This window comes from Eretmochelys imbricata, chromosome 3, assembly GCF_965152235.1.
Source record: "Eretmochelys imbricata isolate rEreImb1 chromosome 3, rEreImb1.hap1, whole genome shotgun sequence".
Taxonomy (NCBI): domain Eukaryota; kingdom Metazoa; phylum Chordata; order Testudines; family Cheloniidae; genus Eretmochelys; species Eretmochelys imbricata.
In genome coordinates this window covers 169383120-169455208 of record NC_135574.1, presented here as the reverse complement: position 1 = coordinate 169455208, position 72089 = coordinate 169383120, and the positions used below count along the sequence as shown (strand labels likewise).

The window sequence follows — 72089 nt, the reverse complement described above, 5'->3', positions numbered from 1 at the left end:
AGTTTGCCTATGTGTTCCTTATGAGCACTCCTCCAATGTTTATCCCTGATAAATAGCAGGAGATGCTGCCAAATAATGGAGGAGCTGCCTGAAAAATTCATCACGGTGAAACACAACGTGGAAATACTTGAGCATGTTTTGTCCAATTAAAAGGAAACAAGCCCATCTTGCAGTGGGAGTAGGGGCATGAAAAGATGTTAATCGCATGAGCAGTAATCTCTTTGGCTGTTCAGTGTGCCACACTTGGGCTTTGTTTGCCTTGACTTATCTGGCTTATCCCGGTTTGTGTGATCATGTAGGTGGTAGAAAGTCCTTTTTGAGTGTGCACAAGTTCAGCTACTGGAAAAGTGCAATGAAACGTGAAGAAGGAGAGGTGGAATCATACAGAAGCAATCGCTGCGGCCACCTCTCTAGACAGAAGTGTTCAGTCAAGTAGGGGGACCAGACAGCAAATGTGAAAAATCAGGACGGGTGTGTGTGTGTGGCGGGGGGTAATAGGAGCCTATATAAGAAAAAGACTCAAATATCAGGACTGTCCCTATAAAATCAAGACATCTGGTCACCCTCCAGTCAAGCAATAAAAACAGAAATTAATTGAAATGATTTATTAAAATCCACAATTGAATGTAGAGGACGAATTTCCTCTTCTGTACTGCAGAAGTGCTAATTTGAAAAAGAAAAAAGGAAGGTGGTGAATTTTCCCACTACCTTGAATTATCAAAAAGTGATCCTGATTGATTAGGGGGAAAAAGTTGTATTGGGGTGACCATCTCAGAATCAAATTTAGATTGTGTTTTCTCAATGAACTCAAAACTGCTTGGTGTTAGTAGCTAAACTTCCAGGCTCTCAAATAATAATGGGAAATCATTAACGTTACAATAACCAATTCCAGGTACATTCATTTTTTAACTCAAATGTATTGCTTGTGGAATCTTGATTGCAGACAAAACATACCCAGCACGTGACTCTAGTCACTGTTTACAAGGGACTGTGACTCGCATAAGAACAGAAAAGTATATTATGTGGTTTCTTAATAGTCTTTACAAAGAACCTTCTGTTTCTAACAAACGGTTTATGCAAATGTATTCTCTGACCTGCGTCAGCAGTGTACCTGTGAAATAGCATTTCACAATAGGGAAAAATGAACATTCAGTGCAATGTTTTGGTCCTCTCAGCAAGTGAGCTAATGGACAAAATGTGCCCTGTACCATTGTCGTTTTCCACTTTTGAAATGTCAGTGAACAACTGGGGATGGCAAAGGCAAGCCATTGCCTTTCAGCTCTTCAGCTACAACTCCTGGGGTGGAATGTGGGATTTGAAATTGAAGACTAGACATAAATTTTCAGTTTCAGTGAGCCAGACTGAATGGCTGTTTTACAGAGGGGCAGTATAGAGGAAAAAAAATGTGGCAATACCTTCTGAAGTCAGTTATATTGCTAGATGTTGGAAGGGAAAGGGGTTGAATGGTTTCATTCACAAAGCCTCCATTTATTCAAGGTGGTGATAATGCAGAGAAGAGGGTGGGCAGTTTGGTGTTTTGGGGCCTGATCCTGCAGGCTTCATTCAGACCAGCAGTCATGCTGAAATGAATGGGACTCCTTGTGTGGGTAAGAGAACGGTGAGTAAGAGATGCAGGATTGAGCTCTCATCTTAAGGTCAAATTCAAAGTGATGGATAAAGTGGTGTAAGTTTGACCCCTTTCAGTTAACTTCAGTGCCTTTACATTCACCCAGGCTCCTCTCAATCTACTGAAACCTGCTCTACCAATGTGTAGGAGAATCTGAGTGTAACTTACCCAGCAAGGAATAGAAAGAAGGAGTAAGAAGGGTAAGTTGAAGTAGCCTTTAGGGCTTTCAGAGTCACTTTTTTGGCTGTCATGCACTGAGTACTGATAGCAATAAGACGTATGTGCTGAGTCCAATGAGCAGATGTAACAGTTCACGGATATTGCAAGCACTCTCTTTCTCTAGCAGGAAATATTCTGCACACCTGCATTTTTAGAGATTTCCCAAATGTTTTTCTTTGGGAATACACATGAGTAGCTCTCAGTGGTAAGGGGAATGTTAGTCTTAGTCTTTGGATTCTGTAAACCGGCTAATCCGCACTGTGCTGGGAAACTGGCTGACAGTACCTTTGACATTTGGAAAACTAAAGGATTGTGGATAAATCTTCATGTAGTTTGAAAAGAGGATCAAATCTCTTTTTGTGATATGCAGAGGCATTCAGTATATACAGCACGATAATGCTTTTGTGGGGTTTTCAAGTAACTTTGTCACATTAAATGCACTTGAAACTATGGATCAATAACTTCATACATGCAAATGTCTACTGGTAAGTAACTTTGATTTAATTTATGACCTCGGGGATGTGCTGGTCACACTTTGAAATTTGCATCTCATCTGTCCCTTCAAAGGGACAGCTGGGTATGCACGCTAAAGACTCCAGTTCTGGTCAGTCATAGGTAAGATATACGACGGGTGATGTGCCACCATGGACTGGGATCTCATCACATCCTGCAGATTTAGGAGTCAGATTATGACGGGCACTAAAACAATTGTGCAGCCCTGCAGTATCTTGTGTGACCTGCAGAAGGAGCCATCTCAATTTTGTACTCCCTGCACTGAGGGCAGAATGGTGCCTCAAAGGAGGCAGAGATAGGCATGGAGGAGATGAGGCTATGACCCTGTCCTGTCCCTCCCCTCTCCCCTGGCCCATAGCTCAGGCCAGCTGCTCCAGGGGAAGTGGGCTGCATGACTCCAAAGGACAGTGCAGTCTATGAAGTTGCCTGGCACACTTGGTTGCTCACGGGGAGGTTATGTCTCTTTGAGGCACTATTCCTCCATGAATTCCTAACGCAGCAGCACAGCTCGGCACCGATCCCGTATCTCAGCTAGTGGCTAAATGGCCCAATTTGGCCTAAGCAGGATTGGACCTGGTCTGTACTGGGATGGGAGACCTCCAAAGGAATTCTAGTTGCTAGGTGAAAATTAGGCAGTGTTGATGCGTGATCCTGTTTTGAACCAATGCCCCCAGCATAATGTGGAAAAAGGAACTGCACTGCTGTGGGTGTCACATTTCGAAAGAGATCTGAGGTCCTGGCCACTCACATTCCTGGTGATCAAATGATTCCCTGGCATATACCAGAATGAGAAAAGCGATAACACTTTACACTCATGTAGAGCCTTTCCTCTGAGGATGAGTAAGTGCTTTAAAATGCTGGGAACAGCAAGGGTGTTTGCCAGTATCCTGGCAAATTCCAGCTTGGTTAAGTACATTCCTGCCTATATAAAATTTCCCCTGCAGTCTCGGTTTCAAAAGTTTATAGCAAGTGAAAAATAACCTATTGTGTAGCGTTGCTGGTACAGAAGGACTGCTTAGCCCCACCAAAGAATAGCTGAATTTCTGTGGTGGACAAATGATCCTTGTATGCTGTGTACAAGCTATAAAGGGCCTTGGGAATCCTTGTAGATGACAAATGCTGTGTACATGTAAGCTATTTGTATATGTAGCTGTGGCATAGGGCCGCCAACTGGCGGAGGCCAAAAGGTGCGGATAGGGTTTTACAGGGATCCCCTGGGTCGGATGTACACCTAATAGCTTTACCAGGATCCAGGAGCCCACTAGTCATCATAATCACTTCAAAAATGTATGTATGGATAATATTTAAGGAATTATATATCTATACTGAAAATTACATTCTTAATGTCTCGGAGTAAAGGAAGTTTTGAAAGTTTTTTTTTTTTTAAAGAGAGAACCTTTTTATAACCGTAAGGTACATACTTGTTCCACATAGCGCTGCAAACTTTACATGATACCTTATATTACAGAGCTGGAAAAATACATGAACAGGGATTAATCTTTCCCTCTCCCTTCCAGTATATTTCCATTGGCAAATGGTACAGGTTAGAATTTAAACATTGTATCATTGATTGTTCCTTACCATGTTCAGCCAACATAAACAATTGTCAGCAACTGACGCTTCATTATACCCTACAGAGCAAGAGCCATAAGACCAGTAGAAAAGAGAAACTTTTACTTCTCTACTTGCACTTTGTAGCCTACCTTAGATAATGTAGCCAGTGCTCTGTAGGGTCCTTCCCAGCTGTTTGATTGTGTAAGGCAAATGTGATCCAAAAAGCACTTACTGGTGGTTCCTGGAAAACTCCTCCTTATTTACATCAGTTAGTTCACATCAAAAGGTAGCTAAACAAACATTAAATACATTCCTAATTTAAATTTTTCATTAAAGCAATTGTTCTAATTGCCATATGAATACAATGCAATTGTGAATAAGAGGGGGAGGGTGGCCTGTGCTGTTGTGAATGAGAGGGGAGGTGATTCTCAAGGTGATCCTTACATTAATATATGGTAAACTTTCTGAAAAAGTTTGAAACCACTTGATTTGGAGCAAAGTCCCTTTCACCATTGGGATTATACACCTACACTAACCGCCTGTTTTGAAAACCTCTCCCATCTAAACTCCCTTGACTTTGGGGTTTCCTAGTTCAGAGGGAAGTTTTGTGTTATGCACCAACATCTAAAGCACTCAACATTTGAATGGAACTGCAGCACAATTCATATTGTGAATGAAAAACCCAGCAGCAAGACCACCAGACTTGCTGCACCCCTCTAGAAGGTCCTCAGTGCCAGAGAGGCGTCTATGGTGGACACTCGGGAATGAGTACATTATCTTTTTGAGGTCACAGGGAATGGGGAAGGCAGTAGAGGAGTAGTCTCATCATTTAATCCATAATAAAGGTTTTACTCCTGTGTTTTATACAGCAAGTCAGACTAGAGGATCACAGTGGTCCTTCTGGCCTTGAAATCCATGAATCTAGGAGTATGAGAGGAAGGCTGATCCAGTGGTTAGAACTTTAACCTGGGACTTCTTGCTCTGTCCCTGACTTCCTATGCATCCTTGGGCAAGTAACTTAATATCTCTGAATCTCACTTCCTCGTCTGTAAAGCAGGGATAACAGTATTGCCCTACCTCACATGGCTGTTGTGAGGATAAATATATTAAAGATTATGAGGTGCCTAGATACTACAGTAGTGGTGGGGGGCATACAAGTGCCTCAGATTTAGGGCAAGGGGCTGAAGTATGGGCCAAATTGAATTGTGGGGGCGGTGTTTACATGATAGAGATGGGGCGAGCCCCATGGAACTTGGAGGTTATTCACAAACCCGAGTACACACGCTTGATTCCATATCTACATAATAAAAATGTATATGGAAATGAATGTACTACTCTTTTTTTTTCTGATTGGTGAGTATCGATTTAAATATTTACCTAAAGAAACTTGTCCAAATACAGATTTTCAAAGGAAGGGTGACAGACAATGCCAGCCTGCATCTATCAGTGCCAACCACTGAAAGAGGTTTGACTTATTCTCCAGTGAAAAAGCCCATCTGTCCTGGAGATGCCGCTTTATTAAATGCATGTTTTTTTACCATCTTGTATTGGCTCCGTGTGCTAATATGAAAGAACTAAACTGAACAGTATTTCTAACTTCCCTTGGAATAGATTTCTGGCCAGCGAACAAACAAATATTGAAAGTACTTTGCAGGGGAAAAAAAATACTGGAAACACAAAAAGATGAGTTCCATTTGTAGATTTAATTAGGAGATCATGTCAATAGAGCATTGCACTGTCACTGGATAATGGTCTCCTGCTGCTATATAAATAGTGAGGCAAAGCTAAGGCGTTTATTTTCAAAGCAGGAGACACTGGTCCTGCGACCCCTTTCGAGTGAAGTGACTTTGATTCTCTTATACCTAGTGACTGATGTTGATTTAATAATTTCCCTGGTGCAGTAGAGCGACAAGTTCTCGCTGTGGGCATGATTCCGATACCCTTCCTTGTGTTACTCCACAAGTGGCCCCTCTAAAGCCAGGTGCTACTCAGTGGGAGAAGAGGAACCAGACTCTGGTCCTGTATCACTATTGAATAGTTTCATTCTCACTGATTAGTAAAAGAGGCTTATTGTGTGCTGTAGCCAATCAGAGAACAGCTTATCTATAAACATCTGGGGGGGTGGGGTTTGAAAGTGAAATGAACAATTAACCTAGGGTCTGGCTAAAATATATTCTTTCAGATCTTATCAGAGCATAACAGTGATTCAGCTTTCTGACTGGTTGATGCATTTTTGATTGGACAAAATAAAACATACATGGAGCCAGATTCTCAACCTCTCTCCACTTCTTTTTGGGTCCCTGAGTAGCACCAAAGGACCTGAAGCTCCCTCAAGTGCCTTGCTGTGGATGCTCCCAGCATGAGGAAGTGCCCAGGAGGCCCAGCAATGGCAGAGCTGCCTGCCAGGCTCTGTGTCATGGTGGGATAGGGGTTGGGAGTCAAGGTGAGGAGAGGTTGCTGGAGCCTGATGCATTCTGGCATATGGTATGTAGGGAATCACAGAAAGCCAACACACTTCAGAGAATTCCCCTAGGCTGCTATACCCCATACCGTGGGCCAGGGTCAAGGAGAGAATCATGAGCTCCCTTTCCAGCTCTGCTGCTGCACTCAGCCTACGCTGGACACAGTGGAGGATACGACTGCATACGTTTATCTTTTAAAACAAATAAAGATTAGACCTTGGCTTAACATGCAAGAAGCTGTTTCCTTTTGAAAAAAAAGTAATATCAAAATGTTTATTAAACACCAAAAGGAAATCGCTGGCCTGGCCAAATTATAGCATGTGAATTTACCGTTTAAAGGGAGTATTTTCATTTCCTCACTGAGCTACTCTAATTATTTCAAGTAGAGCTAGATACCGCACAAACCAGAACACATTCTGTAGCAGTACCTTTCACAAAACATGCAACATTAGGTGTAAAACTTACAGTAAATCATCTTTCTGACAATGAGCATAATGTGAACAGAAAATGGGTTAAAACTCAACCAGAATCATGCAAAGGACATAACAAAAATGAGCGTGCATTCGAACTCTTATTAGTACAACCTCAGAGTTCTTCTCAAGTTCCTTTTTGGATACTCTGGTTGCCCCACTTAAACAGAGACTTATATAACAGCCTAGGAGAAACATTACATTGGGACTAAACTACTAAATTGGCATTAATTACTTTACTCAAATGTTCTGCAAAATGAGATATTTTACTTCAGCCCTAATATTTAAGGTTCCATTTAATATTTTTGGCTAACATACTAGATGCTTTTGAAGTCTACTCTGGAGCATGAAGTGATAGTGTCTGCTGAATCCATCAGTTCTTATTGACAAGTCTGGTTAAATTATCAGGTTGTAGGTAATTTTATTTGAGTGTAGGAAAACGCATGTTACAGCCAGGAGCTTGGTGGGGTTTTTCTTTCCTGAGATGCTGATTTATTCCTTTTGGCTTCAATCGCTCTGGTGTCAGGCATATTTTATATTTCTCCAACTCTGACACTTCAAACATTTGATTTCCCTTTGCAACTTCCAACCTAAAACATGTTTCCCATTATAGATATTCAAGGGACTGCCATGCCCATACTGAGTCATGAGGCTGTTTTTTATTTTCACAAAATATATAACCCTATTTGAATAAAATACAGATGGTGTCCAATACATAAAAAAAAAAAGCAAATTTGCATTCCCTCCTCCATCCTTCCCCCCATCTTACATCCCCCAAATTTTCTGCTCTACAGTGATATGAAATCTTATCATTCTGAGTCTGAATAGATCAGAGATGTAATGGCAACAGAACTTTTTATAACGTGTTCATATTTTGTCCATTTCACTAAATATTAAGCAGAAAAAAAAAAAGTAAGGACCCAGTTAGGCCAGTGCATGGTCTCTGAAGCTTTGTGAGGATGATCATAAACGTTAATGTAACCAGTCTTGACCATCAGTGGAGTTTGAACCAGAAACATACAGTGCAAAAAGCATGAGTTTCTACCGCTGAGCTAAACACTAAGCTTTTTACCTAGCTAGTGTGGCACACTAAGTGACCTCTTATATTGACCAGCCACCAGAGGGGGGACAAAGACTTATATTGCTCTAATAGGCTGTGATCTATTCAGAAGAAAGTTAGCTTTGCTCAGAAGGCAGTGGACCCATACTGTAATAAGAAAAGGAGGACTTGTGGCACCTTAGAGACTAACCAATTTATCTGAGCATGAGCTTTCGTGAGCTACAGCTCACTTCATCGGATGCATACTGTGGAAAGTGTAGAAGATCTTTTTATACACACAAAGCATGAAAAAATACCTCTCCCCCACCCCACTCCCCAGCTGGCAATTGCCCATCTAAAGTAATCACTCTCCTTACAATGTGTATGATAATCAAGTTGGGCCATTTCCAGCAAAACCAGGTTTTCTCTCCCCCCCCCCCACACACACAAACCCACTCTCCTGCTGGTAATAGCTTATCTAAAGTGACCACTCTCCTTACAATGTGTATGATAATCAAGGTGAGCCATTTCCGGCACAAATCCAGGGTTTAACAAGAACGTCAGGGGGTGGGGGGTTGGAAAAAACAAGGGGAAATAGGTTACCCTGCATAATGACTTAGCCACTCCCAGTCTCTATTCAAGCCTAAGTTAATTGTATCCAATTTGCAAATGAATTCCAATTCAGCAGTCTCTCACTGGACCCTACCAACCCTACCAAAAGAAGGATTCTAGGTGGACTCCTCCTGAAGGTCGAGACAGCAGACTGGACTTCTACATAGAGTGCTTCCGCCGACGTGCACGGGCTGAAATTGTGGAAAAGCAGTATCACTTGCTCCATAACCTCAGCCGTGCGGAACAGAATGCCATCCACAGCCTCAGAAACAACTCTGACATCATAATCAAACAGGCTGACAAAGGAGGTGCTGTTGTCATCATGAATAGGTCGGAATATGAACAAGAGGCTGCTCGGCAGCTCTCCAACAGCACTTTCTACAAGCCATTACCCTCTGATCCCACTGAGAGTTACCAAAAGAAACTACAGCATTTGCTCAAGAAACTCCCTGAAAAAGCACAAGATCAAATCCGCACAGACACACCCCTGGAACCCCAACCTGGAATATTCTATCTACTACCCAAGATCCATAAACCTGGAAATCCTGGGCGCCGCATCATCTTAGGCATTGGCACCCTGACAGCAGGATTGTCTGACTATTTAGACTCTCTCCTCAGGCCCTATGCTACCAGCACTCCCAGCTACCTTCGAGACACCACTGACTTCCTGAGGAAACTACAATCCGTCGGTGATCTTCCTGATAACACCATCCTAGCCACTATGGATGTAGAAGCCCTCTACACCAACATTCCACACAAAGATGCACTACAAGCCGTCAAGAACACTATCCCCGATAATGTCACGGCTAACCTGGTGGCTGAACTTTGTGACTTTGTCCTTACCCATAACTATTTTACATTTGGGGACAATGTATACCTTCAAATCAGCGGCACTGCTATGGGTACCCGCATGGCCCCACAGTATGCCAACATTTTTATGGCTGACTTAGAACAACACTTCCTCAGCTCTTGTCCCCTAATGCCCCTACTTTACTTGCGCTATATTGATGACATCTTCATCATCTGGACCCATGGAAAAGAAGCCCTTGAGGAATTCCACCATGATTTAAACAATTTCCATCCCACGATCAACCTCAGCCTGGTCCAGTCCACACAAGAGATCCACTTCCTGGACACTACAGTGCTAATAAACAATGGTCACATAAACACCACCCTATACCGGAAACCTACTGATTGCTATTCCTACCTACATGCCTCCAGCTTTCACCCTGACCACACCACACGATCCATTGTCTACAGCCAAGCTCTGCGATACAACCGCATTTGCTCCAACCCCTCAGACAGAGACAAACACCTACAAGATCTCTATCAAGCATTCTTACAACAACAATACCCACCTGTGGAAGTGAAGAAACAGATTGATAGAGCCAGAGGAGTTCCCAGAAGTCACCTACTACAGGACAGGCCCAACAAAGAAAATAACAGAACACCACTAGCCATCACCTTCAGTCCCCAACTAAAACCACTCCAACGTATTATCAAGGATCTACAACCTATCCTGAAGGACGACCCATCACTCTCACAAATCTTGGGAGACAGGCCAGTCCTTGCCTACAGACAGCCCCCCAACCTGAAGCAAATACTCACCAGCAACCACATACCACACAACAGAACCACTAACCCAGGAACCTATCCTTGCAACAAAGCCCGTTGGCAACTGTGCCCACATATCTATTCAGGGGACACCATCACAGGGCCTAATAACATCAGCCACACTATCAGAGGCTCGTTCATCTGCACATCCACCAACGTGATATATGCCATCATGTGCCAGCAATGCCCCTCTGCCATGTACATGGGTCAAACTGGACAGTCTCTACATAAAAGAATAAATGGACACAAATCAGATGTCAAGAATTATAACATTCATAAACCAGTCGGAGAACACTTCAGTCTCTCTGGTCACGCGATTACAGACATGAAAGTTGTGATATTACAACAAAAAAACTTCAAATCCAGACTCCAGAGAGAGAGTGCTGAATTGGAATTCATTTGCAAATTGGATACAATTAACTTAGGCTTGAACAGAGACTGGGAGTGGCTAAGTCATTATGCAAGGTAACCTATTTCCCCTTGTTTTTTCCTACCCCCCCGCCCCAGACAGTTTTGTTAAACCCTGGATTTGTGCTGGAAATGGCCCACCTTAATTATCATACACATTGCTTTTTTTCATAAACAGATTTGGCAAAGTCCAACTTAAAATTAAAACAAAAAGCTATCTTCATTAATGTTTTTTGTCAGTCAGTTGTTGGAATCCCACAGAATCACCAAGAACTATGATGGGGAGCGGGAGGCGGGGAGGTGAGACAATGCATTTTTTTCTCACTTACGTGGTCAAAACATTTGCAGCCAAGAAAAAGATTTTATTTGGATCTTAAAATATAGCCACTCTGAACTCTAAGAGCATGATTCTGATCTGTTACACAGGTATAAATCAGGAATCAACGGAGTTATACCAATAAACCCAGATAGATAAAATCAGATTCAGGCTCTAATATGTCAAGTGGTGAATTGAAATTTTCTTCTTCCCTGGTAGCCTCACAGTCACTTGCTGAGCAAGTCTATTTGTTTACAGGATGCAGCTTCCATTAAAGAAGTTATTTTCCCTGTGGCTTTAAATCAAGGGCAATTTCAAAATGAGGGTGACTGCTTTTTAATGTAGTTACTTTCCCCTTTGGTAAAGGTGCAGCTACTGACCCAGGGCAACTGCTAACACAATGAAGGGACAATGGGTTTTTTTTCCAAAACTTTCACATGCATCTCCTAAAAGACTGAAAATCAATTAGATGAAAATAAAAAGACAAGACTTGAAAATCTACAAAAGGTAGACCTGAAAATGTAGAGATTTCAAGTTCTAGGTCTGTCTGAGGGAGGGCAGAGCACGTGACCACACAGTGAGAGCTGTAAGTGTCACTGGACTTATGCTGCAATTACAAAAAAGGAAATTGGCTCATGCCTACCTAATCACTATTGTTGTACCTTAGAAGATGTGGAAATCCAAAAATAATTACATTCTTAATAAATTCCAATTACCAAAAAGAGTCCACTAAATTTGAGTATACATTGGTTTTAACAGTATTTCATAATTTTCTGTTTTTTTTAATTAATCCAGGGTTCTCTGGCTTTTCCATTCTGTGGGACACTTTGTAAGAGAGAGACCCTTTCATGGATCCCTCTCCCCTTCCCAATCCCCCTCTGCTTGTTTCCACAGATGTTTGACACTGGATAAAGTATTTTATCAAACTTTTATTTTAGAAAATCCTCAGTTTTTTCATTAAAATTTCAAATTTTAGCCAAAAAAAATTAGGACCATTTTCTAAGAAAATATTCATGAAGATTTTTCCCAATTTTTGACTGGCTTTACTTATTTCTTTATTGTACAAGACACAAGGAAGGGTTCTCTGAACTAAAGTTTGAGTACCTCTGTATCTATTTCCGGTTCTTGTGCTTTGTACTGCAATTTTCATTATATTTGGTGTTTTTTCTTAGTCAGCTGACTCAAGGAGCCGTGGATTTTATGTGAGAACTTCAGTGTTCATTTTTAGAAAAGCTAAGTTTCTATCCCTTCTGGTAGTGGAGAAAAGCTTGGAAATATGATCCAAGGGGTCCCTCAAAAACCAGACAGCAAAGAAAAATTAGAATTCTTTTTAATCTCATGATTTTTGTAGCATTGACTAGCGATTTTCAAATGCTTAAGGTTGGCAATACCAATCTCTGTCTCATGGCTCCCTCTAGTCTTTTTGTCACTGGATTCCGCTAGTGTATCCCCTTTGCTTTTCCTCCCTGGGTAGTAACAGTATTCTACCACATTTCACCAACTGCTTATTCAGGTTCATTCAAATAGGCTTCTACTCCATCCCGTCTGATGGCTGTCTGCTGATCAATCAGTGTCTGGCAGGGGTAGGACTAGCTGTTAAGTAATCACTCCTAGCCTGTAGTTTCCTGTATTAACTCCTGTAGCAAAGGGACTGCAGATCTAAACAGACCCCTAAACTTTCAAGCCTTTCCAAGAGTCATCAGGCCTTCCTTACGCCTTGTCAGATTTATACAAATGATCAGAAAGAGCCTTTTGTGAACAATGCTCACTATTTTATAGGTCTCACTTCCCCCAGGCTCATTCAGTACATTGTTGGCAGTTCATTTCATATGCAGTCTGTTGGTTTTGCACTGAGTAAATCTCTATTCAGCTCTCAGGATTTATTTCTTTTTTTAATACCAAGAATCAACCATGTAGAGCCTAGTTGGTGTCGTCTTTCCTTTTCCCACTTCGGAGCTGCAGGAAGCTGTTTGAAGATGCCAAGGAAATGTAAGAAACAGTCCAAGCCTTCAAGAAAAGATAAAAATACCTTTTACCAGAAAGAAATTTATATATGATTGCTGCTCCAAGTCTAGAAGGGTCTGACTGGATCAAACCTGCCAAATTGCTTTTGTGAGTCTTCTTATACTGTGGGTTATCATCTCAGGGTTTTCCATGCCACAGGTATGCACTACATGATAGTCTGCCCTCACGTTGCCCATTGTGGATAAGTTTAACAGGTGAGGGATTTAAGGTCGGGCACGCTTGGTAGGCTTCATGGTCCGCAGAGAAAGTAACACAATTATCTTGTCTCAGACCCTACCCAACGTCTAGCTGGGTTTGATTTACAGCAAAGCAGTCTTCTGAACCAGTTTTTTACTGGACATGAATTTGTGCTGCAGCAGAATTTTGGTGGCATTTTAGAGACAGTCAATGTCAATATGGGCAGCCACAAACCATGACACAGGGTTGAGGACTGCAAAATGACTCCACTTCCTGGAGGTCTTCGTGCCTTGAACATCGTGGCTTGGCTTGACCGTATTGCATATACCAAATAAATAAATGCCACAAGAACCAGTCCGAGCATTTGCTGAATCAGATCTTAAGCTGCCAAAGACACATTGCCCTAGATAGTAAATATACTTCTGTTACCAGTGGTTATTCCAGCTTAGAACTACTAAAGTGCTTCTCTTGTTAAGATTCTATCAGCATTTCCATAGGAAACCCCTATTTTCAAAGGGTTATCAAATGGTCCATATAAAATTGATCACCACTGAAATTTGTCATCCAGTCTTTTGGCTCAAAGCTACATGTCTTTCTTTTTGCAAATTTTGGTGAGAATTGTTTTGACAGTTTTTCAGTTTCCATGGGGCAGCATGTTTTTTGGTTTCAGATGTTTTTAGGAAAACTTGAAAGGGTAGAATGAAATTATCGTGATCATTAGCCTTTGGATGTCTTTTTTTCCTTGAAATTTAAAAACCCTGTTGGATACTTTTTATTTAGAAAATGACTAATTAGACAACCATTTATAAAATACTTTGCATTTTAAAAAAAATTAATGTATTTTATGTAATTTTTAATATGAAGGCACACAACCAGGGTTAAAGGCTTTCAAAGTATGTACTGACACCTCAATGCCAATAAGGTGGATCATGTCAGTGGTCTGTACATCTAAGTACAGTATGTGTTGGTTTAATGAATTTTAAAGGACTCCTTACTGTGTGTTTATCACCATTAAATGAATGATGGACTCCTAATTATACAATCAGTTATTGCAGCAGCTAAAATGCTAATCTGTGAATTACAGCATGTCATTTTAGTGATTTGTGAGACATCATTACAGTATAAGTGATCTCTGAGAAACTGCGATCACTAACAGGGAGTTTCGAGAGGGAGTTCTCCAGGTGAAGGAGGAGCAAATACAGGACCCTTGGGGTAAGTGGCTGTCTGTAGTGTGTGTTTGTGGGTTACTTGCTGTGTGCTGAGCTTGTTTGTCTGAAAGACTGTGTGCTGTGGCCGGCAGTTGGAAGCTGTGAGCTTCTAAACAAGGTTTGAAATCTAGAAGCCTCTGTTCATTGGCTGAGCCTTAGTCGGGGGCGGGGCTATCAAGAAGGCCAGGGCTTTATAAAGCAGTGAGCAAGCGACCAGGGACCGCTAACAGGGAGTTTCAAGAGGGAGTTTGGAAAGGGGGTGAGGTATACTTGCCATTCTTTAAAACCTTTAAACTAAACTATAATCAAAACTTCTTGATTTAAACAAAAACCCTATCATTAACCTAGGTAGCTGTAGAAGAGAATGCCCAGCAGCAGAGTGGGGGGCTATCCTGTTTATTGCACTCGGTGTAGCATGTATGATTACCTGCCCTGTGGGCGGGTGGCCTTGTGTGCATTTGGTGCAAGGAGCTCCTGGCCCTCAGAGACCGTGTACGGAACTGAAGGAGCTAAGGGAGGCAGAGAGGTATGTTGATGAGGCTTTCCGGGACACTGTAGATTTGTCCCACCTCCGATCAGACAGCCCCTGCGCTGTTAAGGAGGATGAAAGGCCCAGAGAAGGAGAGCAGTCAACGGGATCAGAGGGAAACCTTCCCATAGTTGGGACCCTCCTTCCAGATGATGATGGGGTATCCGCTCGCACTGAGGTTACCTCTCCGGGGGAGGGAAACTCCAGTGATTAGGAAAAGGCAGGTGTTAGTAATGGGAGATTTGATCATTAGAAACATAGATAGCTGTATTTGTGATGACCAGGAGAACCGTATGGTGACTTGCCTCTCTGGTGCGAAGGTTGCGGATCTCCCAAGGCATCTAGATAGACTTACGTGTAGTGCTGAGGAGGAGCCGGTGGTCATGGTACATGTAGGTACCAATGACATAGGGAAGAGTAGGAGAGACGTCCTGGAGGCCAAATTTAGGCTGCTCGGAAAGAGACTGAAATCCAGGACCTCAAGGGTGGCATTCTCAGAAATGTTTCCAGTTCCACATGCAGGGCCTGGTAGGCAGGCAGAGCTTCAGAGTCGCAATGCGTGAATGAGGCAATGATATAGAGAGGAGGGGTTTATTTATTAGGAACTGGGGAAACTTTTGGGATAGGGGGAGCCTATACAGGAAGGATGGGCTCCACCTAAACCAAAGTGGATTCAGACGGCTGGCACTTAACATTAAAAAGGTTGCAGAGTAGTTTTTAAACTGAGAGATGGGGGAAAGCCGATTGCTGCAGAGGTGCATGTGGATCAGACAGACTTCTCTTAGAGGAGAGTCTATTGATAGAGATTCTTGAGGTTGTAGTCAGGAGGAGGGGATGGAAGAGGATAAAGTATGGGCCTGATCAGACGAGAAACATACACAAAAAGAATCTGACACATCAGAAAAGGACAGACAAATAAACAGTTACAAGTATTTAAAGTGCTTGTACGCAAATGCTAGAAGTCTAAATAATAAGATAGGTGAACTAGAGTGCCTCGTGTTAAAGGAGGATATTGATATAATAGGCATCACAGAAACCTGGTGGAGTGAGGACAATCAATGGGACACAATCATTCTGGGATACAAAATATAATCGGAAGAACAGAACAAGTCGTGGGGGAGGAAAGAAAGAAATGTGTGAAAGAAAATGTAGAATCAAATGAAATAAAAATCTTAAATGAAACCACATGTTCCATAGAATCTCTATGGATAGTAATTCCATGTTCTAATAAGCATATAACAGCAGGGATCTATTATCGACCACCTGACCAGGACAGGGATAGTGACGATGAAATGCTAAGGGAGATTAGAGAGGCTATCAAAATAAAGAAAACAAATAAAAGGAAGTTCTTCTTCACTCAGCGCACAGTCAACCTGTGGAACTCCTTGCCTGAGGAGGTTGTGAAGGCTAGGACTATAACAGTGTTTAAAAGAAAACTGGATAAATTCATGGAGGTTAAGTCCATTAATGGCTATTAGCCAGGATGGGTAAGGAATGACAGCCTCTGTTTGTCAGAGGGTGGAGCTGGATGGCAGGAGAGAGATCACTAGATCATTACCTGTTAGGTTCGATCCCTCTGGGACACCTGGCATTGGCCGCAGTCTGTAGACAGGATCCTGGGCTGGATGGACCTTTGGTCTGACCCAGTATGGCCATTCTTATGCTCTTATGTTCTTATATGCAGTGAGGTAAAGACTTTTGCTGAATGTGCTGCCCCAAGAACATCCTCTCCAGCATAGTCAGAAAGCTGAGAGAACTTCTGCTTCGCAGCTGTAGCTCCCTTCCTCCCTGTCCCCCACTGCCCTGAACAGAGCCCAGAGAAGACAAACAGAATTTAGTCCTATGATTAATTACTTCAGATTCTATTCTAATCCACTGTTAATTCAAAATGTTTGAACACCAGAGAGCTATATTTACATGACTGAAGTCACAAAGAAAGAGAAGCTACTGAAACATGGTCTCTTGACCTAAAGGTCACTTATTTCAGCATAGACAAACACACATACAGGGCCAAACTTCGCTCTTGGCTATGCGCACCAGATTCCCACTGAAGTCAGTAGGGAGTCGTGTATATCCTAAGGCAGAATTGGGTTCTCTTAGATCCCAATTCTGCAAAGATTTGTGCACATGACTCACACTATTCTACGTTAAGAACTTACATACATCTTCACAGGGTTCAGGCTTTAGTCTGCAGCACAGAAAAAAAATGACAAGTTTAAAATTTTATTTTTTTTTTACAAAAATAAACAATTTAAGGAACAAAAGTACAAAAATTTCTGAATGTACAAACTACAAAATAGTATGACATTGGTCACTTTTAGCTTTTAATTTATTGCTTTCACTGAAAGCAAATCCTCTAGACACACTATGCCTATAAAATGCATCTATTTATATAGAATTTCAGGCTAGTTTTTTCATTTTTCATTTCATTTGTTCTAAGAATTAGTAAGAAGCACCTTAGAAAACCAAGGATTTGAGGATAATACAAATGGAAAGTCTTCCATGGCAAGATTTTCATCAAAAATTGTGTTGTTCAAACCGCTAGATTGCTTTGCTGATCTGTCAGTGAAATATTTTAGGGAATATTTTGGACAGCGATTAAGGCCTTGATTCAGCAAAACACTTAAATATATAGTTAAAGCTATCCCTATTCAGCAAAGCACTTAAGCATGGGCTTACATCCCCATGGCTTCAGTGGGACTACTCATGCTTAAAGTTGGCATATGCTTAAGTGCTTTGCTGGATCAGGGCCTAAACAACTGAAAATATGGCTTTATTAAATTAAAAATAAATGTTTTCATAAACTTTTAAAACAAAATGAAAATTGGCTACATTTTTGAAATTATAAATATGGCTGAGATCCATTGATGGCAGGCCCATGGTATTTCTACAAATGTTTTTGGTCTTGCATATCTGATAACATTGACATAAATGTTGATTGTCTTCTATAACATTTGATATTTAAAGCTTTGTAACTGATAAGCTTCATTAACTCTGTAGTGATTGTACTTGTCTAAATAAATATCATGGCAGATGACCCAGACTTCCTATGGAACTTATGAACTTCCAGGTCTGCGCAAATATGTACAGACCTAATTAACCTTGGTTAGAAAGGCTTGGGTTACCTACTGCTTTATAACCCAACTTATATTCCAACAGTGTATCACATTTTGTATTTTGTTCTGTTTTAAAAAAATCACATTTTGAAAATGTTGTTGTATTGCACATTCATCCTGGTCATGCAGGTCATTTCTTTAAAGTTTTGCTTAGCACTCTAGATTAGAATGAGTAATAGTGCAATTATCTCTCCCTCCCGCAGACATCTTGTACATAACAGCTGTCTATATTTATACACAAACAGCTCCTGTCATTTACAAGTCAGACTAAGCCACTTAAGCTGTCAGCCTGTCACTTTCACATATGTTATCTTGTCAGGATCAGGCACGATATGATTTGAGCCCATCTTGAAGAAGACAAGCTGCCGACCTAAACAGAACATGAAAGAAGAAAATAATTAGAAGTGATTACCAACATTTTGGTCTATTCCAAACATTGAAATCTCATATCCTGATTCTGTCTCTGCATTCTTTAAACTACACAGGAGGCCAAATTCTTCTCTCTCTTAAGCTGGTATAAATCTAGTCTTTCTGCTGAAGTCACAAGGGCCAAAGTGCTCTCTGTTACACCAACACTACATTGATTTCCATAGGTTTATTATGGATTCAAACCAGTATCACTCAGAGCAGAATCTGGCCTAATATAGCTACTCCAGGTAGATGCTAGGATAAGTGTGGTCAAGATTTGGCTCTGTGGAGTTGCCTAGGTGTAACTAAGGGAAGCATTTCAAGATTAAAATTGTATTAATCTGATTTATTTATGGAGTTGAAGGAGCTGCTGTAAGTCATCCCATTGACTTTAATGGGCTCTGGATAACAGCTTAAATGAAGAGCATTCACTAGATCATGCAAGAATATCTTCTTGGACTGCTTGAACCTACACAAAAAATGTATATATGCACCAAATTTGGCCTACTCTGAAACACAGATGCTAAATAAGTCATCTCTTGTTGTTCTGCAGCTCAGATTTTTAAGTCAACTGTAGCAGATTTTCCACTCTTACCAACAAACTAGTACAACCACTGAGTGATGGGCAGCCTGTACCATTTCCATTACGTAATCAATCCTTTCATAAGCCAGAGTTCATTTAAGGCTGTCCTTCAGTAAGGTGTTGGTATTTGCTGCTGCCTCGCTAGCCCTTTCTGCTCTCATCATGCTTGTCAAACTAGGATCTTTCTTACATCCCCTCTATCTGGATGTGGTCCCAGCATACTGAAATCCCTAAGGCACCCACTGTAATTGATAAAGGAGAGTCACTGGAATGTACACTACTATGTCCTTATGCAGTTATTCAACCTTCCCCTACCTTCTGTCTCAAGGTAATACAGCCAAACGTTATTCCCACAAATCCTGCCTCTTAAGATGGATAACAACATTTCCCTAAAAATCATATCACATTCTGATCTGTATGTCAACAACTATGGTTTTAAATAATCAATAACTCGTCAGAATGCCTGAGAATAAAGTGATAATGTAGCAGCAATTAAAGTACTATTTTAAATAATTATTTTGATGGTGATATGCAATTAAGGGAGTTGTTCCTTTCTTCCTACAAATCTCACCAGAGCTCAAGAAGGTGTTTTTAGTGGCATCTTTGATAAATCTGATTGTCATGTAATGGACAGTATGGTATGATAAGCTAGAAAGTGTTGGCTCCCCAGGATAAGACTTGCATAAGCCTGTGATATATTTTTGGTTCCAGGTAGGCCTCTGTTCACGTCTTTGGGGTACACAATGGCTGTGACGACCCACAGCTGCATACCACACCTTACAGTGAATATCATCCTATGGACAACTTTTTATATATATATATATATATATAAAGTGTCTATTGTGGGTGCCTCCAGTTTTGGGGTACTTGAGTGAGATAAAGAGCCAGATTCTGGCCTGGTCTAAATTAACATAGCTCCACTGAAGTCAAAGCTCCATTGATTTACACTAACTGAGAATCAGCTTTAGGGGGTCTCTAGCTGGACACCAGAAACCAAGCTACCAAACTAAGTGGCCACTTCTAGATATGTAGGCCTGCATCTTTGCTATCTACCCACAATGGGGCACAATGCACGAGCAGGTAAAGTAGCCCAATGTTATGCCCAGGTAGTGTTGTCATTTCTACATTTCTGCCTTAACTGTTTACTCCCTTTTTGTGTCACTGCTGTAGCATCATTTACATATAGATCTTAGTGCACAATGACTTTTAAGATTAGAATGGACTTTCCCAGAGCAGAACACTACTGTGCGGAGAAGCTGAAGGAGATTTTTCTTGTGCAGTCATATCGTTTCTTTAAACTAGGGTTTTACAGCCTCAAGTATTTGTATGGCTCCTATTACCACAGTATCTGAGCCCTTCACAAATCACAACACCCCTCTGAGGTAGGGAAGGGCTATCGTCCCCTCAGACGGGAACGGAGACAGGGAGGGTATAGCTAGACTGCTTTTTAAACCTGCAGCAGCAAATTTCAGTTACCAGGGCTACCGACAGGCTCACACCAAAAACAGCTGTGTACCCGGTGCAGCTCAGGCTCCAAAACTCACCCCACACTGAGCTTCAGAGCCCAGGCTCCTGCCCAAGCCCAGACATCTCCACAGCTGATTTTAGTGCTGTGGCACAAATCTAAAATTCACTGCAACAGGTGTTCACACACAGTGTAGACATTTCTCTGGACGTGAAGTGACTTACCCAAGCTCACCCAGGAAGTCTATGGCAGAGCAGAGATTTAACCCCAGCTCTCCCAAATCCTAGGACGGTGCCCTAGCAACTGAACCATCCTTTGTCTAGAAAGTTGTGCCAACTCTCCTTACCAACAAACTGCATCTAAACCAGAACACCAACTGCTTATTTATTACAGCTGACAACAGCACAGCATTCCCGTCAAGATCAGGACGCTCTTCTGTCTGCCAGAGGGTCACTGCTGAGTGATAGCAGGAGGGATGAGAGAACGTGTTTGGCCTAATTTCAAACCAGATCACATGCACTTGAATGTTTCTTTCAAATTCAAATGTTGGACCAAATTTTGCCTATCTTACTCATGTGAAAACTCCCAGGGAGGTCAAGTCCCTGTGATCCCTGTCCAGCTGCCCCCAACTGATCCCCTCATGCCAGGCTATTCTTAGTCAGTGCATAGACCCCCCCTATGGAGCACAAATAAAGTACAGCCTAGCCCACCTCCTCTGCTCAGCTCCAACTGAGGGTTAAGAGACATCCTCCCATCTCTAGCAACTATGCTCCCATGAGCCTACTTCAGTGTAACTCATTCACCAGATGGTTTCAAAACCATACATATTTATATGGGCCAGTAGCTTGTTTTGGATTATTAGCACCAGCTGCTGCATTTGTTCAATGGCACCCGTTACCTGTCCACGTTGTCTGGTTGGTCAGGACAAAAGCTTTGCACTGGGAGTGATTCTCACAGACCTCGATGGCTTCGCCAATATCGAACACAGAGAGGAGGCAGCCCTTGTGATGGTAAGAAGGCCAGCACCTGTAGTTCTCATCAGGAATAGCAGCTTCAGGTATCGGTTGGTACTCTGCAAAAAACAGAGCTAAGCAATCAGTTGGAATCTCTTCTGAAAGAGTTTGTTAAATGCCGTGAGGGGTGGGGAGAGAAGGCGTACGAAGGGACGTGTCTCATAATCTATCACATAAGATTTTCATCACCTCCATTCGCTAAAACCTCTTTGGTACTCTCATTTATTTATTTATAGAAAAGGGTCTGTCCATAAAACTGTCCGTACACAAGATGTTTTTGCCTCCTTCCTGAGCAGGCACGATAGATTTTATGTGGGGTTTTACTGAGAGAATGTCCCATTCAATAAACAGCATCAACTTGAATGAACTGATTCCCTGTCCTCGTTCTTAACACTGAATGGGACTGTCAGGGTGAGACCTGATCGGGCACTCCTGCCCCTCCCTCTCAGTCAGGAGAGCATGTTATTTTACTCTAGCTTCTTTAGAACATGAAGAAAAGACAGGCTTTTAATTAAGCAAACTTTTTTCCTTGCTCAGATTAACACAAAAGGGGAGTTGCTTGATGGGCCTCAGGGGTGGGGGGGGAAGAGGAGAGACAAAAAGAGCCCATGAAGCATGTCAGCTTGGTTCTTGCCCAGCTCCTCTGCATTGCCCTGTGGATTACTTGGCTCCCTTGGCTGCCGTTCAGTCTCTCTCTTGCCTTTATGAGCTCCCTCTTGTTCTCTGTTCACAGCTCCTCTCAGTCTCCCGGCTGCTTTTGGGCTTCTCTGATGAATGCATCAGCAAAATTAAACTAATCATTTATAAATATTTCTACTTAGCTCCCAGGACACAGAAATAAAAAATAAGTTATTCTAATTGCATCCATTAAGGAAATTGTAGCTGTGTGCCCTACTTCTTTAGTCACTTTAGTTCAAGGATCTTTTGCTTGCAGCTGCAAAGTTCCAGCCTGCTAATATTTCCAGAGAGAGCTTTGTAAGGATGCTCCCAGTCCAACAGACAGTGTTTACTATAGACTTAACAGCCAACAGTTTGATTCATAAAACAATTATTCACCATCTACGGTACATTCCATACTATTTACATAGAAAGTGTGTGAAATATTCAATATGCTCTTATAAGCCTGGTCAAAACAAAAATAAGACATACACCAACACAGTAAGAGTCCAGTCATGTCCCATTTAAGCCAATGGCAAAACTCCCATTAACTACAGTAGATGCAGGATCAGACCCCAAAATGGATTTTAAAAAATGGGGGAAAATTACCAAAAAATGTCTCCTTAAAAAGCTGCTGCATAAATAAGAACAGTCACCGGTCAGACATATGTCATTCAGTATTACATGTAATGGAATTATTTGGCCAGAGCTACAGCAGAGAGACTGATTTGTGTTGATTTGTGCCTTCACGCTAAGGTCAATGAGACTATCCATGTAAGACAAACAACGGGTCCAGTCTACAGCTGCCCTGCTTCTTATTTAGTCAATTATATCAGTGCCAACCGAATGCAAAGTGGAGATGAAATGCTCACCTTGCAGTGGTGTGACTACAAAAGGTGCAAGGCAAAGGTGAATCAGTACACCTAAACGGACACCTGCAAGCTGGACATAATTTTCCTCTGTTACTTAAAAGGTAACATCTACTACAGTGCTGGAATGCCGGTAGGGATCAAGCCCTGGGCCCTTACAGGGAATTCTCAGAGCTTGCCAAGCTCCTGACAACAGTGTCGAAGGCCAAGCTCTAGCAGGCTTCGGCAGGAAGTCTGAGTAGTTAGCATAGCAACCCCAACATCATGTGATAGACCTTCACTATACAAACAGAAATCTGTCTCCCAGTAACCCACCTGTCAAACTGCAATTTACTTTTCAAAAAACTCTTTCACAGGCAAATATATTTTAAAAGTCTCTCTACTACATATTACATTGTTTCATTTCTAATGTGTTACTATATATTCAATGTTTCTCTCAAGTTTTCCTCAACTCCCAACCCTACCTACCATTACAATTCTTTAACCACAGTGGGCCAGAGCCTCAGGTGGCACGACCTGAGCAGCTGAAGCCCTATTTCCTTCATACAGCTATAAAGAAAAGCAGTTCTCAATAACTTTCAGAGACCGACGGCTTGCTTTGATTGAGGGGTGTGAATTATAGAGTGAGCTAATGTGTTGTGATCTAACCATCCCGTGTAGACCCTGCTGGCACAAATTCAAAAAGGTACCTCGTTCGTGTTCATGTAAACATTAGAGTGAAGTTAGTCTTCCTACTTGGAGTAGCTCTGAGGTGTGCAGCAGTGACCTCTTTGTCCAGTTCCTAGAGCAGGGAAGCCACAATGGTCTGCAAAAGTCTCTGCGCTCTGTACTAATGTAAATAGTGTTGCACTGTATTTAGTAAATGATCGTCCAAACCACAAAAATATACACAGAGGAAGACTAATACATTCCCTGGCTGGGACGTTACTAAGCTTCCTTGCACAGTCCAGGAAGAGGTAGAAACATAGGAGGCCAACGGGGAGTGTGGACGAACAGGACCTCCCTGTGGATAGCTCTGGCAGAACCCCAAGAGTGGCACATTTCGCAGAATACTCACAAATTCTGGGGTTTTCCAGCAGGGGTGCTGGAACAATTTGTATAGTGGAGGTGCCGAGAGCCATTGAACAAAACTGTAAACCCTGGATATAAAGGAAACCACTTCAAGCCAGGGGGTGCAGCAGCACCCCCAGTTCCAGCACCTATGTTTTCCAGTATGGGGAGAGTGTAGGGAGGAGGGGAAACGAGAGGGGATTGTCATGGGGTTTCCTTTCCATTGTGTGGGTTTTCCTGTGGAAAGGCTGATGTCCTGAGCATGATGCATTTCAGCAAGCACAATGTGAAAAGATGCACAGTTTACTTTTTAAAAGCATTAAAGTTTTCCCACAAAAAGCCTGATCCAATATTTACAACTGGACTTTGCATGAAACGTAGCTCATTATGGATCCTCTCCTGCTTCCCCTGAAGTCAACAGAAAATCTCCCATTGGCTTCAGGGACAGCACCCTCGGGTCCTTAACATATGAGTAACTGCCAAAGTGAGGACCATATGGCAACCCTGACAGCCACATCAAGACACTCTTCAGCTTCCTTCTCCATACATCACTTTTCCCCTTACCACTAACGTAATAACTCTTACTACATTTTCCCTTTAATCATTTTTTTATGTCTATTTTTAAAATAGATGTGAGGGGGTGAGCTGCTCCCTAAAGGCCAGCTGTGCCTCTGCCATAAGTGGCCCTGCAGGGGAGGAACAGGAAAGGAGGCTTTGCCCCTACTTGTGTGGCCTACAACAGGAAAGCCTAAATCATAGCCCTGAATGTAGGGGCTGCTGTCAAGAGGCTTTGGTCCCCTGGCAGCATCTCACCTGAAAGAGGGCAGCAAGGATGACAAGTAGGCTGAAATGTAGCTCCTTCCTCTCTCTCTCTCTCTCTCCAGCCAGCAGAGCTTTCCAGCCTTGCAGTGGAACAAGTTTGCTGTACCCCTTTAAACCGGTGCCACAAATTATTCCTCCTCCTCAATTAGGGAGCTCCAGGAGACATCCTTCCCCCACCAGGGCGGTCAGGCCCATGTGGTTTTTTGGGTTATAGAAAATATCTTCGAATTGCTTGTACCTAAACCTAGAAAAAACTCTAACTCAGAACAACCACCACTGAATACTGGTCTGAAAAAGTGAATCCTTTTCCAAAGATTCACCTTGTCTCATAACATGGTGATCTAGTATCTTTGTAATTTGCACAAAGAAGAAAAAATCATGTGAACACTTGTGTATACACTTCAAAGCAAGGGTCTGATCCATAGCCTTTACTTGTGTGAGTAATCCCATTGTGCTGTGAGTATTTGAAACCAAGACACTTTACTCACTTAAGCAGGGCTATCAGGATAAGGAGCCCTTACTTGAAGGCAACTGGACAGTTACTTAATTAACAGGAGTTCTGACAACACTAATTGGTATGCCCAATTAAAAGGAAAGCTATGTATTTTAGATATGCCCAAATGTAAACATTCAAATACATAATGAATCAAAATACTGATAAACGCGGTACTAATGCAATGGTTCAGAGAGCATTCCTCTCCTATCCAAAACTTGCTCAATCTGAGATAAACCATCAAGATGAAAAATAAACCCACTAAGTGATAACTTTCCAGTCACTCACTTTCTATCCATTTGTTTTTATGTTCATGTCACTCACCTACCTCTTTGTGGTTCACTATGTAGTATATAGCAAGATAAAAATGTTACATAGCTCACTTGTACTTTGTTGTATGCATCAAAGAGAGGTTTGAATGAGATTTGTAAAAGCCACATCAGGACTCTTTACCTGCTGCGTGAAACGGCTTAAAAAAAAAAACTAAGTTGCATTTCTCACACAACAAATTTAAATGTTCATCCTGGTCACAATGGTTCAATGTACTTGTTCTATTTAGAAAAACCCGACTGATTTAAAGACAGCTTTAGCTCAGGTTTTTGTCTTCCCAAACCTGAAACTTACTTAAATGGAGTTCTTGGAATTTGAAGGCTCACAGCAGTAAATCACATCATAAAAAAGGTCAAAGTTCTGGTCGATTTCCAGACTAATGGTGTTTAAAACCAATAAATACTTGCCTAATACTATAAATGCAGCAATAAATTTACACTTTCACATACATATACACAATTTGACATAGCATACTTAAAGTCTATCGCTGTAAAGTCAAGGAATAGATCAAAGAATTACACTGTGTTCATAAATAACTCCTTACCAATGCCCTAACCAAAAATATTCCTTTTCACTTGTACATATTTTTGTAAAGGTTGAAGCAAATAAACTTTTACTACACTAGGCCTGATTCTGTTATCACTTATGCCATTTTTCATACCAGTTTAATCTCTGGGACCAGATTCTCCATTCACGCTAATTTAATCAGAGCCGGGCAGGAAACAATTTTCCCATCCTGCAAAAATTTGAGATTTCAAAACATTTTCCCAGTCCAAATCATGATTAAGTTGAAATCTAAAAATTGTTCATGAACCAAAACTCCAAGATGTTTTCTTAAATCACTCATATTTCATTTAGGTTTTTTTAATTATCTATAAATTAACCTGAATTCTGAAGTAAAAAGTCATTTTAAATAAAAAAAATTTTCCTTTTCTTTCTTTCTAAATGGGAAATTAGTTGAAACTGACCCATTCCCATGAAGTTTGCTTTGTTTAACTGGCATTTTCCAACAAAAAATGTTTAGCTGAAAAATTCCCAGGCAGCTCTAGATGTAAGGTAAGTAGCTCCAGCAAAACTGGGGCAGTTACACTGGGAAAAAGTCAATGTAAACCAAGATCAGATTCAAGCCCATTCATTTATGTTACTTGTCAATTTACGGCAGTGTAACTTAGATCAGGCCCAAAATGTCCTAAAGGCTCTGGCCCACCCCTATATTGCAGAAAAGACATCTTGACAATGTACCATTTCACAGGATAAAGTGATACATTTAAAAACTGAAATCAGTTCATGGCAAACTAACAAATCACTGACCAAATACTATCATTACAAACAAAATAGCAAAGCTTAAAAGGTTCTAATATCCCAAAATTACCTTAGCAAAAAAATCACCTGTGTTGTCCCAGTGCTGACTCTAATATATAAACATGCCCATTTTCACAGTACCAGAGTCAATCATATAAATAACTCCAGGACTACATTATAAACAGGCTGTGGTTTCCCCTTTTTAAGATGCTTAAATCACCCTAAATCTGACTTTAATCAATCCTAATGACCATTTATTTCAGCCACAGCAGCTAGATTGCATTTTTACTACCAGCTACAGCTACCAGTTGGAAAATTGCCCAGTCGTCTTTTCCAGTTATCACCTGCCAATACACCATGGGTCAATGACACAACTGCATCCTTGACAAAGTAATCCTGTTACTCCCTATTTCACCTGCACTTCCATTGTAATGATAAAATAATGAAACCTGCTTCTGGATTTCTTTCCCCCCAACCGCCCTTGCTTGTAGTTAAACATAAAGGGCCTGATTCTACCAATCTCAGTAATACCTTGCTATACAAATAGTCCCACTGATTTCCCAATGAGTACAGACAGCAGAATCACACTCTGAATAACAGAAGAATATACTTATTGCTTCACATCATACGTTCAGAGTAAGAAACAAAGTATAAACTTTGATATTACTAACGTTTGCCCTCCTGATGTTATATTGGTTTGCTTGACTTTCAGCAGATCTCATTTTACATTTGTCCGTGTTTTCATATACTATATTAAATTCGTTCCAAAAGAATGCCCTATAAATATGGCTCTTAGGCAAAAGTTAATGTGAATCTGCGTTATACAAAAGCTGTTTTGGGAGGGGGTGGGGGCACTACATGCCCATGCCAGCAATAAAACAGTAGTATAGCAGGGAAAATTACTCATCAAGTTTATTCCATTTATCTCCACTTCCAAGCACACCTGCCCTCCTCCACTAAATCACTGCAGCCATTTGGAGAGTGCTGTAGTCAAGTGAAAAAGGCACCTGGATAGGACACTGACCTGCTTCATGATCTTGAGTAAGACACTTCTCTTCTCTGTTTCCACTCCATCTTTTGTCTGTCCTGTCTATTTAGACTGTCTGCTCTTTGGAGCAGTGACTGTCTCTTATTATGTACCTGTACAGTGCCTAAGCACAATGAAGCCCTTGTCTTGATTGGAGCCTATCAGGGCTGCTGCAGTACAAATATTTACATTTTGTCCTCCTGTCAACATTGCACCATGAGAGGAGAAAAAGTTGGATTTTTTTCCTGGCTCATGCATTGACAATAGAACTGTTAACCAGGGTCCAACTAAAGGGGCAGCTTCTACCTGCAGTTACGCCTCTGCAGTGCAACCTCATTGAAGGTAGCTGTATCGGAGACTGGGGTTGCACAGATGTGACTGAGGCAGAATTTGGCCAGCAAAATCTTTATTGGTGTATGAAAAACTGTATTAAAATTGTAGAGCTATCACATTAAATGCTCAGGGGATTCCCAGGTTCTACTTGCAGGCAGTGGGCTTTGGAGGGAAGTGTGTGAGCAATACTCTCGCAGCAGACAGGCAGTCTAAAATAAAGTGAGACGACCTGTGCCTCTCTGTCTTAGGGAGCAGCCTGCTTTGTCTCTCTATTTTTGGGTTCTTCTGTATTATTCTAAATTCTAAAAAAAATCAAGTATTGTTACAATACTTTTGCTGGAAGGTAGCACTGTATTGTTTTATCTAACTTCTCTGTTCCTATGCTGAAAACGTACCAAATGGGCGTGATACCACACAAGCCAGAAAATGTATAGGGTCAGATTTTTAAATATATTTAAGCTGCTAAAGATGCAGCTAGACACCTAGTGGAATTTTCAGAAGCTCCTAGGTGCATAGCTCCCAACTGGAGTTCAGCATCTCGTAGCGAGATTTTCAACAGGACTTAACTGCCATTGGAGTTAGGTACCTCAGCACTTTTGAAAATTCCACTAGGTGCCTATCCGCATCTTTAGCGGTGTAAATAAAATCTGGCCCCTAACACGTCTGAAGGTCCAGCCCAGCAATTAGAAAAAACATTTTTACTACTAAATGTGTGTGATCAAATTTGACCTAGAGCAATGGAAAGTTAATAAATATGAAACTCCATGATGCCATTTTTAGAGCCACTTTTCAGAGCAGAAAGGAAAGGAGTACCTTGGCTGTACAAGGGTAGAGATGTATATCCTACTGTCTACACATGGGGGAAAGGTATTTTCTCAGGGCCATGTCATTATATTTATGCTACAGGCCTGTGAAAGAGAGTCAGACCTACACCCTATGGAAGACAGCTACTGTCTCTCTGGGGCTGCTGCATGCTGATGGTAGAGGTGAGCACTCTGTTCCATAACTACGCACTCCCGTGGATTGGCCCCACTCCATGGGCCAATAAAGATGGGGGTCAGACCATGCCTCTTCCCTTCTCATTTTCAGGCTCCTGCCCCACATGTGGCTGCAAAAACAATCCTTGTGCTCCCTAAAGTGGAGAGAGCACACAGACTGCTAGCAGGGGAGGCCCTTGCATGACCAATGGGAGGCTTCCTCCATGCTCCTCTATCCCTACGTGACTCAGTAAGAGGCCTCATTCAATCTGGACCTATATGGTTGTGGAAAAGGACACCACAGGGACACAATCCTGGCCAAAACGAATTCATTTAGAATCTGTGAGACTATTTGTAGGGAATTGTTTGTAATGTAGTCCCAGCTGTAGCATATATGTCTTTAAGTATCTTCAAGAAAGTGCATATTGTCTTTTGTAGCTCAACCTAATATGGGGTATAAAAACTGCCTGAATATAATCTGTCCCCACCCTCCAATGTTTCTCTCTCTCTCTCTCTCACACACACACACACACACACACACCATTAAAATTTCTCGAGCACGTTGCTACAGTATTTTTTAAGAAATATTATTGCACCGTAAATATTTACATACAGCACAACCCTGCCAAAATGTCAAAGGACAAAGGAAAACAGGGAATGTCTTTTACCTTACTCCTTGGCATTCTGTGTCTAGAGTCCTGTAAATGTACTTGGTTCAACAACTTCTTTTATTTCTGCTAATTATGCCTTTCTTTTGGCTAACCCACCCCTCAAGAATTAATAATGGGTCACCTATTTTCTTTAATGAATAACAAATCTACACGTTTTACTAGCTGTAGTGCACCTCATACATTTTTGTGTAACTCCTGAATTCAATGACAGGTTGGGCTGAGGAGGTTAGACTAAAACTCCAGAGCCAGACCCTCAGCTGGTTTAAATCAGCATCACTCTTGAAGTCAATGAGAGTTTTGCTGTAGACTTCAACGAAGAAGGAATTTCACCCATAAAATCCAATGGGTTTGTACAGTATAGTATTCTTGTAGTTATAGCAATACTACTGTCATTTTAGAAATTTTTTTTACAAGGAAATAAATATATGATCCACATTGTTCAATGTTTTCAGAAGAAGAGACTAATTACAGAAAACGTACATGGCTATTGAAGGACTTCTTCCCCAACCCCTTCTCTACTTAGCTTCAGTAATTTAGAAGCAAAGCCTAGAGTATAATATAAATTTACAACACTGTAAAATGTTTTACAGCTGAAACACAGTGAAAGCTTAAAGACCCAAGTCCTTCTGTGTCATGACCGTGGTTCATGTTGTTAAATTTAATTTATGGACAGGCTCAGATTGACAAGAACTTTCCTAGTGTCGCTTTCCTACTGATGGTCAATATCACCTTTCTCACTTGAAAAGGGTTTCCTTGCAAAAACATAGGTCATATAAAGAAATCTGTTTCATGAAAGGTCAGATTTCAGCATTTTCCTTACGTCCCTTTTCAGAGATCACCATTACTTCTTGTAAGGATTTACAACTCTCTATTAAAGACAATGGATAACTCAGTTTCTAGTTATGAAGCACCATGAGTTGAACCTTCTAATGTTCCTTTTTTAAAAAGAGATATCACTTGGAGTTCCTGGATCTGAACCCACTATTGTGGCTTTAGTTTCAGTATAGATTCTATACCAGAATGAGCTCATTTTCTAGGTCTCTTTCAGATGTAGCAGGAATCTGTTGGTAACAGTTATTTGGTGAGATTTCAGCCCAAAATGGAGGCAACCTCACATGAGCTGTTAATTTCTTGAGATTTCCATTATTCGAGATGGTGGAAATCTTGTGAGATCTGGTCACCTGATGAGATTTCCACCATTTAGACCGAAATCTAATGAGAACAACCTTGTAAGATTTTGCCTCATTTTAACCTGAAACCAAATCATCTTTGGATTGAGAGTTTTGGTTTAACCAGAAACCAAAGCCTGGCTCCAATTCAGCCTCGAACCCAAACCACAATCCCTAGCCCAACCCTAAATCAGCTCAGCATCTGACAAACAGCCTCCTCCCCCGTCACTATATTATAGAACAAGACAGAAAAAGAACAAACAAGCTGCCACTTAAAAGAATATTTTTCCCTTGCCTTGGGAGAGAGTTATACAGCGTCCTGTGATGTGCTACTGGTTTCGCTGTCTTTCCACAGACAACATTTTGAGTGGTGTTTTAAGGTGAAATTTGTCTCACCCACATAAAGTGCAAGGGATTAGGGAGTTGAAATCCTCCTCTCCCCCGCCCAGGCAGGGTCAGAACCTGAGTGTGAAACTGCCTTTGTGGCTGCTTTTGCCTCTGTGGCTGCTGAACTGATGGGTTGGAACAGTATTCATGACCCCTCCCCACCACTTGCAGTTGTTACATGGCCCAGTGGCCTAAACTACTTATTCTGTGGTCCCAGCATGGCTTGGGAGTAGTGTTGCCTTGTGTGCTGGACCAGCATTCGGCTGTTCTCCTGAGCATCCAATCCTCCCCTACTACCACACCCTGCCTTGCAGCTCCACTGCACCATCAGGAGAATTTCACCGTTGGGAAAATCATCTTTGGATTGAAAGTTTTAAAAAAGTGAGTCGTCATGCTAAAAGTGAAATCTTGAAAGAGAGGAGCCTGTGTGGAGAAGGAAGGATGCGAGTGGACACATGGGGCCTCATTACACTCATTTGCCCTGAGGCCTTTTTAGACTCCTCTGAGAGGATAAAGTAGGGTGACCCAACGTCCCAATATTAGGGGCTTTGTCTTGTATACGCAACTGTACTCCCCCTACCCCCAAAAAGGGTATTCCGATTTTTCATGCTTGCTATCTGGTCACCATAGGATAAAGGGGCCTTAAAATATTAATACATTATATATTTACACTATAGTGGTGTACATTTACATTATATATTTACACTATAGTGGTGTAAAATGGCCTTAGTGCAAATGAGAAATAGGCCCATGCATTCTGAAGACATGGTATCTAAGTATGAAAATTTACCCATAAGTCAACAAGGTCTTGTTTCAGTGTAATTTCTGCGAGGATATTTGATTTCTCTTGATTAAATTATTTTATGTGAGGATTCAGCCAATGGTAAAGAACCTAAATGTTGTGTTAAATCAGAATTTTATTAGAATTGCATAAAACTGTGCTCCCATACTCTATGTGCTGTTACACAGAGCAATTTCTATACCCTTTACTCATGTTGAGTAGCACTTTGCTCCCTGAGCAGTTCCTGGGACTACTTGCAAACAAAGGCACTAGCCAACATGAGTAAGGGTAGCAGAATCTGAGCCACAGTTATTCAGGATTATACATAACTAAACCACATATGAAATACAGAAACCTAATCTGAGTGCAGGTCTGCTCCATATCAGTGAAACCTTGCACTGTTACATCTAGCATTGCTGTCTTGGGTTTTCTCCTGGCAATTCTTTATAAGCAGGACAGCCTTTAAAATTCAAAACCTCATATTGTCCTGACACGGCAGCTATATCTGGAATCAGCCAGCATCATAGAAAAACCTCAACCTTCCTGGCACTTCCTCAACAAAGGATGTGTTTGTACTGTTGATTGTGCTGCTGAGAATGATTTGACTGTGTTGACAGGTATCACTCAGCAAAGACTGTGATGAAAATCTGAACATTAGAAAGTTAAATGAACACCTGAAACAATTTTCTTGCCAATTTTACAACTAAATAAATATCGAATTATTTGTGATTAGTGAGCCAAATTCATCCCTGGGGTCAGAGTCCACTAAAGTCAGCAGAGTTACACCAGGAATAAATTTGACTCATGAGTCGGTCACAAGGGAAATGCTTTACTGAACTTTTCTAATCCTTTACCCTAAATCCATCTTCATTTACCACCCATCTCTTTCTCTCTGCTATGCATATGCAGGAAAACCATCATATTTTCCTATCACCCTCCAGCAGCTCAAAGTATGACATGGATATTGCACCTACAAAAAGATAAATTCTGCACAGCATCTTTTTTAAGTGGTTTGTCTAAACAAGAACATTTACTTATTCCCCTCTTTCAAATGTTACATTCTGTAATGTGGTCCTCAAGGTAGAATACTGATCTATTCTTATGTTTGAAAAGCACTGTTTTCATTTATGGTGCTATACAAGAGATTTTTGTTAAGATGTAAAAGAAAAACCTTAGCATGTAAACTTTATGCAATTTCTTTGTCAATTTATGCAGTTTTGTTACCTTATCACTTCTGCAAGCTGAAGGCTGCAGGGATTTTCCCCTGCAGAGTAGGTAGGAGGCTTAATGCTTCTAACCTGCAGCAGCTGCAAGATCTGCAAGGAAATCCCATGAATCTTAAGATATCCATGCAGAGCTAGGGTATTATCATGGAGATAAATTGGCTCTCTCTTCATGGGCTCCCTGCTCTGGCCTGCCCCAAACTCCCACCTCAGGGAGGTTCCAAAATGCAGGTTGAGAGATAAGTGTTTTGACATGATTTACCTTTCAGCAGGAGTTTATACTGAAGATTTCCCACAGGTTTGACGTGGTTGATAGCTACTCTCCATGGCATCAGCAACCCACCTTAGTACTTTCCTTGGTACCCGTGGAAGTCTGACTATCTGGAAGCCCTGCTGTGGACTTCAATTTCCATGACTTCAGGGACCTTTTTGGTCTCTTCTCCTTATTTCTGCTCCCCTCTACACCTCACAGTCTAGATTGAGCCAATAGCTTTACATTTGTCAAAGGAATACTTTACCAGCTTTCGGCATCCGTGTAGCGTTCTGTAGGTATGTGCCACTCTTGTATAAATGCAAAACTCTTTCTAGCTGAGCCACTGTTTCATCTATTCCCCAGTGGAGTTCTCCTTTAATAGTACAGAAAAACAGTGATTTAGACAAAGAACTTGGAATTAATAGGGATTATATCTGAGTAAGGTTCTAAAGGATCAAGATTCAGCTGTGCCAAACTGCGTGATGTTTTTGTAATGTGGACTTAAAGTCCATTAGGCATTACAAAGTGACTGCCAAATTGATTTTCATATGTGCGATGAGTCAAGCCCTAAAACTGTGTCTCCAAAGCTGTGCAGCTAGTGTACTGAGACAACCAGCTTCCTGTCTGAATAGGATAGGATGGGTTACCCACAAGAGATGGAAACTCCTTTCCAGTGAATTCCCTTTGAAATTATTTATAGCCTGGCACATTATACCCCCCCATAAAAATGTACTGAATACAAGGCAGGGAAAAAAAACCTCTGGCATGAAATCAAAAGTACAGTTAAGACATACTCAAGCTACTCTTGTCTGAATCTCATTTTATGGTAAAGATAATGTTATGGTCTACTCTGGATTCTGAAGCATAAAATCATCTCTAATGTCATCCAGGCGATGTATGCAATAAATTGTCTCCAAGGTTCAAATTCCTCTCAGTAGAGATGGCCCATTCAAGGCCCTCCATACCAATGAATCCCTTAACATGGGACTAACATTTTGCAGAGGGCTGTGCATGGGCCCTTTGGTCAGGGTGAGTTTCATTCTGTGGCCTGGCTTGTTCCTCCTGAGAGCTGCATACAGAGAAGACCAAATTTGGAGTCAAATACTGCTCCGGTCAAACTGCCATTGACTCGCAGTGGGAACTGTACCTATGTAAGGGTGAAACTCATCCCTGTGCTGGGGCCCAGGACAAGGCGCATACCACTTAAATACTACTTAAGACCTCAAAATAGAGAGTTAAATGGTATATAGGCCTCATCTTGGCTCCTCTGAACAGGAGTGAATTTAATTCTAAAGGCACATCTACACTGCATCTGGAGGTGTAATTCCCAGCTCAGACAGATATTCATGGGCTAGCTCTGCCCAAACTAGCACCTAAAAATAGCAGTGTAGCCAAAGTGGCATGAGCAGCGACTCAGGCTAGCCATCCAAGTACAATCCCATCGGAGATACTAGGTAGATACTCCGGTGACTAGCCCATCCACCACAGTTACACTGCAATTTTCAGCATGCTTGCTCAAAGCTAGCCTGGGTACATCTCCTCAGGCTGGAACTTACACCTCCGGCTGCAGTGTAGACGTACCCTAAGTGAGAGCAGAATCTGGCCCTAAAGCAATACATGTAAATGTAGCGCCCTTCCCACCCTCCGCCCCCAAACAAACACTCAAGTTTACAGTAATATGAAAAAGAGAGACATTTGGCAGTATCACATATTTACAGTGGGATTACCTGTAGCATTGACTATCATATCCAATAATGGTCTTAAGGAGGATGGAGCACTGTGTGGCAGAAGATATGTAAAAAAAAACCTGCAATGGAAAAGTAACCCATATTTTAAAATAAAGTTTGCATGGGTCTAGTAACCACTGAACAACATAAACTATTAGAATTTTATTTCTTAAGTCCTTGACCTATTCAGGAAATATAATCATATTCTATAATCAAATAAATATACAGCTGAGACTAGTCACACAGCTGTCTGGCATACCCAGCCTAAGCTGCGATATACAAGGCTGCCTTGTAACTACCTGTAAACGTTCCATTAACACAGAAATTTGCTGTGAAGCCCTATGGATTGTGACTATTTGCCAAGCTGTCTGTACTTGGACAAACTTTATTAAAGGGACACTGTCAAACTCTGAAGTCTTGTTTTTTCCCCAAAAATCCTTAAAAATACAGGTCAGATTTTTGCTTATTTCATTTCACCGATTATTTCCTTTGCAGTTCTGCATTATTTTTAGGCTTTAAGATGAATGGGGGGGGGCAGGGGGGATCATTCTACACCACCGAAATTCAGGACATCTTCAATATTCCCAAGAATATTGGTGCGGTCATCATTAACATGCATTCATGATGTTCCCGAATGGACTCCATGTTTGAATGCACATTCTCTGCTGAAAAAAAAAAAAAAACAACAACAAAACCTGCTAGGGATTCAGGTAGTTTGTATTGCTTTTCCTAGGAAACAAAAAGTAAAGCAGGTTCTACAATTTCTGGCTTAATTTCTCACAAGCTTGAAACAAGCATCTGGTTATGAAGGCTCTTGCCCTGTGCTCAGTGCCTGGTGACACCAAAATGCGAACATTTAACTGGTAATGCAAGTTAAATGGTGATGGCTTCACAAAAACACATCTAGGGTTTGGAAATGCAGTCACAGCAATAATTTCTTGGAATTAAAGGTATGCTGATTTCACTTCTCTGTTATTATTTAAAGGTAGAAGTAATTTCACAGTGCCCCTTTAAATTTCTATTGCTAAGCCAGTATTACTAACCTCTACAAACCCTGTTTCAGAGGGAACATTAGATAAAGATGGACAGTTCAGGATCTGGTAATATAAACAAAAGTACCAGACATAAATATTAGGTAATAAGCAGAATGGTAACACAAATAGGAAATTTTACTGAGAAAGTTGCCTTGTCTATCCTGTAAAGTACAGCTTCCCCATCCCCCACACGGCCATAGAAACTGCAGTGAATCATACTCACTGGAAAAAATAAAGCAGGTTTCACATAAGCATAATTTTTTTAAAGTTAAAGTTATTGATTGGAAAATGTCAGCTACAGGAGCCAGTATTGTGGCCTATTCAGCTGACATACTTCCACTTTATACAATTAATATTTTCTGAAGATGTTAACTTTTTTTATACAAGAGTAAAATTCATCCCTTCTAAAAAGGATATTTACAAAATCCCCACGTTAGATTATTATAAAAGATTTCTTAGTGTTTTATATAAAAAGCAGCACTCTAAATACATAGTGTTTTAAAGGTAAGCAAATCATTACCAATGAAGAATTCATCTGGTAAATGTTTTGCACCTGTAAAATCCATAAATGGATTGCGACTGATCACCGGGAGCATTCTGAAAGTATTTGAAGGTCACAGTTTGCTTTTCAGACTGGGTTGGATATTACAATTGGACAGAAAAGTCACATAGTATTGTTTCTGATCCTCAATTGAATGAGCGTGCAAACATTTTGATATGAACACTCACACGTGTGACTTTGAAATGCATCGACTTCAGTGCCAGTGAAACTCAAACTGGCACTGATGCATCTGATGAAGTGGGTTTTAGCCCACGAAAGCTTATGCCCAAATAAATCGGTTAGTCTCCAAGGTGCCACAAGGACTCCTCGTTGTTTTTTCAAACTGGAACATTCATGCAGAGGCACCTTGTGGCGGGGAGGGGATGCGGAGTCACGTGCGCCGACACCCCCTCCTGCCCCCCAAGATTTCTGCCAGGGTTTATATGCCCTGCCCTGAGTCCCACTGCTACCACCAGAAGAACCTTCACATTGTGCCCTCCCTCCCCCCACTACCGATAGTTACGTTACATCTCTGCATTTATGATTTGTAGATTATAAAGCCAGAAGGGACCACTGTGAGCTTCTAGTAGTCTGACCTCCTGCATTACACAGGCCAGATAACTTCTTTGAATATGATTCCTTTTTGAACTAGACCATCTCACCTACAAAAAGATCCCATATTGTTTTAAAAATGTTCAGTTATGAAGAATTCACCAAACCTATTGGTAAATTGTTCCAATGGTTCATTACCCTCACTGTTAAAAATGTGCACCTTGAGGGCACAAAAGGATGCATATGTGACTGAAGGAAATAATTTAAACATCCAAGCCAATACTTGCACAACAATTTTTTGTAATATTTTCTCAGCTCTAATAATCCACCCTGAGAAGGAACCAGGAGACTGGCCTAGTGATGTTTCTCTTGGGTGGCTCTAATAAATTCAGATACTACTGAAAATTTATACCATTGGTTAATGTGCTGCAGGTTTGGACTATCAAGTAGCACCAGATATGGACAAGAAACCTTTTTTCCAAGCTTCAGAAAGTAGTACTGCCATTCACCTGCCATCACAGTGTCCCAATACATGGGAATCTGGGAACTGGAAAACCTAGTCTCTACCAAGTAGATTGTAGTTTTGTCCTTGCTGAGTGAGCATATAGAGATTGTTGCAGATGCATTCATAAGGGCGGCTGCAGCCTACCATGGTGTAGGTCTGCTTTCATAGCAAGACCTATTGTGTGAGCATAATAATAAGCAATAGGGGGTGCTAAAAGCATTAGGATTTTCAAAGTGTAAAAACAGATCTTTAGAAACTGATGACCAGATGGAATAGTTCAGGGGTTCTCAACCTTCATTGCACCGCGATCCCCTTCTGACAACAAAAATTGCTACACGACCCCAGGACGGGGGACTGAACTTTGAGCCTGCCCGAGCCCTGCCGCCCTGGGTGGGGAGCCAAAGCCAGAGCCCCACTGCTCTTGGGATGTGGGGGGGGGGGGCAAAGCCAAATCCCAAGGGCTTTGGCCCCAGGCGGGGGGCCTGTTCCCTGAGCCCACACACACTCAGGGCTCAAGCCCTTGGGCTTCAGCCCTGGGCAATGGAGCTCGGGCTTCAGTCCTAGGCCCCAGCAAGGCAAATGCCAGCCCTTGGCAACCCCATTAAAACGGGGTTTTAGAACCTCTGGAATTGTTCAATAGCACTCTCACAAATGTTAACCACTGTGATAGAAAAAGACAGCTTTCTTCAGTGAGACCAGCAACCATTCCATGAAATCACTGTGTCATGGGCATATCCCCATTTATGATAGTGTAATGGCTGAAAAGCACACTTAAACATTAAACGTTTTTTTCTGGCCAGTCCAGCAAAATGGCCCTAATGAAAAACTAATTCACTAAGGAGGATCTTTAACCCAAGCAAATGGAAAATTTTGCAGAATACACTAAAAATTGCACTGCGCAAATGCACATGACAGTCATGTAGTGGAATGCATTTCAGTGTGGTCAGATAATGTTACACATATGCTGGTAAGTGCATTGGGACAAAAGCAGAAGACTCTCCCTGGAGAAGTCTCTTCTAGCTGTGGTCTGGCAGGGAATGAGTGGTGTGATACTTGAAAGAGAAGCCTAAGAAAGGAGCATACCCAATTATGGCATTGCCTTGAGACCTTCTACCGTCCTATCTGGATCAGTCCACAGCACTCTGTCTCTCCAGCGCACTTGCACATCAAGCCACAACACAATTAGAAGCAGTGCATTAAGAATGAATTCTTGATCCTATGAAAGCCAATAGTAAAGTTTCATTGGGATCAGTGTTTGGTCCAAAGAGTGAGTTGAGTGATCAGCGTTAGTGAAGAGCCAAGACCACAAACATAAAACCCTCATGTAAAATTCCTCAGTTGTAAATCTGAAGAAACCTTAAGAAACAAAATTCTAAGAAACACATTTGAGCTTGACACTTTCTTCAGAGTTCTGACTGGCCAGACATAATATCACCTGATTACCTATCTGCCATGTGCAGACCTCAATGAGGGGCACTGGAGGATGGACAGTAGTGCAAGAAGCAAGCAAATCATTGCCTATTCAAAGAACAGCAATTGGTTTGTTGGCGTACAGAAGCATGGGGTCAATTGTCAGGAGAGAACTATATCACTATATTCATTATAACCCCTGGGAGATTGGTCTACACTAAAGTAGTAAAATGACATTACAAGTTTTTGACTATCAAACAATTGAACCAGCAAGTTTTATAATCAGCAGAAAAGAGGCATGGTCTAATGAGAGAGGCGTATGGTTTAGTGGTCAGAGCACAGAACTAGAAGACAGAAACGTTTGAATTCGAATCCCAGCTCTGAAGTCATTTCACTTCTCAGCCTCAGTTGACTCATACTTAAAAGGGGATGATAACACTTATTAATCGACAGCATTGATGCATTGTGTGAATCATTTAATTAATAATGCAGTAACTGTGCCCAAATCATCCTAAGATTACCCCAGTTTTTCATGGCTATAAATCTTTACTGTGTAATTGACTTCGGTAGAGTTATACCAAAATAGACTTTAGTAGTGAATCAGACCCAATGGTTGCAAAGTACTTCCAAGATATTAATGTTATGTATTATTATTAATTAAACAAATATTTACAACACAAATTATTCATTGTTTTAGTTATTATAACTAATTATAAATTATAATTATAAAGGCCCGATCCAACATTTCCATTGACCTCAATGGCTATAAATGACTATACAGAATTCTTGTCAAATTTTATTCACTTTATCTACTTAGATAACTGGTCATCTACCTGTACGCATTATAAAGATTCCTCTTCTCATTCATATTTCGACATCGGCCCTCCACAGAGCAGGGAAGAGTGAAATTTCTGGCTGGAAACTCTATAAAACAGTCACGGTTACTGGTGCAAGAGCTTTCTTCTATGCTGGCGTCATCCAAATCTGTCACTTTCAGTTCTCCATCTACAATCACAAACTGTCGAGGGCGAAAATCCAACAGCGTCACGGAGCCAAGAGGCGAGTGAGCCAAATAATGCAAAAGCCGAACTAAACTGAGACATATCTGAAAGGTAAAAGCACAGTCTGGGTTACTTGTCTAGTATGGAGCACGTAAAAATAATAATAATAATAATGCATCTGCTTTAATTAAGTTACACACATAATAATGAACCAATATTGGCATTAAATTTATCATCAGAATCAGAGAGTGAGTACATTCCAGGCATTCTTCATAAAATTTAACATTATTCTTTCAATGTAACCTTTAGAAGCTTGATACTAAAACGTGCTTCTTTACCAATTTTTCCCCTATGCAATTTTATTATTGTAGAGTTGCTCATGAGTTCTGAGCTGCTGAGGCTTTTTTGTTTTGTTTTTATTATTTTAATAGAAATAAAAGCATTTTTTTTAATAAAACATCATACGTAGACCCCGATCCTGCAATCTAAGTCTCTTATCCTCTAAAAATGGACACGTACTTAACTTGTCACACTGAGAGTAGTTTGACTTCAGTGGAACTAGTCTCAGTGCATAAAGCTAAGTCTTTGTAGAAACAGGGCCTATCCATGTAGACAGACCCTTCTGTCCACACAGAATCCCATTCAAGTTAATGGATCTCCACACATGTGCAGATTGAGGCCATAGAGGGAAGACTTATCTGGGCTTTGCAAATAGATAGAAGAGAATAATATTTGGAACCTTCAAATTTGGACCCAACCCTATAGTTTTTATTACTGTTGGCAGTTCATTTATGTGAAGACTTGACAATATTTCTTTGTATGTATTGTATAACACACTAATCAAAAACAATATTAATATGCACGCAGCTAAATATTTGCATGCTCATTCACTGTATTCAATTAATGACATGTCTTATGCAGGCTAGAAAGCTTTTTATTGTTTAACATGTTAGCTTTGGTTTTTTGTTAAAACTGTTGTTAAGGCCATATGTATTAAAGTAGTCAAATCACAATTCAGTCTCAGGACATAAATGATATACTCAGGGAAATACTTAAATGCATACTTCAGACAAAAATAGAGGTTGAATGTGGCTTACATTATACTTCACAGACTTTACGTCTGTGAGATATTAGGACTATCCAATACTTCTGTAATCATTTCCCCCGCCTTACCAACCTGAAACATTTTTGTTCCACTTAAGCAATATCAAAAGTTTATGGAGAGATACTTGTAGGTATAAATGAATACAAGCATGGTTATGGGATGTCTGCACTGACTGCTCTTTTGTTCCTCTTGAAATTTATAGAAATCTTCTATACAGAGTCCCAGAGGATGCTATATATAAAAGGCGTATCGTGTTGCTGAGGAAATGAAAGTAGACCAAATTGAAGCATTTAACATTCAGAATATCAATGTGATTTTTTCCTTGGGTCAGGAGCACTGCACAGAACCTCATTATAGGAGCTGAATACTGTGCTAAAATCGTTACCATAAGCTTGAACAAAATTATAATTAACATCTAACTGCTCAAAGTTAAATATAGAAAAAAAAATCACTTTTCACAGATTTCTTAAACTACTACGGAAAACTCTGCATAAAAGTATACAAATGTTGCCAAAAACTAAAGAGGGATTTTTGTTTGCAATCTGAAATCATTCCTCCTTCCTCAAACACTACCAAGGCCCTGATCCTCCAGATGGATCCACTGACACAGACCCTTGTGCCTGTACTGAGCCCTGTTGAAGTCCTTTATCTATGTACCTGCCCTCAGTGTTGATATGGGCTGTGTGTGTATATCCCCCACAACAAGATTAAAATACACATTTTAGGACTCAGTTCTGCACCATTGCTTTCCACTGATTTCAATAGGTTTGTGGAGATTTGGTCCCTGTCCTGTAAGCACAAAGGTACTACTTGAGTGTATAAAGTTAAACAACCATGTTAATGTTTGCTTGACTGGGGCAGATACATAAACAATTCTCATGTATTCAGCTGAGAACTTGCATCCTTCTTCCTCTCCTCTATGACAGCTGCACACTAGATAAGGTAATAGTTATGACATTGCCTAAGGCTTCATTACAGTAGTTCCAAGAATATTCTATTTATAATTACATCTCTATGATTCAGACCAGCATTGCCAAGGTATTTCTCCTTCATCTCCCTCTAACTGCCCTGTAAGGGATACCCATTCTAAAGAGAATTTCCACCCACATCCTATGTGATATGGTCAAGCCAGTAATCTACTGCATCTTTTGCAATTTACATCACTGTGCCATAATTTGCAGTTGCATGGGTGAGGTGTGGGGGAGACAGAAGTACACTTCATTGGCCATTGCAAACTAAAAACTCAGATTGAGTCATCATTAGGAATTTATTTCTTTCAGAACAACATAATGGAAGTTTAACTCATGGGCCAAATGCAGTTCACAGAGCTCTAAAAGAAGCCTGTAACTGCCCTAATCGTTAATAGTAAGGTACATCCCACCAAGAATACAGCTCAGCATACCCTGTCATGATGAAAGTACCTCTACAATCTGGGCTCCATTCCATACAAATTAAATGTGACCTCCATGTTTCTGTTAAATTGCCAAAGTGGGCTTCACTGGGCAAACTCTGTTTTAGGATCTGTGTACATTTATAAACTTGCTTTACCCTTTACTCTCCCCTAGTAAAAGGCAACATAACAGGAAACAGTAGGAAACAATTATAAAATCAGCTTATGATAATGATCAAGATAGAGATGTCACATCCTTCCATTGTCTGAATTCCAGTTGCAGAGCACAATGTTCAAGCCAAAAATGCCAAGCTCTGAGTTTTTAACAAGTATGAAACCTTTGAAGATATAACATGAATAGCACAGAACTTCCTATAATTAGATACCATCAACAGACATAATAGCGCAGTGTCTTAAAAACTGAAAAATGGGAGTGTTATGTCTTATAGACAAACCAAGACTTAATATTCCCAAGCAAAGCAGTTGTTTAATAAATGCGAACAAAGCTGTAAATTATGTAACCTCTCTTTCCCCCCCACCCACATGCTTGGAGTTGTGTGTTCACATCCTACTTAAAAGTCCTTTAGATACCATGGTTGTTGCACTTACTCGAAATCTGTCCTCCCAAGAGGTCTGTAAAAGCTGAATCATCTCCAGTGGTGAGCCTAGCTCAGTGATGGTAGTCAGCGTGTCTGGGATGTCATTGCTATCCTGATAACAGTAACCATAGAGCTGAAAAAAGTACACAAAGGGAGAGAGATTAGTGTAATACTTCTTGGCATGCTCTTCTTTTCTCCATGGATGCAGGAAACAGTCTCCTGTATCCTCCTTGGACCTTTGGATCCTATATGTTTTAGGACGCTGCCCTTAAGGCCCCATGTCGCAGTCATGTATCCTTCCATCTGAGGAGAAGTCCTGTCGAAGCCCATCATTGAAACTCTTAAGTTGTCCAGTGCAGGCTCTGCAGGCCACACATGGGTGGCTGGGTATGCAGTATTTGCATATCCTTCTGGCAAGGCTTTTATAATCAAGGCCCTTATCAAGAAACTTATATGGAAAAATATATATATGTGTAGATATGGGAATTCATTTTAGCATATGCACTATCTGGCATAATCATAATAATTCTGTACTTAAAAATAGGCATTAGAAAATCTCATGTAAAGATCAAGGTTTTTTGCAGTACTATTGCTAGTGCACTGAGTGTCTATTTGTATTTAAATATGACAGAGGGTTCAACTATATCTTTATAATGAACTTTAAAAAGCCATTGCAAATGTCAAGGCATATCCTTTTCAACACAGAAAATGCTTCTAATAGTACTTGTTGAAGTTACATGTGCAATTATGTTAGAGGGGTGAATACTGCAAAATATTTTAAAATGAATGCACTTCAGTCATGCTCTAGCTCCTTTTATGTTTGCTTTCCAAAAGTCACATGAGTGATCAATTTTTACTTGCACAGACACTTCCACAGTAACAACATTTGAAGCCTGTGCTTGAAGTGACTTATTTCAGATGGGATGGGGACTGTTTTACACAGCCAGGAGACAGGCTTTTAGAAACTCCTTGCCAAAGCCTTGGCAGAGAGGCAGTTAAATGAGCTGAACAAAGATCTGATTACAGACTTTGCAGCAGGGACAATTTTACACTCTACTCCCAGCCAAATAAGTCTTATGGTAGAAGAGCTGCCATGATTTAAAAGGTTAAAAATCCCCTGATCCTACTCATCTCCTCCCCATACCTAAGAGGCTCAAAAACACCACGGCTTCTTCAAACCCATTCGTTTCTTGATTATGGACATCATCCAAAGCTCATTGAAGTCAATGGGAGTCTGTATTGACATCCGTGTGCTTTGAATCAGATCCTATAAGAACTATGCTCAACCAATGTAAGTTCAGAAACAATACCTTGTGTGTTACGTGATCAATCGCAACTAAGCAACATTTGAATAGCCAGAGCAATTAAATGTTCTCAATCAACTAACAATGAAAAAAAAAAACATTGCAAACAAATTCACTCACTACTCTGAATAGCAAGCACATTTGTGCAATACGCTCACAAACATTTAACAAGCAGAAAAAGAGGTTAAATTCAGTAAGCAAATTATTTGTTATGAATCATCCCCTTAGCTCTATCGTTGTCCATGTTTAAAGGAAAAAAAAATATTCCAAAAACATAAGTGAAGTAAGCAATTATTCCTTTCAGTGAAAGAATAGCATTGTACTTCAAAACAACTGGTAAAACATGTACATCAAACAAAATGAAAATGAAAAGCTAGAATAGTTTATTTTAAAAAACATACAACAGAAATTTTGGCACGGGAGATGTACTTGTAGCAGGTATTTCTACACTAGAGACACATGGAATTGAAATAGGGATACACCATAGTTTTAATAATACACATTAACCTAGGACTTCTTGGACCAGATACAGGGATTGTCTCTTAATATCTGTGACACAATTTTTTATGGAAGCATGTTTCTGATATAGGTACAGTAGTCAAAACTTAGCATGACACAAACTATCTTAGAAGAAAACATCAGCACAATTACCACCATTACAAACCAAAAAGAACACAAATATAAAGAGAATTAAAATATTTGATAGAATATGCATCTTTGCTAGAATGCTACTGGACTTGCCTGTGAATTTTTTTATGTTATATATAAAATATGCCTGATCACACAGTCCTCACAGTTTAGCCTTTGTATGGATGGGGATTAGCAGTGTAAGATTGAGCCCATTATATTTAAAGGTTAATTTCTGGTGTCAGAGCCTAATAAGTTCTATATCCTTCTGAAGTCTAGTTCTACAGAATCACAGAGGGGATTTATAAAATTGTATTGTCTGGTGGAAAAAAACTAATAAAACAGAAGAAGTAAGATTTAGAAGGCAAATTTAATGAAAAATGTCAATTCTATAGTAAATGTCAATTCAGAGCAATAATGAATGACAAGAAGAAAAGGAGTACTTGTGGCACCTTAGAGACTAACCAATTTATTTGAGCATGAGCTTTCGTGCTCATGCTCAAATAAATTGGTTAGTCTCTAAGGTGCCACAAGTACTCCTTTTCTTTTTGCGAATACAGACTAACACGGCTGTTACTCTGAAATGAATGACAAGGACATCAGTCTTCATGAGCCATTCAAGCCCTCTGAAAGAGTGCAATAAAAACAAAGTAATTTTAATTAAGACAAAGTATCTTTATAGCAAATGTATATGCATATTAAAAGATTATGAATTTATCTTAATTAAAATATATATTTAATAAGAATAAATTCAGAATACTTTTGTAAGTGTTAAATCTCAAAGTACGGGTTCCAATTGTCATAATAATATAATAGGTTTGTTCTCGGGGGTTGGGTAGCACTGCATTTAATTATCTCAGTTTAGAATCCAATTGCACTCCTGCAAAAATCATTGCTGACTGATGTTTATGTTTAGTACAGATTCTGCTGCTTTGAATTGCTGTGAAAGCTTAAAGGGCCCAATCCAATTTTCCTTCCACAAGAAACTCTCTCTTCAAATCGCAATGGTAAATTTTCTTGCATAAGTCCATTTAATTTAATTAAGTCCATAGTTAAATACATTAAAAATTATTTGATATTTTTCTTCATCACATGTAATTCTAACTAAAGAAATAGATCTGGCTCTTCTTTATCACTATTATTTATGTAAAAGATTTCTAGCTATAGAATTGCTGTTTTGTTATATAGAATCATTGATGCATGGAAGTCATAGATGGAAAGGAGATATTGGGCTACATTTCAATATATTTTAAATGAAGGCTGGAGGCCTAAAGCAAAACTGCAAATGCAATACACTGCAACATTTGTAAGTACAATTGTGGTGACTGAAAATTTTAAAAGTAGCTACATCCCGATGCAAACAAATAATTAGGTATCCACAATGGCCATTTATATGTGCACAGCCAGACAGCATACAGATGTACACGTATTTTCCTTTAAAAATTTAGCTCATTAGATCATCTAGCCCTTCTTCCTGTCAATGCAAGGTTGTTTCCCAAAGTATACTTTCTTGATTTTTGTCCAATCTAGTTTGTAAAGGTTCCAAATAGAACAATGTCATTTTCACTACCAATAATAAAGTAACTAATTTGTATACATACATATTTGGATCAACCACCTGCAATTGGAAAAATAACCACACAGACAATTTGAATGAAACTGGAGTCAAAAGATTATCCAAATGGGAAAGATATAAAAGTAGAGCAAGCAGAGTGAATCAGGAACTTCCACAAATGAAATTCTCTTTGTAGGGACAGCATTTTTTCTATCATCTAGTTACATATTATACTTTCCAAATATATTATTATTTCATACCCCAGTATGGCATGGCTTCAGTTAAATGTATCAAAAGAAATATTATCCAATGAATATAGTTGGATATGTCAAGCCATTACATTGAAATACTACAAATACATAATTTTGTATAGAATCTGTAAACAGTTACTAGCTGGGGATACTTTTCTTTTTCCTTAGGAAAATGTACGACGGATATAAAATTTTGAACTGTTGTCATATTGTGCACAATAATCCCTGTAAAGCAGGTGTATTTACTGAGTTCTTCACTAACTGTTTAGATTTTCTCAATCAAAGACTGTATTCCTTATGCACCTAAAGCTCCCACTGACTTCAGCAGGAGTTTTAGATGCCTAAAGAACACAGGGTCAGCCCTGGAGAAAGTTATATTCTTTTGTAAGATTTCACGTCTGTACTGCCAGTCAGTCCACATCCCTTTAGAATTGCCTTTTATTACAAATTATAGAGACAGAGGTGCCCCTTTCAGACAAGAAAGGGGGTGGTGGGGAGCAGAGGTCAGACTGCACACAAAAGCCGACAAGCTTACTGAATAAAAACACAAAATAAAGGAGCTTATTAAGCTGTCATCAGAGGGTAAGTATATGCAAACAACAGGCCCTCATGCATTAGTGTAGTCACCAAAGCTGGATTTAAAAAAAAAAAAAAAAGGTCAAGAGAAAGCCTTAGCAAAAGTTTTACTTTTTATTTATACAGTTTGCTCAAACAGGAGTGGTACAATTGAAAATCTTACAAAATAAAGCCAGATTATGTTCTAACACTGGTGTAAATCTAAAGCAGGATTGCCAGCCTGAAACATCCAAAGATCAGGAGTCTGGCCCCCAAAAACAGAATATTGGCCTAAAAATCATGAGATGTTAAAAAAAATGATAAAATGTATTTGCATTCTAGTTTTTGAGCCCTGAGGATTCCCCCCTTTAGCTTTCCTCTGTAACCAGGAGGGCTAGAAATTTACTTGTTTTTGTAACGAAAACTGAGATTGTTCATATAATCACATGACTCCAAGAACTCGAGCTTTCAGGGAAAAAAGGAATAATCGCCTTTGATAGAATTGTGAGAGTTGGTAACACTGCTAAAGTAACAGCATTAGTTCTGATTCTCTTCTCACTCACACCTCAGTGATTTCACTGGAGTTACTGCAGATTTAGTCCAGTGTAAGAGCAGAGTTTGGCCCTGAACTGATAAAAATTTTCTTGTTCATGTGCGCACTGGAGCTCGTGGGCACAGTGGGCACAGGATGGTGTTTATTTTCAAAGATACATGTGCACACCTAGCCAAACTGAAAATTAGTCCAGAATTGGACATGGCAAGGCCAGTCTAGTAGTAAACTAGGGCCTGAATCAATGCCCATTGCACTCAGTAGAAAGACACCCATTGACATCGCTGAACACTGGATCAAGCGCCTAGTGGCTAAATTAGAGGAATCAATTGTAGAGCGCTTTGACATTCCTATGGCATCAGACCAAATGAAGACAAATTGGGGATAAACTTTGGCCATGCCCTCTGTTGCCATGGCAATGGGCCAGTCCCTCCAAAGAGGGATATACAAGAACAGCCATGATGCATAGCTGTTACTTAGCAATAAATACTCTAGGATTTTCATGTTGGCCTAAAAGCTGTTTTTTTCCCCTCACATTTTAAACATGTTCTAACTTTACGGAGTATATTATAAATATTTCTGCCACCCCTCCTCAATCCAAAAGCATCTGTAAACTGTAAAACTGTAAAAGCATCTGGTGAGCGCTTTTACATGGCAAATGACTAGATTATTTCATTAATTTTAATCTTCCTAGGTAAATGTAACATACAGAGGAGTCGCAGGGAGCAGAGGTCCCTCAGCACCATTCAGGATGCATTCAGCATCTTGTAGGATTTGGACCAAAGCTGGATGTCAAAGCCAAGAGGCAAAATGTCTTCCTGCTGCCTGAGGCTAGAGATGGAAATTGTAAGCAAGCAGTGGAAAATTTAAATATTAAACTAACTGCTCACAACTATCTTTAGGAGGTTTTTTATTAATAACTTTGCTATTATTAATAGTGCTGCATGCTAGAAGAGCTAAAGGTTACACAAATGTCATCAGAGCTGCCATCCATATTAATAGCTTCAAAAGAAAGCAGAACAAAAATGAAATTCACGTGTATATGTATATATTATACTCACACAAAACCTGTAAGGCACATATTTTGGCAGTAAACTTGAGGCTTACAAAAGTTCTCTCCCCTTTTCTCTCCTCATTTTATTATAAAAAATTCTTTATAGCACTGTAAATTTACACTGTATTGCACAACCCCTGGGTCCAGCCCAAGAAAACACTTATTCCTGCAAGCTCTTGCCTATAGCTCAGTTAAGGTCAATGGGACTACTAATTTAACCATGATTTCAATGGGACTGGACAGGTATAACTGAGGGCAGAATTTGAAGCCAGACCTTAAATAATCGGGAACAAAATCTACCCTGACTTCCACCAGCGATGACTGCATCCCCTTCGGTGGGGTTGTGTGGAAGATTGACTCTAAATCAGTGCCAGGTTTACAATGATGCCAGTGGCACCATGGAGCCGGGCTCATGCTCAGAAGGATCCCCGGCCTGCTCTGCTTGCACTGTGCCCTGAGACCCAGCCAGCCCACTGGCTCCCCCCCATCCCGCCACCACCACTTGCTCCTCTCAGCCAGCCGATGGCTTATTTCTGCCCCCTGGCCAGACCCCAGTGCACCTCTGGCTCCAGACAGTCTCTGCTTCCCACCACCTGTCTCCCTGGAGCTGAGCTACCTGGGACTGGTGCAGAAGCCTGGCCAGTCTCAGCCAGTTGCAGGGGGAAATGGTGTGGGGGTGTGTGGCTTGGCTGGACCCCTCCAGTCAAGTGGGTCCCGAGGGAGCACAGCTGAGGGAGGCCCTGGCCTGGCTGTTCTCACCACTCCCAAGGGGCCAGAGCGATTCGCCATCCCAGGAGCAGCCCTGGCGGCTCAGCCCGGCAGACAAAGTGGCCTCCCAGCAGGGCCATGGAGTGCAGTGGGGAGGTGCTGCTGGGATGCGAGGAAGATCTCGGCGTGTTGGGGCACGAGGGAGTGGGGGTTCTGTGTGGAGGGCTTGGCAGTTGTGATGGGGCTGTGGGCAGGGGGGCGCTGGGCAAGGGTGGTGTTGTGCAGGGCACTGTGTGGTGCAGCATGGACCACTGTGCGTCTGGCAACTGCCGGTTTGTAAATAGTATCCTCGCACTGGGCTGGGCGGACCATGTCATGCCTCTGGCCGGCCCTTCACTCTGGGGACCAACAGCCCCCGCACCACACCATGCTCCATTGCCCCAGTCGGGGCCCACAAGTATGTTTGGTGCCGGGCCGACAAAAGGTTAATCTGGCCCTGCTCTAAATTATGCAACTATTTAAATGATTAATCTCTGTCTGTTTTCTGTTCTGAAGCAGCAAGCAAGCAGTGCTGTTGAAATGTTCATGAGATCTGGCCATATTAAAACTGACCCCTTCAGTATAGTTCTATTAAGTTAAGTGTCTCAGTCTTCTTCACTGCTGGGCTTACTTCCCTCAAGTGAGCTTTGTTTAACTCAGAGTCGGTCTGCAGTTGCAAAGTCCCAGAATAAGTAGCTCTTCCTATCATAGATCACTCTGAGTTTAGCCAGAAACAATATACGGCCGTCAAGGCCTAGGTCCACAAATACTCCACTGTCAGTTCTTTTTGCCTAGCTTGAGTGGCCAGGCTGAGACTGGGGGAAAAAAACAAAACAAAAACAGTTTGCTCCTTTATTATTATTGATAAATTGTATTGCCATAGTGCGTAGGACTGCCAGTCATGGAGCAGGACTCCATTGTGCTAGGCACTGTACACAGTCCTTGCCCCAAAAGCTTACAATCTCAGTAAGTAAGAGACAACAGATGGATACAGATGGACAGCTGGAGGCTGTGGTCTCAGCAGCCTAACCCCTGTAGAGTTTTTTATGTTTGTTTGTTTTTTGAAGGCACCATGGAAGAGGAGAATTCCAATGAGAACTAGGCACTGAGACACTTCGCTAGAGGCCTATTTGCATCTTTAGGTACAAAAATGCCTTTAGCAATCTGGACCTAAGTGAAAAAGTATTAAAAACATCACTGGTTGGTATATATGATGTATGCACACCACCTTGTCTCCTCAAATGCTTTACATGTGTATGTCACAAGACTGGAGAATGTGGTCTTTAACTCAAGTCTGAGTGAATCAGTGCACCTTACAATAGTTTCTCCCCATTGTGGACAAGGTTGCCACATGGGTGACAGCATACTGGTTTGGCTAATCCCCATGCCCTCCCACAATGTAGTAACGCAGAAATTATTCTAAAGCCACCCTCTCCTCTCAGCAGCAGTGGGTATTATGGGCTAGGTCCTACAGGCATCTTAGAACTACAGCTGTTACAACTACAGTGTGTATGGTGTGCGTGGACACACCAAAACAATTCTGTCAAAATAGCGTTTGTGGGTGGGTTAAACCATTGCAAGGATGGTGATGCTAGAAACCATTTTGTGCAGTCAAGTGCCATTGAAGCTAGGGAACTGAACTGTTTGTTTACAACAGCTGTCAGGAAGTGTTCCTTCTGAACAGGTGCAGAAGGATTTTAATAATTGCTAGTGTAGGAGGTCCAAACCCTTTACAGAACCATAACAGGAAGTATGAACGAGACAAGTTTTCCTCAGCTTAATGTAGACATACTCATTGATCAAGGGCAGGATGCAGATCTAAAGAGACAACATGGCTACATGGGACCTTGGAAGCCACGAAATCCTGTGTCTCACTCCAGCTGTGGCAGACTTGATGGGTGGCCTTGGACTAGTTATGTAACCTCGCTCAGTCTTTGCTATCTAATAAAAGAAGTAGGACAATAGTACTTACCTACCTTACAAATTAGTCCAATTGGTAAGTGATAAAGCAGGTTTGCCCTTGGAATCCTCATTATACAAAATGTTATATTTTATTGAAACATAGTGTCCTGGGCAGGATACCCACCAACTTGAACAGCTTTATATGTGCAGTGTGTCTCTGAAAAATTCAAGTAGCAAAGGTGATTTTTGCAAAAGGTGAAATGGTGCCATTGGTCTCTGTTCAGTTCTGCACAGAGAGGAGATTGCCAGGATCCTAGGCAAGGAAAGCTGATGAGATTGCAAATCATCAGCTCTCATAAAGGAGCCAGAAATTCAAAACAGAGTCTTTTGGGGTAATTTACATGGCACATAACACAGAGGAACAATCAGAGAAATCATTCGACAAATTAATGGGATTAGTTTTATGAACGATTTATTTGAAAGTGAGTAATGAGGGTGTAGCTCTTTAACTAATTCTATGGTTTTTGCCTCGTGGAAATCCCTTCCTGCCAACAGCTCTGTAAGTTAAATCCCCATCTACAATCTCATGCAATTCAATGGGAGAAAATATTATTTGGCCACTTCAGAGTTGAGGCATATGGCTTGTCTAATAATGACATGAATAGTTATGGCTGGTTTGCAATTGTATCAGCTCTGTGCTTCCAACAGCACTGGAGTTCCTGTTAACAGATCCTTTCTTCACTCTTAAAAGTGCAGGATAACATCTGGGCCTGTTGGGAAGCACTCTTGCAATAAAGAAGTACTTTGTGTAATTCATCTTTCCTCGCCAAGCCACATCTGTCTGCTCTCCCTGGCCTTCTCCATTCCCACCCCGAGCTCCTCAGGGCTGTGGAGGCATACTGGAGCTGCAGCAAGCTGTCTCCATCAACAGGTGGCACTGTTTGCTTTTTTCCTCCTCACCCTACAAAGCGATCCAGTGCTGCCACCCCACATTACATCTATGGTTAACATTTTCGAAAGTGCTTACATCACTAAATCTCCCTGTGGATCTAGTGCTAACTCCCACTTCAGGGTCTTAAATACAAAATATAGGCACCAATGATAGCCTCAAAACCCCCACTCAGATGCCACCTCACCCTATCAGTGCCTAAATTCCCTAGACACCTCAATTTCTGCTGGTGAGCAGGTGTAAAACCACCTAAGTCTAACACCACCAAGCTGCTCAGTGCCCTAGTTCATGCTTTACCCCTGGTGGGATTCTCCAACTTGGCATTCCTCCATCTATTTTGCCTGCAGGGACAAATCTGGTAGGTATTGTCAGAGCATGCCTTGCCTGCACAAAAGACAACCGGATCTAGACTTTTTTGATGCGGGTATGTTTGTCTCAGAATATCTGACAACCAAGTGGGTAGAGCTCTCATGCAGAATATTGGAGACCCTGTTTTCAAATCCCCACTCTGCCTGATTTGCAGCAGGGACTTAAACGCAGCTTTCCCAGATACATGCCTTAACCATGAGGCTACTGGGTATTCTAGGGTGGGAGTGCTCTCAACTTGTCCTGCTGAAGCTGTTCCCCTGTGTATTAGATAAATAAATATTAACTGGGCTCAAGAGAGACTGACTTCATGGCCCAGTGGTTAGGGCACTTGCCTGTGATGTAGGTCCCTGCTCCAATAAATATTTCATTTGTTATACAAAATGGAACAGCTTGAGAGATTGAGAGAGCCCCACCTCAGCACGCCCAATAGCCTGGTGGTCAAGGCAGTGATAGGGAAGACCTGCTCCAAATCAGGCAGAGTAGGGGTTTGGAAACAGGTCTCCCAGAGCCCAGGTGAGCACCCCCTAACCACCTGGCTATAATGTAATCGGTCTCTCTCTCTCTCTCTTTGAGAAAGAGCTGAGGTATCTTAGGAACCTCGCTCCAGGAGAGGGTTCACAGCTTTCAATCCTGAGTAGAAATAGATAACAGGCTCAGACCCCACCCCTCTCCTCAGTGTTTCCTACTGGCTAGCATAGACAGAAGCCAGCAAACCAGAAGCCAAGTTTCCCATGCATCTAACTCCTCCCACCCTTTGCATAGGGGAACCTGGGTTCCTAACTCGGGGCTGTGAATTCTACTAGGCAGCTGGGCGCCTAGAAGTTAGGCGTCGCCATGCCTATGTCCCTTTGTAGACTAATCCTTAGGAGCCAACCTTACACAGAAAGTCACTGGGACTTAGGCTTCTATGTTCCTGCATCACTTTGGGGATTTAGGCTCCTAAGTCACTTAGATGCTTTTGAAAATGTTACCCCAAGGACCTGCCTACCCTGGGAAAAATTTCTGAGCAGTTTAAAAACTTGTTCAGCTAAACTCATTTTAAAACCATCGAAGTCCTGGTGTGCACTCGGTTTCAGGCAGTTTAAAAATGTCTGAAAAATGCTCCAACAAAAACAGCTTAACAGTTAGAAAATTTCACAGTGTAGATAGGTCCTTGGAGCTATATTGTGCCCTTTATCTATGGATGCAGATCAAGCACATAATAAAATCCCAAGCTCTCATTCTAGCAGATTAATTCTCTCTAATTAGGGGCTCTGTTTTGAAGGTTCAATTACAAGGGAAATTTCTACACTCCTCTCCCAATCCAAATTTCATAATGACAGTTTCCCCAAGTGATCAGCTACCGTCTTGCCTGGGCTCTTTGTTGAGGACACTACACCACAGTCTACTCAGAAGGTTGCTCAAATTTTCAATGAAAACAAAAAGCTCTTCGGGTTCACCACCAAGTATTCTCCACCACTACCAGAACAAAAGTGTTTCATGATTTGAGCTCCTGATTCCACTGGACCCCACTTTCTTGAAACAACAAAGGATTTCCTGAGCATCTGACCCTTCCCCATAACTAGAGCTCACCCCATTCCCATGTTGTAAGCAAGTTTTGTTGATTAAAGATTAGTGTGGACTCTGAATGAAGCAACATGATATAATATGACCTGATTCACGTCAACTTATTTAAGCTAGAAATGCATTTTAATTAATTTACCCCTTGGAGAAATTATTTTCTTCTATACAGAATTACCAGATTTTAATATTAAGACTTCAACATTTTAATTCTCAAACTAAAAATAAGGGTCCTGCTTTTGACCTCACTAACTGGATTTGTCTATGCTGAGGAAAAGCACCATGTTAGAAAACATGTTAACTAACACAATGGTAACATGACTTTACATCCTATTTAAAAGAGGAACAAGTGATGTTCAAAATGTGTTAGCTAGTTGTAATAGCCCATGCCAGGACCACCTAAAACGTTTTCAAATACCACTGGATTTGTCCACGCCAAAGGCAAAAATCTTTTAATACCATGTTTTTTAACATGATACATTTTCAGAGTGTAATCAAGGCCACTTACACAAATGTAAATCCAAAATAATTCCCCTAAAGACAACAGAATTACTCCAGATTTAAAATGGGATAAAATCATAATCTGGACTGTGATTTTTAAAGTGTATTTGCTTTGACAAACCAAAAAAAGGGGGTTGGTCTTAGTCAATAAGCCTCTGGTCTGCCATCAGCTGCTGTTCAAGGCTGTTCCTCCCCACCCCACCGCCACTGTTCTGAAATGAACTCATCGCTTATTTTTTTAAATAAAATAAAGATTTATTTTAGTTGACGTGGAGACTCTTTTTCAGAGAAACACACTGAATTACGCTATAAGTGATTATAAAGATACCTAAAAACCTACAAAGATAATCTTGCGGTTTCACAAAACGTATGTCAGTTTCAAACCTGCACTCCCTTCCATTCATCTTCAGCAGTGTAATAGGAGAACCAATCAAAAGATTGTTTATACCCATGAATGGCAGCACCCTTAATTCAGATCTACAGGGCTGTAATTATATTATTACAGAAAATCAAACATTGCCAGTGTCTTTCCAATCGTATTCATTGTCTGAAATTAACAGCAAATGGTGGTTGATTTTCTTTTCTTCCCAGATACAGACAGACTGGAGGGAGGAATTAGAGCAAACTCAATCACTGCACGGAAAAGCTGGATTCAAAAATAAATATTTTAACTTTCTAAGAAAAGAAACCACGGCGGAGAGGGAAAGGAAGAGGAGACCCGCCACAGCACTTGATAGAGAGCAAGTGCAAAGCAATTAGTGGGCTGCTGAATCCTGTGTTACAATAAATCAGTGACCCAAATCCCCCTCTTCCCCAATGCCCCTCATTATTAAATCAACTTTAATGAACTAGCCCCTTCTCTCTCTCCCTCCAAACCAAACACGGTTCCATTTTCATCTGCACCTGCCTATCACAATGGCTGGTGTGCGGCGGGAATGTTTTTTAGGAAGCGATCTAGGGCAGTGTGTGATTGACAAGTTCCCAGCCTTGCTCTTTGAATCAACGCCTCTGCCCAGATCACGCTGCAATGCCCCATCAGACAAACCAAGCCTGACTCAGAGACGGTAAATACCCTTTAAAGCGAAAGGCACCTCATGTTTTCTTTGCATTAACACCAGCTGACCCCTGTATCTAACACTAACCCACACTCCCTTTTCCAGGTTCTCAGCATTTCGTGTGATAGCCTGATATTGCCACATCTGGCACCTGGCCCGAACAGGCTCCATGCATGACGAACGTGTCAATATGGGATGCGAGGACAGGGCTACGAGCTGAGAAGGGTTATTTTTTGTGTGAGTGTGTGGGTTTTTTTTTTTTTTAATTTCAACGTATATTGTGCCCTAATCAGGTATTCTAAAAGGATGCCGGGGGGGTCGCAGCAAAGCTGGTTTTGACAAGAGACAGGCCAGAATGGGAACTATAGAGACAGTCAAGAGCAAGTTTGTTATCTTACAAAGTACACTTCAGGCTGTCAGCTGCGAGAGATTTACAGGAAAATCCCCTTTCCTGGGACTGAACCTCCAGGAAAGAAAGGCTGGATTTCCTCCGAGCAAGACTCAAACGTATTTCACCCTAGATAGCCCCTCATAACAGGCCTGAGTGGGGACATGCGCTGCAGCGCCAGAAGGCTAAGACTACAGTGCGGGGACAGCCACTTGGCAACAATAACACTGCACACCGCGTTGTGCCTCTCTCTGTGTGTGTGATCTGTGGGGGGGGGGGCTATTTATCTGTCCATTCTTGACTCTATGGGAGAGGGGGAGATCTCTCTTCTCCTTCTAAAAACCCCACTTCCCTCCATCACCAGCTGCAGTTAGCGGGAAGGTGGCTCCTGTTTTCATGCTCAAGTACAACTCTTTGGGAAGGCGGTTTTAGAGGGCTGCTGAGCGAGTCAACACTGAGCAGCTCCAGCCCCGAGTCGTGCTGCTAATTGGTCGCAGCTGGCTGAGGGGTGTTAAGTGTTCACTGTGTGTTGGGGAGGGGGGAGATAATTGGAAGGGGAAGTTTGAGAAACAAAAGTGCAATATTTTATGGCTGGTTTACAGTGATGTCAAACTCCGTAGTAAACACATTGCTATTGAAAACCCACTCTGTGAGACTATCTGAGCTGTCAGGAGCAGCTAACCCCTGGTAGCTAACAGAATCGCCGGGCTAAGCCGTGGCTTGGCGTATTTGAATTTTTTTTTCCAGCACATTTGATTTTTTCCCATGTCCGAGATCGATAAGAAGATCCTTACCTGAGAGGGACGGTAAACTGCTGCTGGCGGGGGTGGCTGGATAGTCATTTCAGCTGGTCTCCTTAACTCTTTCAACTCAGGGAGAGCGATGATGAAGCTGGAAATTCTTTTTAAAACTAAGCCCAGCAGTAGGCAGAAGTCTTGTATTTTGCTAAATTAAGATCCAATAAAGTAGCACTGTCCACGTAGTCATTAACTGTATGTAGCAATGTTGTTTTAGCCCTGTAGCTCCCGGGATATGAGAGAGACAAGGTGGGTGTCAGAGCGTCTCTCTCTCTCTCTCACCAACAAAAGCTGGTCCACTAAAAGATATCGCCGCACCCACCTTGCCTCTTTAACGCAGAAACGGACTGTCCCTTTTGCTAGGGAAGTAACTCGGTGGTTGATGGATACACTGCATGCAGGGAGAAAGTGAAAAGCGTTTGAGGCCAAACTGAGTACTCTCAATGGTGTTTCTACAGTGCTGGATGAAGAAACCGGATGAAAATGAGCTAAGAAAAAGCGTTTTCTTATGAGGACATACACAGTTGTGCTGTAGTGAATTTGACATCAGTTAAACGGTTTGGGTCCTTTACACTCTTTTCCTCTACTTAAAATGGATGCTCATGTCAAAACCCAGACTAGATTGGGGAAAGTATGTTGGCTTTTGAGTTTCTTCCCTCTGTCTCCGGCAGAAATGTATCATTTCTAAAACCAGATACGCCTTAGAGGCCTAAGCCTGCGTTAATGTTGTCACTGACCTCAGCAGATGCAGGACCATGGCCCTGTGGGGGATTTTACAATAGACACAACAAAAAGGAGCAGGCTGATTTGGAAGACGCTCCCTGTTCCCCGTTGCACGAGCCCCGATGACCCCCCCCCCCCGGCCAGTATGACATTACAGGTCTACTCCTGGACCATAAGTCTGCCCAGCTGTGACCAGATAAGGCCCGTCAGGTTTTTATAGTCGCCTGGCAAGGTAAGGTCTTATCAAACATTGGTGTTCGCCCGCGGCGGTCACCTCGCCCCGCGCTCTACGCAGCGAACGGAACGTGGTAAACAAGAAGGCAGCGATGTAGGTGGCTTCGCAGCTCTCTTTACTAGCGCATTTGCAATCTGATCAGAGCAGCCAAGTCGAAAGGAAATTCTGCTCGTGTCTGAGGAGACCGGGAGCGGCCAAAATAATAATAAAGAAAGAATCTGAGCCAAATGGAAAACATGTTTCTGATTTAAGTTTAAGCTATTTTGTAAGTAGATGGCATGTAATTTGTGCAAACATAATTAACACAAGGGATTTTTGCTCATTAGAACGTTCTCCCAGCGCAGCGGGCTGGGCGTGTATTTTCTAATTGGCGTTTTTAGAAGCGTCTATTCATGTGTTTGTTCTAGTTCAGTTTCCACATGACGTGACTGCTCACAAGGCAAATGTGACATGAAGAAGAGTGACTTCATTTACCTATTATAGGGTCCACCAGCCTTCAGCAAACAGGGGAATTAACTGACAGCGCTTCCTCTAGTCTTTGGTACAAAAAATAATCACTGATCGTGAGCAGATTTTTCGATACGATGTTCCATAATGCACACCCCAGTTTAAAGGAACCCTAGTGTCTACACATGTGTAAACACTGAAGTTTGTTGTTGTTGCTCGTTGCATAGATAATGCAGGACAGAATGTTGGTTTCCATTTTGTGAAGATGACTATTTCCAAATTATTCTCTGCATACGAGGAAAGTATCTATTTGAATAACATGTGAAAGGAATACAGCACGATCACTATAACCCACCGAGGATGCCAGAGAAACTGCAATTCTAAAATGTTTAAATCATCATTTTTGCCAAATTGTAGAGACACTGGGTTGCTTTCTACGGAAAAAGAGAAAAATCTTGAAAACCAATATTTAAAAATTGAGTTTATTTCCTGCTGTCAAGCTAGTATCGATATCCTTGTTTGCATTACAGTGACAGTAGGAATTTCTTCCTATGAGGATATATGACATCATATGGAATAACTGAAAACCTCTTAACAGTGGTTGTAGTGCAGCATGCGAGATGTTGTTTTCATTATGTCTCATACCTGGCAGCATATAGGCAATAATTAGCAAACGCTGTATTTAGTTGTCGATTTTTTATTCTAAAGCTACAAAAAATGTTTTCTCCAGTTTTATCCCAAGAAAGCAAGCAAACTGACTTCCCATTCCCAATTTTTGCATGTACTCATGGGGAAGAGGAGATATTAAACTTGCATCTGGCCCTTCCTAGACTTCCAGTGTATGAAAATTGACTGTTTTGTTCATTTCGACCTTTAGTTCTTATGGGGGAATTGGTAGCTTTTGCTACAGAAAAAAAATCAAAAGCTGCCTATTTGATTTCTTCTTAAAAATAGCTACGGGGAATGCACGTTCTAACGTTGTTTTCTTTTTTCATCAACGTTCACACACTGTGCGAAATGCAACAGGAATTTCAATCCAAATGGGCACGTTGAAATTAATGTGAAGGTGTAATAGTCGCACAAGGCAACATTTCTGTCAAGTGGAGTAATGTCAGTGTACCTTAAGAATAATACTGCGCCCTGTTACAGTTAGTACTCCTTCTAATCTTCCATTTGCCAGGATTCTGTGTAATTAAGATTCACACGACAAAATACACAATAAACCTAAATAACGACTACAGTGCCAGGTGAGGAACAATCACATTTCCATTCCCACAATATTCCGGGGAAGGGGAGTTGTCGTTTGTATTGATTAGGGTTAACATTTTATTGTACGTATTCTGAGAGAGTTTATATCTTCTTACGCTTCCTTCGCTTTTCAACATCACAATTTTATTTTTTTATTTATTTTTTTCTTAGGTAAAAGAACAACCAGAAAAGGCTGCTAGGCCAGGCATAGCTATACGCCTTCTCCCATAATGACATTACTTCTGCACCAGTTAGCAGAATGAAAATGTATAATATTCCTAATCTTTCCCCAGTGCTTTCCTATACAGGCCAGGGTAAATCTGGCAGAATTAATCACTTCAGAGAGGATGTCAATATCTTTAGTTGCGCATGTATGTCTACTGAGCGTTTTTGTGTATAAAGGTTTCCTATCTTCTCCGTATTATAAGTAAAGAGCTGTTAGAAGAGAGCAGAAACTATAGATCTGTATAGATGATAGATCAGAAGAGATTTTGCGTATATAACATGTAAATGGTGATGAACTAATAACTACAAATCTTTAGAGAACATTAACTGAAGTAACTTATTTGACTCCATAAACATTAGTCTAAAAGGATGTTAGAACTATACTTGTCCAAAGAATGTTACATCTGTATTTAGAGGGAGGCTTGTTATCCCAAGATGGCATTTTTCGACCCATTGGGTTGACATTAGTGATAGTCAAATACTATTTATTCGATGTACTATAATCACTCGGTATGGAAGGCCAGGAACGGCAATGTTATAGGTATATCAAGATCAAAGCTTTCTAGTTCTTTCATACAGATCACAAATGCAATCAACTCCACCGTATATACACCCCTTTCTGCGGTTACTCCATACTTTTATTCCCTTGGTATGAAGAGCGCCAACAGGTTGCCTGTGGTGAGAAATAAACCCTTGACACATTTTTCCACATCCTATCTGTACACGGCGGCTGGTTTTCACTCACTGTCTGGTACAAGCCCTGGCAATTTTTAAAGAACCCCGAAAGAAATGACCATTGCCTACCGTGTCGCGATCTGCAAAAGCTTTACTTGTAATTCCTTTCAAAGAGCCCAAACGTCCCCCACGGCACCAGCGCCAGAGCGCCCCACCCCCTGGCCTTACCTGGAGGATGTTGGAGTGCTGTAGCCTTTGCAGGAGGATCATCTCCTTGACGATTTTGTAGGAGGCTAGCCGGTAGCAATCTTCTAACGCCGCGTATTGCTTCACGCAGTTCTCGATGTCGTGCCCCCCAAAATCGACCGATTTCAGCGCCACGGCCAGCGTGCGGTTCAGGACGACCTTGTAGACAGCTTTGGTGTAGCCGGAGCCCAAGTAATGCAGGCTGGTGACATTGTGGATGTCTCGGCACCCCAGCAGAGGGGGGTTCAGAGCCAGGTCTACTTTGGCTTCGGGATAGGAGCCCCCTCGGCTGCCAGCCTGCGGCGCTTTCCCCTTCTCCAGCCGAAGCGTCTGCTCCGAGGAGGTCCGCTGCTGGGCTAGGTCCATCAGCCGCCGCTCCAGGGGTCTCACCAGCCGCCGGGCAGCAGCCGCGGGCGGCTGGTGCTTCTGGTAGCGGAGCACCTCCTCGTAGCGCTCCCTGATCTGCCGGGCTAGCTCCCAGCGCCGGCTCCCGCGGTCCTCCCCTCGCCGGTACCAAGGCGAGCCCGCAAGCGCCGGGGTGACCCCGCGCCGCGGCGGCGGCGGCTGCTGGTGCGGATCAAAGCCCGGGATGAACAGCACGTTCAGCAAAGTGCCCAGGAAGAAGGAGAGGCAGCAGCCGGCGGCCACCGCGATCTTCCTGCGCCTCATCGCAGCGCCCCAGCCTCTCCCCCCAGGACGCAGGTTTGGGCGGAAAAAGGCTCCCCGGGACCGCAGCCCCTTCACGTGGCCCCGCCGGCCCTCGCCCCGCGCAGGCACATCAGCGTGACACTTGCCTCCCTGCTCATGAGCTTCTGGAGCGCGGATTATTAGCCAGACCCGGAGGCGAGCGGGGGCGGGGGGGGGGTGGATAATCACCCTGAGCCCTCTCCGCTCGCTGACGTCCCCTGATTGACAGCCCGGCCCGGCCCGCGGACCGGCGGAGCAGCAGGGGGCCCTGGGAAACGTAGTCTCTTTAATGACTCTCCCCGCCGCCGTCTGATAGCCGGGAAGTCAGGACTACAACTCCCAGGCGCAGCCGCAGCCGCAGCTCCCGTGCGCGGCCGGGCCGTAGGCGGGACCGAAATGATAACGGTGTGCTCTGCAGAGCAGGGAGCGGGCTCCGGCTGGCCAGCCGCGCTAAACACGAGATCATACCCCCGGGGGGCCGGGGCCGGGGCCGGGGCCGGGCTGGTATCAGTGGCTTCACTTTTCTCGCAGGAGCCTCTGAGCTAGACGCAGAGCTGCCGGCTGCTACTTGGAGGCGCCTTCATTTGGGGATTCATTTGTAAGAATCTCCCCCTCTAGTGATGAAGGCTTGTCTCTCCCCACGGTGCGTGTTTCTGTTTGAGCGGGACGTTTAAAATCTCACCCGTAGTTATTTGTTCAAGCGCACTCGTTCCCATTCTCCCCGTTTGACAGCGCGGGTTGCACGGGCATCACGCCCGTCACACCTTGGAAAGCGTTTTGCGACTGAAAAGCCAAGGCTCAGAAAGCAGCACGCACCCGCCGACAGAGGTGAGGATAAGCACACCAAGGGAAGGTTTTGCCGATGAATTTTCCACATATTTTCTTGCAGTTGGTTAACTTACCAATAAAACAATCCGACTAAGATAAATAACAGCTAATTCATGATGTCTGCGTGAGGTGTGTATATATTTTCTCTCTCAACGCAATAAGCTGGTACATTACCCAGGAAGGAGTTATGGCCTTGTGTCCTCTGGCAGGGCTAAACTGTGATTTATCATAAATTTACTGATAATATAAGAACCGAGAGCTGTGATTTCGAGATGAAAAATGGAAGCCACGGAGGAGATAGGTTAGCTGTGTCTCTCTAGACTAGATCTACAAATCATGGTCTCAACATGGGGTAGCCCCTGCCCTGCGGGAGATGTGAATTGCAGGGGTGAGTGCTAATGACATGGTTATCCATCAAGCCCACATTACGATGCTGTTAGCAACTAATTAACAAATACAATCGGCCCAAGAAACGTCACAAAGAAAAGCACATCAACAAAAGACAAGCCATAAAGAGTCTAGGGGGGACTGCGAGCTAAAGTTCACCGGGACGCAAAAAGAGAAGCATTTCCAATAAAGGAAGGGGATCATTTAAAGCACGAGTCATTTAGGTAATACACATCGGCTACAAAAATTCCGTTTACCCTCCCAGGCGCGTGTGACCGATGCTCGAAAGCATTTATTTTTGGTGAGAGTAGACAGTAAAGCAATCTACTTTGTATGGCTCACAAAGGCTGATGCTCAAATAATTTGGTTAGTCTCTAAGGTGCCACAAATACTCCTTTTCTTTTTGCGAATACAGACTAACACGGCTGTTACTCTGAAACCTTTGTATGGCTTGTAATTAATCAAAATCCAAAGCCTACTGTTTGTCCATTTTTGCTGCATATGTTACACGTGAAACTCTAGGACTGCATGCTGACTCATAAGGAATACTGTTTTCAAGAGACAAGATACATTAATAAGAGGCCTATATGGTCAAGATAATCGGGAGAGTTTAAAAGATTCAGTTTACTTTTACAACGTAATCTCTTCAATCACGGGTTTAACTAAGAACCGTCAGTCACTTGTAATAAAACTGTCCGGAGGGCGAATTACAAGTTTTTGAGAAGCGGACAGCAGATCAAACGGTTTTTAATGAGGCCTAATTTTGACATATTTTAATAGTGGCTGTACAGTCAGGCTTGAAACATAATACCAAGAGCAAATGGAAGCGTTAAGGTCAAACATGATGAGAGCCCCCGAATGAGGACAGTAAATCACCAGTGAAGAGACCGTGTCTGAAATAGGTGTGGGGCTAACGAGCCATTAAGTAGCCTGCAGCACATTTCCCGAACGCCTCGCGGTGTTCTCATGCCATACTGTCCCGTTAGCTTTGTGGCCATTGCAGCCTTTGTATGTGAGCAGAACTGAGCTGTGTAAGGAGGCTGGGAGGAGATCGCATTCAAAAGCCAGGTAAATACTGTATCAGCTAAGCGCCACCTACTGTTCCTTGCAACTGAATGCTCAACCAGCCGCACACCCTCAGTCCCCCGCAAGCTTATTGCAGGACACAGTAACCGGGTGAAGCTTTGCGTGGTTGGATGGCAAGTAACAATGCATAAAACACCCCAACGGTGCCTGCTGCTGCATCTCATAGTTTTTATTCTTTCCATTCTTATCTAATTGTCACCACGGACAACATTCTCTCCTCGCTGATACCAGGGCAACCCAGCGGCAGTTATCCTGGGCCACAGCCTGCTCCCAGTCATGTAAATGAGGGCAGAATTTGGCCAGTGATATGTCTCCCAATATAAACTCTGATCATAACGACTGGCCTTATTTTCAAAGGCGCTGAACGCCTGCCGCTCCCGTTGATTTCAATGGGATGTGCGGGGGACCAGCACCTTTGAATCCACTCCTTTTTATTACATTACAATACTAGGCCTCTGAAACTCGCATACAACTAAGTATATTGTACTTGGGTTAATGCAGGGCCTTCCCACTCTGATTTGTCAGCCACACCTGTCTCCAGTGCTCGAGCTGGGGGCTAATGTATTGCAATGAATAATATAAATGAGAATAGTGCGTATACCTGGACCCATGTACATTCCAGATCAGGTAACCATTAAGCGATCACCAATCAAAGATCTCCAATCACAATGTCAAGTCTCTGCCCCACTCCGCAGCAGAAATAAAAGACTCTCCCAGAGCTATATGGGGGAATAATTCCCATCCCTCCAGAAATATTTTAAATATCTATTTTTACGCGGTTTTATGATTTGTTTGATTTTAACCAATGTTTCCCATTTATTCCAAAGATGTAAGTACACGAGTTAAGTTGGAGCGTTTATGAAACGGGAGAAAGGAAGAGCAGAAGGAAACCCTGTATATAGTAATTGTACCATCTCAGTTTTATTTGGGTTTATAATTTGCGCAGTAACATTCAAGGGCCTAGACAGACTCCGTCTGGTGAAAACAGTGAGGTTTAGGAGAGCAGGGCTAAATTCTTATTTTGTTTTCCCGTGGGTTTAACGTTACAGATTAATCTCTTTTAGAGAAGAAAACACTGAACTACTAAGGCAAACTTGTTGGAGCAGATCTTCCTCCCACTGAAGTGCATAGCTATTTCGACTTCAGTATAGAAAGGATCCAGCCCCATTGCTTGCTACAACTGAGGTGGTACTTTCCCCTAGGGTGGAAATGCTCTCAGACTCGGGGGACCGATTTTCGGTTGATCTTTTATTTTAGCTCCTGTCAAGAATCACTGCTACAGTCTTAATTCACCCCCAAATGCTTGGAAATGGATTGAAGTGCTCTGATCTGAGGGAGAGAAACACCGACCCTGCCTGTTCAGTCCAATGCCTTTCCCAGGCAGTTCGCTTTGATTACAGCACATCGGCCAATCTCTTCAACGTGCACTACGGAATCAGTGGGCCAGGTTACTTCACGGTTCTCCGCCTCCCCGTTCCCCCAGCCAGCAGCCCCGAGGGTGACACCCGCGGAGCGTCTTATCAGCCCTGTCTTCTCCAGGGTTCTAATTTAGAGCTTCCCCCTGATCGCTCGCGTTCTTTGCAGACACCTAACAGCTATTTACCATCCTCACCTTTGAATCGCACAAACCATTTAGCGTGGGATTATCGAACTTCACACACAAGCAACGGAAAGCCCCTGAGAGCTCACAATCCAGCCCCCTCCCTCTGGAAGATTTCTATCAGATAATAGGCCAAACACTGCCTCATTGAAAGGGAGGGAAGGGAAGCTTGTTTAGCCAGGTACTTTGCATTACAATTTTACCTGTGGGTGGTTTGGGGGGAGGGATGTAAATCTGCCTGTATGGGAGAAAGGTTGGTCCTGCCTGGTGTTCTGCAAGGGCTTCCTGCTGGGAGCAAAAATGAACTTTTAACTGCTTTTCATTATTAAGGCTGATTTAAACAATTTCACAGGAGGATGGGGAGTATCCAGATTCTCTTCCTTCTTGGCCCCCTAAACACACACACATTTTAGACTTTGTCTCAGCACCCCACCGCTGAGTCATTTTCTCACCCCGCAGTGCTTTTGCTTTCCTCATTGTGAATTACTAGTTTGTTTCAGACCTTGTGATCAATCCTTTAAGTGGACATGACCGCTCATATTCTGCCTCAAAGGTTTAGTTATGGTGGGAGAACTTGTTTAAAGCAGGAAACATTAATACCTTTGAATAGTAAGCATAGTGAAACACTAATAACAGTGCCCCTGCAAAATGAGTTTATTGCCTTGCTTTCCTGGGTGCATCGTCGCAGACAACTTTGCAAGCACATAATTTGTTTGGATCTGACGCTAGGTTGTTGGTGCATGCATGCTAAGTGTAATATCTGACATTAGCTTGTGCCTTGTTTATGAAGTTTACAGGAAAAAATACAACTGCAAACAGATGCTTCCAAACTCATTCAAGTGGGCCAGCTGTGTTTTAAATCAGGCCTCTCTCAAAGCCGGTTTTCTTCATTATATCATTCCCGACAGACACCATGAAATACATCACTCATTTAGATATGGAAGCAGACTTTGGAAGAGGACTTGTGTGGAACACTTTGATGTTAAGAGACAGATTTCAAAAGGCAGAAAACTTATTCGATGTTTCTAATTACAACCCATTCTGGGCCTGTCACTGATTATTGCACTGGTACCTATGCCACATAAACTGGGAGTGCTGTTAAAAACACAATCTAGAAATCAAGAGTATGGTGAGCCCAGCTGTCTGTAGTCTACCTAATTAAACTATGCAGGGAGAAAAATCAACAAGGATTTATAAACAAAGCTACTGACTAAAGTCAACAATGAGCTGCAGGGGACAGCAAACATACTTCTTAACACTTCATAGCTCAATATAAGTCAAGGGGGAAGGGTTTGATTTAGGTGAAACAGAAATTCATAAATCTGCATTAAAACTAGGCAGACAAAACATTTTTTATGTTCTGAGACAGATTTTTTTCCCCACCAAGAAAATTCTGAATAGATTTTATCTGTTCTCTATAACCAAAACTTTTGCAATAGTGAATGCAGAAGGCATCACAGGCTTGGGTATTTGCTAACAGTTCTGCTCACATGCTAGCCTTTTATCTCAACAGCACAGTTGGGAAAGATTGAACATTGCAGAAAGGCTAAAAGCTGCAGTTAATTTTTTTATTTACAAAAGGCAGCTCTTTATTTGATCTTACCAGTTCCTATTTCTATCAATATTCCTAAGGCTGTGGGATCAAACACAGAAAAATTAAAACCATGCTACCATGCTAAATAAGATTAAGATTGTGGCAATGTATTGACTGCTCCTGGGGGAAATCACTTCGCTGCTCCAGGAACCCTAACAGTCTTGGAGGGCTGAGCCTAAGAAAAAAATTGTGTTCCAGTGACTGGGGATGGGAAATAAAGGTTTAGAAGCCTTCTGATCTGCTGGACCCAAATGTTTGCATAAACATTTTCTGTCCTACACTTGTGCTATCTTTTGGGCTGTGTTCACAACATAAGCTTCATAACGGACTGTATAGTGAATTAAGAATTCCTTTGCGAAGCTAACATTTCTCAGTAGCTAGCTGTTTTTAACAAAGTTTAACATGCACATACAAACACACTCACAAAAAGGCATTTAGCCTCCAAAGGAACCTTTGCCATTGGACTTTAAATGAAGCTCCAGAAGACCAAATTCCAGATTTTCAAAAAAGTTCAGGGCCTGATTTTCAAGAGCCCCATCAGCACCCACAAACGGGGACAGATTTTCAAAAGCGCTCAGCCCCCACTGAGGTACTTGAGTAAGAGCAGGATTTTAAAAGCCCTCAGCACGCAACAGCTCCCAAGGTGACACTTTCAGGTGTATCATTTGAATATCTAGACACTTATTCCAGTGTCTGAATGGGAGTTGAAAATCCATCCTCAGTTGTGGGGGCTGCACACTTTTGAAAATCTGGTTCCGAGAGCCTGCAACCTTCTCTGTGAGAGTTCCTCAGTGTTGGAATGCTGTCCCATTCCTTTGTTTGCCAGAGCCCAGATTTGACAGCCTTCAGGCATGCAACGTCTCTTCCTTTTCTCAGGCTATTTGGAGGGAGCAAGCATAAGGTTGAGGTGGTTATATTCAGACACATTTTATACTGTCTTTCTGCATGATTTTCTGGGCTTTAAGCTATGGGACAGTCTGAAGTAAATTATACAGTGCCTTACACAGTCACTTTAGATATGATTTCATTTGGCCACTTTCTCAGTAAACCTGCTCTCATGTATATTTGAAACAAGCTCAGAAGAAGCCAATTTTATTAGTTCTGGCTAGAGTAAAAAATGCATCATGAAAGGCTAAAAATGTGCTGGTCACTAGCCGAGCCAGCAGAATCCCTCTGGCATAGAAAGTTGCAAAAAGGGAAAGCTTGGATTCTGCCTGTACTGGAGGTACCCATCAGGACTTTTCCAACAGAAAATTCAATTTTACATCAGAAGGGTTTGGAGGAAAGAGATTTGGGAGCAGTCCCTTATCATGTTAACTTTAGGAATCGTGATGATTCTTCTGTTGCTGTGCACACAGTTCTTATCTGGGGAGTGGGTTAAGTGAATGGTGGCTTACAGCATATCCATATTTCCATATAGTTCTAAGGGGAAATTCTCTGTATCTGTGTTCCCCATTTGTAAAATGGGGTAAATGCTTCCCTATCTCACAGAGCTGTTGTGAGGATAAATGCATTAGTGTTTGTGAGAGACTCAGGTATTACAGTGATAGAGGTCATATAAGTACCTAGACAGAGAAAGAATGCCTAGGTCCTCCTGGGAATTATAGATTAATAAACTTTACTTCATTACAAGAAGGTAGTTGAGAAAGTCACTAATATATTACATGAACTGTTGTTATTAGTTAAACATTGACAATATACTTGGTATGGGTCCAAGACACAAAATACAGACAGTTGGTGCTGTGAGGTGTTTACAATCTAGAGAGAAATATAAAACGCCCAGAAAAGTAACTGATCAGAACAAAGCAACATAGCTGCTATAAGAATAAATCTCGCCTGTCTAACCTTTTACAATTCTAAGAGTTAATAAAATAGTGGGTAAAGGAGAACCAAAGGATATAATTTATTTAGACATTCAAAAGCCTTTTGATAAATTCTCTTACAAGAGGCTATTAAGGAAACTTGGTAACCACAGAGTGAGAGGTAAAGTTCTGTCATGGATTAAAATCTAGTTATAAATGGCCATGGAATAAATGGCCAATTCTAAACCTGGAAAGAGATTAATGGTGTGGTGCCTTAGAGATCAGAACTAGGACCAATATTGTTTAATACTTTATTAATAACATGGAAGACAGGGTGAACAGTGAAGTGGCAAAATTTGATGTCAATAAAAAAATTATGTGAGTTAGGTCAAGAGCAGGTTTCTGAGGTACTTCAATAGAATTTTAATAAAATGATGGGACCATATGCAAAAATATGCAGGGAGCAAAAAATGCAAAGTGTCTTTGAAGAGCTGCTGTAGCACTGTATTGTTCCCCTGGCACTAGAGGATTGGCAGAGGAACACAAGAAGCAGGGCCACAGAGAGATTTTTGGAGGTTTGGGGCAAAATCTGAACTGGGCGACTCATGTGAGGGACACAAGGGGGCACCAGCTAGAGGGAGGCACGTGACCTCCCCGCGTGACCCCCCCCCCCCTCACGTGTCTCCTCCTCACCCGGCCCCCAGTGCTCTCCCCGTCCCATCCCCATCCCACATTACCTGGGGGGGGGCCCTATGTCCTCCCGCCGTACCCGATACTTTTCAGGTGAAAGGAGGGCGGCCCCGTGCCGGCATTTCCTCCGGCGCAGCTGTACTGCCCCCAGCCCTTCCACGAAGCCGCGTCCCCTGGGGTCTGTACAGCCCCGCCGGAGGACGGGGCTGGGGGCGCTGGCGGTACAGCCGGGCCGGAGGGGCGGCCGGTGTGGGGCTCTGGCTCCCGGGAGCGGCAGCCCCATGTTCTGCCCCTTTCGCCACTGCGGCTCGCTGCTGAACGTGCCCCCCGCGTCTGGGGAGGGGCATGGGACCCTACTTGACCCCCGCCCCGGCATTGCCGCAGTGGTGTCTTCTGTCCCACAGAGGAAGCCCGGCTCCCCACGCCAGGCATTGCGCGATCTGGAGGACGGGATCACTACACCACTCACTCAAATGTGGCCCAGCTGCCTCTCCGTCATGACGGGGGAGTGGCTGGGCCAAATTTGAGTGGCCCTGAGGCCCCATGCGCCAGGTCGCAACGCCACTCAGTTTGAGGGCTCTCTCAAATGGGGGGGAGGGGGTCCAGGGCAAACTTCCCTTCCCCGCCCCCCAACCTGAGCAGCCCTGATAAGAGGTACTGGGCATGTCCTGACCTATGCACAGAACTGAGGGATCTGCCAGATCCCATGGATCTCAAGCAGGCTAACCAGACATACCTTCGCTGCCTCTCAATCATTCTTCCCAGCCCCTGCCTGCCCAGATGCAGCAGTGTTTCCTGTGCCATGTGAATAGGGCTGGACACCTACCTGGCATGCTCCTCCGACGGTTTGTGGAAACAGTCATCATTAAAAAGAAAAGGAGGACTTGTGGCACCTTAGCGACTAACCAATTTATTTGAGCATGAGCTTTCCTGAGCTACAGCTCACTTCATCGGATGCAAGAGCTGTAGCTCACGAAAGCTCATGCTCAGATAAATTGGTTAGTCTCTAAGGTGCCACAAGTACTCCTTTTCTTTTTGCGAATACAGACTAACACGGCTGTTACTCTGAAACCAGCCATCATTAAATCTCCCAGCAGTTTTCTTTATAAGCAGCAGTGTGTTTCCATGGGAGCTTCTCCCTCTCTGCCATGCCAAGGCCCCTAAAGCATATGAATATAAGAATGGCCATACTGGGTCAGACCAATCATCCATCTAGCACAGTAGCCTGTCTTCCGATAGTGGGAGGTGCCAGATGCTTTAGGGGGAATGAACAGAACTGGGCAATTATTGAGTCATCATCTCCTGCCATCCAGTCCCATGTTTGATGAGTATCTCAAAATGCATGTATTCGGACTTTTGGGAATGACTTGGGAGCAGTCTGCAATACTGCTTAAACTAGGCTGTAAGCTCTTTGGGGCAGGGACCTTTACTCTATGGTTGTATGGCACCTGGCACAACAGAGCCCACCTGGCTGGGGCCTCCAGACGCAGCTGTATCACAAATAGTAAATACATACATCATAGTTGTAACTTATAGAAAAGAAAATATTCAACTAAATACATAGACTGCGGACGGCTGGACTCACTGCTATTGAGATTTTGGGTTAGTTCTTTGAATATGACCTGTTTTTCCAGTGGTGATTTCTGTGGTATTTGTGTCACTGTGTGACATGGTTCTGTCTTGCTCACCCTTATAGCTGTGAGTGGTATAGTCAGAAACTTTCATATGCACTAATGCTCTTTGCATACTGTAGACTTGTGCGTGTTACAGAGAAATTGAAGTATTATTGGTTTATTGGTTTTTGGCTTGACAATCTAGGACAATAGCTTTTAAAGGGGCTGTTTAACCCAGTAATCTTATTACTGCTGGTGCTCTCCTTCCCCCAC

General features: G+C 42.1%; 1 protein-coding gene across 1 annotated transcript; it reads right to left on the bottom strand.

Annotated features, from left to right (window-relative positions):
• Positions 1-17089: 17089 nt before the first annotated feature.
• Positions 17090-62373, bottom strand: PKDCC (protein kinase domain containing, cytoplasmic). Its single transcript, XM_077811961.1, has 7 exons — positions 61512-62373; positions 43577-43699; positions 40305-40576; positions 35430-35509; positions 33968-34075; positions 21244-21417; positions 17090-18259 (listed from the first exon to the last, which is right to left on the bottom strand). The coding sequence occupies exons 1-7, from the start codon at positions 62196-62198 to the stop codon at positions 18174-18176; spliced, it is 1530 nt and encodes a 509-aa protein (XP_077668087.1). The 5' UTR covers positions 62199-62373; the 3' UTR covers positions 17090-18173.
• Between the last annotated feature and the right edge of the window lie 9716 nt (positions 62374-72089).

Excerpts from the sequence above, each read along its gene's own strand:
- PKDCC (XM_077811961.1), bottom strand. The coding sequence starts at position 62,198 with ATGAGGCGCAGGAAGATCGCGGTGGCCGCCGGCTGCTGCCTCTCCTTC. Across the intron at positions 35,510-40,304 it reads AATCTTTATAATGCGTACAG|GTTTTTTTTTACATATCTTC; the intron begins GTAGATGACCAG and ends TTTCCATTGCAG. Across the intron at positions 18,260-21,243 it reads CAACCAGACAACGTGGACAG|GTCGGCAGCTTGTCTTCTTC; the intron begins GTAACGGGTGCC and ends TGTTCTGTTTAG.